This window comes from Dromiciops gliroides, chromosome 1 (genome assembly GCF_019393635.1).
Source record: "Dromiciops gliroides isolate mDroGli1 chromosome 1, mDroGli1.pri, whole genome shotgun sequence".
Classification (NCBI taxonomy): Eukaryota; Metazoa; Chordata; class Mammalia; order Microbiotheria; family Microbiotheriidae; genus Dromiciops; species Dromiciops gliroides.
The window spans coordinates 137,454,113-137,526,201 of record NC_057861.1 but is presented as its reverse complement, the minus strand read 5'-3'; the positions used below and the strand labels follow the sequence as shown (position 1 = coordinate 137,526,201).

The following is a 72,089-nucleotide window of genomic DNA, read 5'->3' as shown; positions in this document are numbered from 1 at the left end:
TGAGAACGAAGAACAATGACAACAAGCTGTGTAATGCAGCCTGTTTGCCCCAGTTTCCTACTTCTCGGGGTTGCTATGAGGATACAATGAGATGATATTTGTAAAATGCTTAGTAATCCATGTAAATGGGTTGCTTCATTTTACAGATATGGAAGCCGATGATGCCCAGAGTTAGAAGGTGATTTGCCTAAGGTCACACAGGTGACCAGTGGCAGCCAAAATTTGAACCCACCTCCTCTGCTTCCAAATCTGGTTATTTCCCCACTTATGACACCATGTTAGATAGTTCAGTTTATAGAGTGCTGGGCCTAGAGCCAAGAAGACTGGTCTTCCTGAGTTCAAATCTGGCCTCAGACCCTTACTAGCTGTATGATCCTGGACAAGTCATTTAACCCTGTTTGTTTCAGTTTCCTCATCTGTCAAATGAGCTGGAGAAGGAAATGGCAAACCACTCCAGGATCTTTGCCAAGAAAACCCCAGATGGGGTCACAGAGAGCCAAACATGACTGAACAACAACACATTTTAATCTGCAATGAGAAAGCCATATGAAAACACCCCCTCAAAACTGGATGCCCACCATCCCGGGCTTCCTTTGGCTCGCCACAACCTCAGAATCTAAGCCCAGGCATCCTCCCATTGAAAAAGAAGGAAGGAAAGTTAAAAAAAAAATTAAAGCCCCGACTCCCCTTCAAAGTCTTAAGATTTCTCCCTTAGACAGCCATGTTGAGAGGACAGGACTGTCTCCACATTCAATGGGAATAAAGAGAAAGGGGAAGGAGATGGAGAAAAAAAAGAAGAGGAGGGAGGAGTGGAGAGGAGGAAGCCGTTTTTGCCTCCTACAATCCAATTAGCCTCGGGTTCCCTGGGAGGTCCCTGCAGAATACCAGGTGTTCCAGTTAGGCGGTACCTCCCCCTTCCTTGGCCCCGGCTCTCTCCGGTGTTTTGAAGCTCCAGTCTCCTTCCCCTCCCCCTAGATTCCTTGCAAACTATGTTTGAAGACTTATTCTCCTCACCCCCGCAGCGCCCTGCTGAGTGGAGGAGTTAAAGCCCTGGGGAAGGGAGAGGAAGGAGACTAGAACAGGTGGGCCCGCGTGCGGGGGTGCAGTGACTGACAGACACACACACACACGCACACATGCACATGTACATGCACGTACACGCACATCCTTCTGCAGGGAGTCCTCTGACTCAGCCCCACCTTCCTCGTCGGGGTTCATAGAAATTGACCACCCAGCACCACCTGCTGGTTAAAACGACTGTAGTTTCTAGGTGCTAACGGAGGCATCAAAGACGACCAGGTAGTTTTTTGTTTGTTTGTTTGTTTTTACAGTAGACAAGATTAGGAAAGGGGTAGTGGGGAGCTGGCCAGCCCTAGTCTCCTTTCGGCTGACATCATCCCCACCTAATCTCCCCTGCAAGCAAAGGCATCTTCTTGGGTTCCCTAGACCCAGCCAGCACAGTCCCTTAGGGAGTGGGAGAGAGCCAGAAGATGCTAGGACGCAGCGAAGAGACTGCAGCGCCTAATCTCCTCCCACCTTCCCTCAAGTAATTTCTCCACCTGGAACCTGGGGGCGGGAGGGAAAGCCCAGAGCCCTTTGGGAAGCAACAAGAAAGTGCCTTCTGAATGGAGGAGCGCTTGTTTGACAGTGTGAGTGGCTGCATGGTTGTTGCTGGGGAGAAAAACTCTGTGCCTTGCCTGAGAGGTTATCACTGCCTCCTTTTGACTGTTTCCGTGAGCTGGGCTCCATCTGCTGGTTTAGGCTCAATTTGCATGCAAAGTGCCCAGTAGCATTTATAAGCGTTTGGAGAGGTTTTTTTTTTTTTACATGCCCTCCGCCTCCGCAATTCTTGGGGGAGATTTGGCTTGAGTAATCCTGACCCTCGATGCATTAGATATTTTTGATTCGATTTAACAAAATGAATTTAAGCACTACTAAAGTGCAAAACACTGTGGAAGGTAAAAAAACAAAACAAAACACTGGGGCTCAAAATTGGAATCTTAGACATCAGAATTTGAATCCTGCCTGATACTTGCCATGTGATTAGGAGCACACACTTTATTAATAATAATAATAATGAATATTTTTTATTTAAAGGTTTGAGTTCCAAATTCTATCCCTCCATGCGTCCCTCAAATCCCTCCTCCCTGAGGCAGTAAGCAATCAGATATAGGTCAGACATGTACAATTATTTAAAACATTACTATATTAGTAATTTTGTATAAGAAAACTCGAATAAAAGAAAAAATAGAAAGAAAGTGAAATATAGCATGCTTCAGTCTGTGTTCAATCAATCATGTTCTTTATTTGGAAGTGGATAGTATTCTTCATCATTAGTCCTTTGGGATTGTCTTGGATAATTATATTGCTGAGAATAGTTGTCATTCACAGTTCATCAAACATCTGTGCACAATGTTCTCCTGGTTCTGTTCACTTTCCTTTTCATCAGTTCATATAAGTGTTTCCGGGTTTTTCTGAAATTATCCTGCTTGTCATTTCTTATAGCACAATAATATTCCATCCCAATCATATACCACAGCTTGTTTAACCATTCCCCAATTGATGAGCATTCCAATTCTTAGCCACTACAAATATGTACAAATATGTCTTTTTCTCCTTTTCGGGAAGGAGCACACTCTTTAAACCTGTTTCCTCATCTCAAATGTGAATAATACTTGTAGTAGTTACTTCACAAAATTGTTGCTAGGATCAAATGAGATATTGTAGCTCTTAAAGTGATATACAAGTTATCCCCAAAGTTGTGCAATTTTAAGCTTTAATAGCTTCAATAGCTTAAAACCACACTAAGACTTTTGGGACACTGTATAAATGTTGGCTACTATCATTACTATTATAATGAAAAATAAAGCAAAAGTACATGAGAGACTTACAGAGTATTGTGAGAGTTTTGGAGAAGGAAAGAATTTCCAATTATGGAAAATCAGGGAATGTTCACAGTAGAGATGGCATTTTAACTCACTATTTTTTTTTTCAACAAACATTTATTTTATTTTCCAGTTACATGTAAGGGTAGTTTTCAACTTTCATTTTCATAAGATTTAGAGTTCCAAATTTTTCTCCCTCCCTCCCTCCCTCCCTTTCCTCCCCCCTCCATAAGATCGCAATCAGGTTATATATGTACAATCCACAAGTGTTCTTTTTATCAGTTCTTTCTATAGGGGTGCATAGTAAGCTTCCTCATTAGTTTCTTGGGATTGTCTTGGATCATTGCACTGCTGAGGGTAGTTAAGTCATTCACAATTGCTCATTGAACAATACTGCTGTCACTATGCACAATGTCCTCCCAGCTCTGCTCACTTCACTATACATTGATGTTCATTAGTCTTTCCAGGTTTTTCAGGGATCATCCTGTTTGTCATTTCCTGTAGTACAAGATTAACTCAGTATTTTTTTTTTGGTTGGTTGTTTTGTTTGTTTGTTTGTTTTGGGGGGTTTTTTTTGGTGAGGCAATTGGGGTTAAGTGACTTGCCCAGGGTCACACAGCTAGTAAGTGTCAAATGTCTGAGGCCAGATTTGAACTCAGGTCCTCCTGAATCCAGGGCTGGTACTTTATCCACTGCACCACCTAGCTGTCCCCAACCCAATATTTTTTTTTAAATATTTTTATTTATTTTGTTAAATATTTCCCAATTATATGTAAAAACTTTTTTGAGTTACAAATTCCCTCCCTCCTGCCCTCCCCCTTCTTGGGAAAGCAAGCAATTTGGTATTGATTATACATGTGAAGTTATGCAAAACATATTTCCATATTAGCCATGTTGCAAGAGAAAACACAGAATAAACAAGAAAAATAAAGAAAGTTTAAAAAGCATGCCTCAGTCTATATTCAGAGTTCATCAGTCCTCTCTCTGGAGGTGGATAGCATTTATTTGAAATGAGGCTTGAAGAATGGATAGGAATCAACAGACAGAAACAGAGTGTAGAGAGATCCCAGGCAGATTGAAAAGGGGTTTGCATTTAAGGTTAAGAATCTTGGACTCCCATTTCAGAATCATTTTTGATTCCTTCCCTTCTTATATCCAGTTGTTGACTTTACTTTCACATCTCTTCCAATTGTCTCTTTCTCTCCATTTACAAAAATCCAGTTCCTCACCACTTATCACCTGAATTGTTGTAATAATATTCCTACCTATTTTCATTGTCTTAAATCTTTCTCCCATCCAAGCCATATTTTACATAGCTGCCAAAATAATTTTCTGTGATTGTGGTGAGGTAAGCAGCCATTCAGCTATTCTATTCACCCCTACCCTCCAGCTGACTCATTGCCTGGATGGATTTCCCAAATAAATATTCTTTTTTCTCTGTGAAATTGTTACAAATGTATCCATAATTCCCTCTCTATCTTTTTTGTCCAGCTCTGAGCCCCAAGACAGAGATAGTACAATGGCAAAATACCCTCTTTAAAAATCTATCTCCCTTCCTCCAGAGTCACTCTCCTGAAGTTCCTCCTCTCATTTGTATTCCCCCAAATACATCCACATCATTCATATTAGCATGCCAGTAGTTAACACCACATATAGAAACTATATGTTGAAAACAAAGGAAAACACATTTTTAAGAAAGAAACTTTCCCTAGGCCTACAGGAAAAGGCTTCAGGTTCCTGTGAGGGAGCCCAAGAGGAAGAAAGAAATAATCACTGCCTTGGGATCAGAATTAGGGAAGGATACAGAAGCAGCAGTTTCAACAATATACTGATGAATCTTGTGCTTGATCAATCAGTAAGTATATGAAGTAGGATATGAACCTACTTCTCCCTGCTTCCAAGTTCAGTGCCATATCCACTATATCATGCTGATTCTCTGACTTATTCCCTACTACTTACATTCTCAGATTTCCCCCTTCATTAACCCTCATGAATCCTTTGTTGTTTAGTCATTTTTCAGTTATGTTCAACTCTTCATGACCCCATTTGGAGTTTTCTTGACAGATATACTGGAGTAGATTTGCCATTTCCTTGTATAGTCATCTTGCAGATGAGAAAACTGAGGCAACCAGAGTTAAGTGACTTACCCAGGGTCATAGAGCTAATAAGTGTCTTGCAGGCAGATTTAAACTCAGGAAGATGACTCTTCCTGACTCCAGGCCTGGCACTCTATCTGCTGCACCATCTAGCTGCCCCTTCATGCATCCTACCATCCCTTCAAATTAACATCCTATATCTCTCATTCCTTTCATAGTCAAACTCTGAAAAAAAGATATCTACATTCATTATCTTCGTTTCCTCTTTAACTTGTTTCTCCATCCTTTGCAATTTATCTTCTAACTTCATTTAACTGAACCTAAATTTTCTAAAGTTATCAATAATCTCTTAACTCCTCACTCTAATGGATTTTTATCAAACATCTTTCAGCTAACTAGCATTTTAAAGTACCTGCCATGTGCCAGACACTGTCATAAACACTAGGGATACAAAAAAAGAAAAAACAGTCCCTGATCTTCAGCAGCTCACACAGTCTAATGGAGAAAACAACATCCAAGCAACAATGTACAAACAAGATACAATAAATTGGGGGTAGTTTTAGAGGGAAAGCAATAAAATTAAGAGGGACTATAACAAGCTTCTGGTGGATGGTACAACTCTAGCTTAGACTTAAAGGAAGTCAGGGAAGCTTGAAGGCAGGGAAAAGGAGGGAGAGCATTCCAGGCATGGAGGACAGTGAAAATGCTGGGAGTCAGAAGATACAGTATTTTGTTCATGGAAAAGCAAGGAGGTCAGCATCATTGAATCAGAGTACATGAATGAAAATGTGTTAGAAACCTGGAAAGGTAGGAAGGAAACAAGATATGAAGAGCTTTGAACACCAGAAGAATTTATACTTGATCGTGGAGGTGATAGGAAGGCTCTGAAGTTTGTTGAATGGGGTGGGGTGGGGTGATATGGTCAGACCTGAGCTTTAGAAAGATCAGTCTGATAGCTGAATGAATGATGGATTGGAATGGGGGAAAGACTTGAGACTGAGACCAACCAGAGGCTATTGCAATAGGCTAGGCATATGAGGTAATGAGTAAGGAACTGCATCAGGATAGTGACAGTGTCAGAGGAGAGAAGGGGGCATATACTAGAGCTGTTATGAAGGTAGATACAACAGGCCCTAGAAGCTGATTGGATATTGAGGGCAAGAGGGTGTGAGGAGTTGAGGGTGACACCTAGGTTGTGGACCCAGTTAACTGGAAGGATAGTGGTACCTTGAATAGTAGGAGGGAAGTTAGGAATAGAGGAGGATTTGAGGGGAGAGTTAATGAGTTCAGTTTGGAATGTATTGAATTTAAGATGTCTACAGGACCTCCACTTGGAGATTTCTAAAAAGCAGTTTGGATATGAGAGACTGGAAGTCAGCAGAGAGGTTGGACTGGATAAGTAGATTTGAGAAACATCAGCATAGAGATGATAATTGAATTGATGGGAGATGATGAAGTCATCAAATGAAATAGTGTAGAGGGAGAAAAGAAGAAAACTCAAGATAGAGTCTTAGGAGACCCACATAAGTTAATGAATATGATTTGGATCAAGATCCAACAAAGGAGACACAGAAGGAACAATCAGACAGGTAGAAGGAAAACCAGGGGATAGCAGGGTCATGGAAAACCTAAAGAGAAGAGAGTATCTGAGAAGAGAGTGATTGACCTTGTCAGAGGCTATAGATAGGTTAAGAAAGATAAGGATTGAGAAAAGGCCATTAGGTTGGGCAATTAAGAGATCTTTAGTAACTTTAGAAAGATATCTTTCTTGACGTGTCTACAGCATTTGACACTGTTAGCCAACATTCCCTCCTGCTTATTCTCTTCTCTGATTTTTTTTTTATGATAACACTGTCTTTTTGGTTTTATCCTACCCACTCCATCTATTATTCAGTCACCCCTGATGAACCATTATTCATATCCTTTGTGCTCACCCTCCCTACCCCACTAATTGTGGGTATGTGCCAAGACTGTCTTGGGCACTCTTTTCTTTTTTTCCTTTTTTCCTCTCTGTCTCTCTCTGTCTCTGTCCCTCTCTATTTATCCCTGTATACCTTTCTCTCCTCTCTCTCTCTCTCTCTCTCTCTCTCTCCCTTTTTTCTCTGCCTCTCTTTTTCTTTCTCTGACTCTGTCTCTGTATTTACTTTTTTTTTTTGACAACTGGTCCTGTCACGTTAAAAAAATTTTCTTATTCAGAATTTTATTTTTCCCAAATTACATATAAAAACAAATTTTAACATCGATTTTTAAAACTTTGTGTTCCAAGTTCTCTTCCTCCCTCCCTCCCCACCCCTTAAGAACTCAAGCAATTCAACATAAGTTATCTGTATTTATTTTTGTTTTGTTTTGTTTTTTAGTGAGGCAATTGGGGTTAAGTGACTTGCCCACGGTCACACAGCTAGTAAGTGTTAAGTGTCTGAGGCCAGATTTGAACTCAGGTACTCCTGACTCCAGGGCCGGTGCTTTATCCACTGCGCCACCTAGCCGCCCCTTGTATTTACTTTTTTAAATATATAGTTAACATCTCTTTGTATATATATACATGTTATCTTCATATAGAATGCTCTCCTTGAGAGCAGGTTCTGTTTCATACTTTCATATCCTTAGCACCAAGAACATGGTCTTAAAGTTGGTCCTTAATAAATGCTTTGTTTAATTGGCTGATACCTCATATTACACTTACCTGTAAGACAGATAAGCATAGAAGATTGAATGCTGGTCTCAGAGCCAGGAAGACCTGAGTCTAAGTCCTGTCTCTGATACATACTGTCTGTGTGTGACTTGGGTAAAAATCACTTTATGTGTCAATGCCCCAAGTGCCTCTCAAGACTATGCTTTGACAAGCAGGTCTGGATTAGTCATCCGGATTAGTAGAGGGAATTTCTTGACTGAGAATTAATTCCCCATACCAGTAAAACAACAAATTTAGTCCCCTGAATATTACGCTTATCTGTAATACACATATATTCCCTCCTACTAGAATATAATCATTACCATGATCAAGACTGTTTTGTTTTTTCATCCCTTGTGCTGGTTAACAATGCCTTCCATAAGCAGGTGTTTATTAAATATTCACTTAATTGAATTTGGTAGGCAATGGGAAGCCATTAAAGCCTTTTGGTAAGTGGTTTATTGAATAATCTCTGAGATAAGTTTAATTGTTCATGATTTAACTCTTTCTTCTGAAAGTTTACTGCATAAAGATGGAGTTGAGGGTTCTAATTAATTGTATTCCAATTAATTGTTTTCTGGTTTGGGTCCCCCCACCCCCACCCCTTGGTATTAAGCTTTTCTGTCTAAGACTTGTAGATATGACTGTTGGATTATCCCAGGAGGCAAATGGACTAGACTGAATATCTAGAAGCTTCTAACTTCAAATCAGCAAATTGGACATAGGATTGCTCAAACACCAAACAGCCCAAGGCTGTTGAAGAATTCTAAAACCACAAAAGGGTCTTTTTCCAATCTTTGTTGGGAGCAAGAGTGAGATCTAAGAAAATAAAGGTCTCTGCTTGAAATGAATGGATTGGTAATAATAACAGAGAGAAGGTGCAATTATATAACTTATCTTGCCGCCTTCTTCTTCTTCTTCTTCTTCTTCTTCTTCTTCTTCTTTTTCCTCTTTTGTGGGGCAATGAGGGTTAAGTGTCTTTCCCAGGGTCACATAGCTAGTAAGTGTCAAGTGTCTAAAGCCGTATTTGAACTCAGGCCCTCCTGAATCCAGGACCAGTGCTTTATCTACTGTGCCACCTAGGTGCCCCAACCTGCTTCCCCTCCCCCCCCCCCATGGGGAAGGATTCCTTTGGCCAGACAGAAAATAGCAAAATAGTTTATTAACACCTTGTTACTTTCAATGAGTTCCAATGACCATGATTGAAAAAGTTAGATTTCATGGTGTTGAGCATACTAGAAAATAACTATCAAGACACTACAGTGTCATTGTGCAGTCAGATCATTGCATTGATCAGAGGTCTTAAGTCTTTTCAAGTTGTTTGTCTTTACAATGTTTTTGTGCCTGTATAAATCATTCCTCTGGTTGCACTCTCTTTACTCTGCTTCAGTTCATACAAATCTTGCAAGAATTCTCTGAAACCACCACTTTCATCATTTTAGCACAAGAGTATTCCTTCATATTTATATACCACAATTTGTTTAGTTGTTTACCAGTTAATAGGCATCCCCTCGCTGGCAAAGATTTCTTTCTTTTTATATTTTATCTTTTTCAGTCAGGAAAAATCTGCCTTCTCATTCTGAAACTACCAACTCCCCCACCCCCCAAATTAAGAACGAAAGAAAAACCCTGTTACAAACATGTACAGTCAAAGTTCTCTAACTCATTAATGGTCCATGTAAGCCTGTTACAAATGTGTATAGTCAATCACAACAAATTTCCACATTGCCCATATTTTTAAAAAGGCTCGTTCTGTACTCTGAGTCTTTCATTTCTCTCTCAAGATGTGAGTAGCTTGCTTGATCATTACTCCTCTGGAATTGTGGTAGGTTATTACACTGATAAGAGTTCCTAATTCTTTCAAAATCATTTCCCTTTATCATATTTTGGTCATTATATAAATTGTTCTCCTGGTTCTATTCACTTCACAAGGCATCAGATCATACAAGTGCTCCCAGGTTTCTCTGAAACCATTCTTTTCATCATGTCTTATAACACAATAGTATTCCATCACATTTATATACTATAATTTGTTCATCCATCTCCCATTTTATGAAGACTCCCTCAAATTCTCATCCTTTATGACCTCAAAAGACCTATAAATATTTTTGTATATCCTGAGGTTTGTTTTGCTTAGGACTCCTTCCCTCTAACCTTCGCTGCTTCTCTCCTTTTCCTCCTATTTCCCTCTAGAATGAAATACATTTCTGTGCCCAGCTACCTGTAAGTATTCTCCCTTCCTTTAGTTCATATGAAAGGGATGTTGAAGTATCAGCTACTTCCCTCATCCCCTTCTCCTTGTTTGTATACATGTCTACTTGTATACCTTAATTATATGAGATAATTTTCACTAATCTTCCTTTCCTTCCCCTTTCCCCCTGCTTGTATATTCCTCTTTTTCTCTTTCTATTCTTTACTTAAGATCATCAAGACCTAATTGAACCACACTTAAGTCTTATCTAATTGGAGTCCTTCTATAACCCCTGATGACGATAGGGCTCAGAGGAGACACCCTATATTAGAATGTAAGTAGTTTATTCTCAGTTAATTATCATTGTTTGTTCATGTTTACCTATTTATGTTTCTCTTAACTCCTGTATTTAAACTTTAAAGTTTCTATGCAGCTGTGGTCTTTTCATCAGGAATGCTTGGAAGTCATCTATTTCTTTAAAAATCTATTTTTCCCCTTGTAGCATTACTAAGTTTTGCTGGGTAAGTTGTCCTTAGCTGTAAACCCTGAGAACTACAAAATTTACTGAGAACTTATTCCCTGCCTAGTCCCCTTTTTCCCAGACAAATGAATTGCCTTGGGCTGACCAGTCTTTGTCATTTCCAGACTCTTGACACTTATGTTTGACTGTTCTTCCATCCTACTTCCTAACTTCAGACTTGAAAGTTAGAGCTGGGCTTAGTAGCACCTGTGGAGAGAATGTCTGGGCTAGTCCTGTTGCTGCCTTTTTGGGGTATTGAGTGTTTATTATTCCAGGGCCTCACAATAAGTTGAGGACATGCAAGCTTTCAGTGTTCCCAAAGTGGTCTGATCTAAGACAAAGTCTGATTGCTGCTTCCCTGGTCTTATCTCTGCAAGTTTCTGACCTGAGTTTTGGTTCTGGGCAACAGTAGATGCTGTTGAACTTAGCTCCTATCAGCCAGCTGGAAGGCTTTGCTGGTTCAGTGACACAACTGTAGGCTCTCCTTTCATCTGGGATGCTTGCCCTGGTTATTCTTCTTCAGGCCTGGCTCAGCACCAGAACTGAGGTCCTGCTCTGCTCCTGATGTCTGAGCCAAAATGTGCTGCTTGTTTCTGAACTTCCTTGCTTGGTACATAGTCCTGGACCTCCCTACTCTGGAAACAAGTCCCACTCCCCCTTTCCCTTTTCAGTCCCCTTTGAATTTGTGACCCAGAACTGGGTAGTGGGTGACAAAGCTGCTAGTTGGCAACTACCCCCATCAAAATGCCCTGGTCTGGGACTGGGGGTGCCCTGGTATATGTATGGAACCTCCTTTTTGCCCTGGTGTACTGACTATCCTTGGGCTTTGGGGGGCAGCATGCTTGCATATTTCTGTCCCAACCCCAATCCCATCTCCAATGTCCCCAGAACTCTCTGTCTCCCTGTGCTGACCTGGGTTAACAAAGGATTCACTGTGACTGTTTTTTTTTCTTCTTCTGGATTTCCCCAGCAGAATTCAGTCTGGTACATTTTATCGGTCTGTTTTGAGGAGTTCTAAAAGAGCTCGGACTACATTGCTTCCTACTACTCCACTATCCTGGCCTTCCTGGCAACACTTTTTGAAAAAAATAATAGATAAAGGGATCAGTGGCTCAGGACCAGAGATGTACAAATGTCCTTACATTCTTTAAAAAAAAAACAAAAACAAAGAGTAATATGGGATAGAGCAGGAAAAGCATTGGCTTTGTAGTGGAACTGGGTTTTAAAAGTCTCCTATAATACTACCCATGTGATACTGGAAAAGTCACATTCTCTCTTGGCTTCAGTTTCTTTATTTGTAAAATATAGGGGATGTGGGGCAGCTAGGTGGCTAAGTGGATAGAGCACCAGCCCTGGATTCAGGAGGACCTAAGTTCAAATCCAGCCTCAGACACTTAAATCTTACTAGCTGTGTGACCCTGGGCAAGTCACTTAACCCCAATTGCCCTGCAATATATATATATGATGAACTAGATGGCGTCTGAAGTCCTTTCAAGCTCTAGATCTATGATTCTGTGATCCTCTGGCAAGATTTTAATTCCTGGCAAAACTCTAGAATGAATGATTGGTTTGAGAAAATTTAAAAAGGGCAATGTCATCTTTAAAATTTTTAGTATGGGCTCATCAAGAGATTTTGTTAAACTAACCTCATTTCCTTTTTTTAAAAACTGGTTGATTAGGAGAATGTTGTAAAAAATAGCTTACCTGGATTTCAGCAAAGGCATGTGGCAAAATTTTTCATACAATTCTCATGAACAAGATGGAGAAGATTGTAGCACATGTCATGTAGGTGGATTTAGAATTGATGTGAAATGTAATAAATATAATGCTGTGAAGCATCAATAATAACATGGAGATGGACTTCTATTGGAAAGTCCCAGGGATCTAGGGCTACTTTTGGGGCTATTCTCCACATTGATGAATAACTTAGATAAAGACTTTAAAAGGATGCCTGTTAAATTTATAGATGATACAAAGTTAGATAATATTTTAGATATAGATGATACAAAGTTAGCTAACAATCTGAAAGATCATGAAAGACAAGAACAATGTAGCACCCGTTTTAAATATTGATCTCACAAGGACTTCATTTATTGTTACTATAGCTTAAAGAGCCATATAGAACCAAAGAGAATGGTAAGAAAAACAGTTCAATGTCTTTCTTTCCACTCTAACTCATGACTTCATACTAGGGAACTTCAATACACATATTTCTATATGTGTGTATGTATGTGTGCGTGCATATGTATATGTATTATATGTGTGTATACACACACATATATGTAGATAGATGATAGATAGATAGATAGATAGATATGATGTGGGAGATGGATTTAATTGATCAGATTGATCATGTGGCATCCCAAAGAATTACAAGACTCAGTGACTCAGTTTCCCAGGTTTTATTAAAACACTGTGAGGTCACAGGGAGACACCAAGGAGATCAGTGTCTCAAATAGGGTGAAGAAAGATGGTTATATTTATAGTGAAAAAGTAGGTTATCTCCTCATTATCTTAATCTCCTCCTAAAGGAGGTACATGGGAGGTCTTATTCTAATTTGGACTTCCTGGGGTCCTAAGATAACCCCCAAGGGGGGTACCTTTTTCCTTGGAGGTGTGTTTTGGGGGTTTTTATGTCATAAGGTGAACCTAAAGACAAATTTGGCCTTCTCTGCACATGTTCCTAAAGACATGCTTAAACTTGTCCGAGCCAGAGGGGCTCTCTGTTTTTGGTATCTCTTTACTTTAGATGTGGTTTCTAGGTGTCCTGTCATCTAGGAATATTAATGGTTATTGGTCCCTAGTTACCTTCCTTAAATTTCTGTTGATAGTATCGGTTGGTAGGGACTGAACCCTCTAGTTACAGTTCTAGTACAGATAAGAACACAAACCTTAGTTTCTCTATTAACCCTTTTAGATACTATTGATAAGAACCCAAGTCTTGGGTAGTCTGTTCCTTTTAGCTATGGTTGATGGATTATCTAGAGCTGGGGTCTTAGTTAGAGCTCAGATATTAGGTTGTCTGTTAACCCTTTTTAGCCTCCTCCATCATGTCTATCCCTTTCCAGCGCTCAGTTTTTCCATGAGATGGGCAGCCAACATCTCCCTCCCTTGAGAAAGCTCAATCTAACATCTGAACCGCATTTAGACCATCAGATTTAATATCGCCTTAGACAGGGCAATATCTGGGTACATTCATGGGGCATGGGGTGAGTGTTCCAAAAGGTTCATCTTTGGGTTGCATCCTAAGAAATTGGACTAAATTAGAATTTACAAATTTTGGGGGAAAATGCATCATCTATTATTGTAACACTGTTTGGCCAAAATATCAGTTGGAATATCAAGAAAAATGGCCTTTACATGGAACTTTTTAACTATAATACCATCTTGCAATTGGACCTGTTTTGCAGGCATGAAGGGAAATGGACAGAAGTCCCATATATATTAGCCTTTATGGCCTTAAGCTGCCTAGCAAAACCAAAAAAGCCTAAGGAGGCTATTGATAACCCTAAGAAGCCTTCTTCACAGGACCTCAATGATTTCTTAAATGACTTCTTCTTGCTGTTAGGAAATCACTACAAGTAATTAGCTAACCTTTCTGACACACCCTCCTCCTCTGGGACCCCATCCCCTCACACTCCTCAGCTTCATTCCCTGCCTGTTCCTCCCTTCACCCCTTCTTCCCCGCCTGCTTCTGTCCCTATAGGTCAACCCCTATCATATCACTCTATGACTGAGACTCCTCTTTACCCACCAGCTGATCTCAGAACCAATCTCTGTGCCCTTCAAAGCTGAGCTCCTGCCATACTTTGAGTGGACTTCAGTACTCTTCTATTTGCCCCACATTGGGCAAATTATGTTATGGGGGAAATTGGTGGGAGGTTTGGGGTAGGAGTTCTTAGGAGTTCCTCTTTAAAGAATTACACCCTCTTGCACACAAATCCAATTAGAATAAAATATTATATTATTTGTGCACTAGAGAAAGGAAACCAGGAGAGAAGTCCTTGGGCTTCTTCTCATGGGGAGAAGGCATGGCACAGAGGCATAGTTCTCTGAGATACCTATCTCCTCGAGCAGGAGACAGGCAAATACTTTTATAGAGGACCAACGGTGGTTTGATGGGGTAATCATCTGACTGTATAAAGTTCCCTTATTGGGGGAAGACCATCCCCCACTGGTGGTGGCTGGGGGAAGTTGGTTGAGAGCAACTCTGATCTCTCAAGCCATCTCCATCCCCCTCATACCACAAAGGCAGCAACCACAACCAATGAGCCTATCTCTATAGGTGTGTCTGTCCTTAGGTTTAGCTTCTCAAGGAGAAGGTTCCTTGATTTCCCCCAGAAAACTTCTGAGGTGCCCCAGGTCCATAACAGACGAATGCTGCATATCTTACTGATATCCCATTATTCCAAAATTCGCTCCCTGTTATTGGTATTTCCCTTCCAGGGCTTTGTAATGCCCTTCTCTCCTCTTTGTTTTGTAAAGATACAAAAGACCAGGTCTTCTCTTACTCTAGTGGGACAATCACCATGGTGATCTGTTCTTGGACATTATTCCTCTCTCCTAATAAATGTCTTTTTATTTTACAAGATTCATGATGAGCTTCCAATTCTTTGGGTGAGCTAGCCCCCCAATACAGGTCATGAGCTCTGCCCCTCCCCCGCAACAACCCCATCTATCTTCTACAAAAAGCTTTGGCCTCCCTTCTGTTCTAGGAGGAGAATGTTTCTAAGTCATCTCCTTTCTTTGAAGCGAAGTCTTGAACTTCCCTCTCAGTTACTTTCTCTAGCACCCAAATAAATGACAATTTTATTCTAATCGGATTGTGTGAGAGAGCTGTAATTCTTACAGAGGAATACCTAAGGACTCCCACCACCTATTTCCCCCATGACATAAAATATCAGCAAAGAGACTACATTGTATTGAAAAGATTATACATTATGAACAGGTTGGAGTTATAGTAGAAATGCAATGTTTATTCAATATAAGAAAAACTATAAACAAAATAAATTATATTAATAACAAATCATTAAAACATGTGATATCAGTAGATGCTAGAAAAGCTTTTTGACAAACTTCAACCCCTGCTTCTGTTAAAAATACTGAAAGCCACAGGAATAAATGGAACTTTCCTTAAGATGGTAAGTAGTATATAACACCAAGAGTCAACATTATGTATAATGGCTATTGTCCCTGCTCAAAGAGAACCAAAATGACATTGCTATTTTGGTGTCAAGGTATAATATGTTCTACCAAAGGCTGGGTACAAATAGTCTATATGAACATTTGGAGTGGAGATGTCTCTAAATTTGTACCTCTTATGTTTTGAACTTCTGCAATTCTGCTTTACTCATAGAGCAAGGCCCCTTCTTTGATGTTGCCATGCCGTGCTGGGCAGCCCTGTGTCAGTATCTCCCATGTCGAAATTAATTGCAAAGCTCTTCAGAGCGACCAAGAAAATGTCCTAGTATCACTTCTCTGGTATCACTATGTGACTGCTTGCCTTTTGTGTGTCTTTTAGGCAACTGTACATGTGATATTCGAACAATATGGCCATCCCATGGGAGTTGTACTCTCTGCAATAGAATTTGAATGCTTGGCAATTCAGCTAAAGAAAGGACCTCAATATGTGCTACCTTATTCTGCCAGGTGATTTTCAGGATCTTCCTAAGACAATTCAAATGGAAGCGATTCAGTGTGTCCTGGCATGGTGCTGGTAGACTGTCCAGGTTTCATGGGTATTCAACAAGGAGGTCAGCACAATGGCTCTGTAGATCTTCAGTTTGGTAGGCAGTCTAATACCTCTTCTTTCCCAAACTTTCTTTTGGAACTTCCCAAACACCGAGTTAGCTCTGGCAGTGCCTGAATCAACTTCATTATCTATGTATACATCCCTGGCAAATATACTGCCAAGGTAAGTGAACTTATTCACAGCATTCAAAATTCCTCCATTTACTGTAACTGATGGTTCCATGTATGCATGGTGCAATGCTAGTTGGTGGAGAACCTCTGTTTTCTTGGTGTTAATTGTCAGGCCAAAATTAGCTCAAGTGGCAGAGGATCAAGCCTCAGAGGCTGCATTGAATGCATAATCATCTGAAAACAAAAAGCTGATTACTAATCCTCCCTCCATTTTAGTCTCGGCTCAGAGCCTTTTCAAGTTAAATACTTTGCTGTGAGTACCATAGCTGATCTCGATGGCATTTTCATCCTCATTGAAAGTATCTGACAACATCACTGAACATGTCACACTAAAAAGTATGGGATCAAGCACACAGTCCTGTTTCACTTCATTGGTGACTGGGAAAGGGCAAGAGCATCACCCATTATCCAGAACCCATGCAAGTGTTCCATAGTGGAATTGACATACAATACTTACGAACTTCTCCAGACAATCAAACTTTGCCAGGATCTTCCACAAGCTCTCTTTACAGCCAGTGTCACACCAATGAATGTTGCATACAAGCCTATGTTCTGCTCCTGGCATTTTTCCTGGAGTTGTCAAGCAACAAACACCATATCATCCATTACTTGGCCCTTTCTGAAGCCAACTAGAGAACGATTGGCTCCAACCTGAGGTAAATGGGCAGTGGCTTCAGCATTGATTGATGATGGTCTGTTGAGAACACTATGGGAGTATTGAGCCCATCTCTCCAGAATCATGTCCTTATCACTAATCAATGTAACTTCATCAACACTGAGGAGCTGAGATACACCATAGGTCTTTGACCCATAAATAGGCTTCAGGGGATCATAAAAGTGCTTTGGATTATTACTATCAGCATAAAATTTAATTTCATCTGCCTTTTTACTGAGCCAAGAATCCTGCATCTCTCTAAGCTTCACTTGTGCTTTACTTTTCTTTTCTTTCTTTTTTTTTTTTTAGTGAAGCAATTGGAGTTAAGTGACTTGCCCAGGGTCACACAGCTAATAAGTGTTAAGTGTCTGAGACTGGATTTGAACCCAGGTCCTCCTGACTCCAGGGCTGGTGCCCTATCCACTGTACCACCTAGCTGCCCGCACTTTACTTTTCAAGGAGTTAAATGCTGCCTTCTTAGAAATGGATGAACTATCTTGCTGGTAAACCCTGTAAAGTTTTCGTTTTTCATTTATTGGCTTTCATTTAGCATTTTTTGTCAGGTGCAATCTTTACTGGAAAGGATGGTCAGGGAAATTGTGTCATCAAGGAGAAACCAGGTTTCCATAAATAGTAGAAAAATGATAGACCTATTTCCAATAAGATCTGGGTAAAGCAAGGTTGTCCAGTATCAACATTATTATTTAATACAGTTCTAGAAATGCTACCTATCACAATAAAACAAGGAAAAGAAGTTGATAAAAGTATAGGTAAAAAGAAAACAATCACTTCCACAGAGTCCTAAATAGAAATAATCCTGAATAGAAACAATAGATTAACAAAAATATTAGAAAAATTAATAAACAATTACTTTAGCAAAGATGCAGAATGTAAAATAAACCTACATGAATCATAAGCATTTCTATTTGTTATAGACAAAACCCAGCAGAAAGAGAAAGAGAAATTCTATACAAGATAAGCACAGAATAAAAAACACATTTGGAAGTCTGCCTATTGAGGCACACACAGGAATTATATAAATACTACTATCAAATACTTACAGAAATACAGACTTAAATAATTACCAAAATATTAATTGCTCATGGGAAGGCTGTGCCAATGTAATACATGTGACAATATTAGCTAAATTAATTTACTTATCAGTACCATACCAATCAAACTATCAAAGGCTACATAATATACAGAACCTCAGTGGGGGGGTGATGCTGAGGAGTTTCTAGCTGAAAGCCAGAGCTGTAGGTGACAATGGGAAATTCACACTGTGGGATTAAGGGGATTCTATTCATTTACTCATTGGCCTTGTTTCCTTTCATTCAATAACTCTTCCCCTCAGATATCTGTGTGCTTGCAAAAAGGGATTCCAGCCTCCTGGAATACGTGGTAGGAAGAATTGCCTAGGTTTTTATGAATACTTAAGAAAAGTACAATTCCCATCCCCTGCCCCATTCCTAAAAATAGTCCAGGGTTTTGTACCATAGACATTTATGACCCAAGGGTTATATATTTTTGTATGTATATATAAGGGCAGCTAGGTGACACAGTGGTCAGGGTGCAAGGCCTGGAGTTAGGAAGACTCATTTCCCTCAGTTCATTTTCCTGACCTCAGATACTTACTAGCTATGTGACCTGGGTAAGTCACTTAACCTTGTTTGCCTCAGTTTCCTCATCTGTAAAATGAGGTGGAACAGGAAATGGCATATCATTCTAGTGTCTTTGAAAAGAAAACCCAAAATGGGTTCACAAAGAGTTGGGCATGATTAAAAATCAACAACAAGAACAACAACCTATACGTGTAATATATAAAAATAATATATAAATATATAATATTTATATGTGTATCATAGGATCTCAGGTCTAGAGCTAGAAAAAAACCCAGAGGCCATCTAGTCCAACTTCCTCTTTTGATAGATGAGGGAACAGGTATAAGGAGGTGTAGTGATTTGCTTTAAGGTCAAACAGGCTGAAAGCACCTCTCCAATTAATCTATAAGCTCCTTAAATACAGAAAATGTCAATTATGATCCTTCAGCTATGGTGCTTCCTTCCTATTATACTTACTGGGTTTATATTAGGCATTTTAGTGCCTAGTGAAATATGCATTTTAAAAAATTAGATAAAAACCTGTCAGGGACAGATAAGGAAGAATCAAGGGGGACTTTCATTTAGCATGAGCTCCATTAAAGAGCAATGAGATATGGGGACAGCTAGGTGGCACAGTGGATAAAGCACTGGCCCTGGATTCAGGAGGACCTGAGTTCAAATCTGGCCTCAGACAATTGAAACTTACTGGCTGTGTCACCCTGGGCAAGTCACTTAACCCTCATTGCCCTGCCCCCCCACCCCCCCCCCCACCAAAAAAAAAGCAATGAGATAAAATACCAAAATTTATGGGATGCAGGGGGCAGCTAGATGGTGCAGTGGATAGAACACTGGCCCTGGAGTCAGTTCAAATCCAGCCTCAGACGATTGACACTTACTAGCTGTGTGACCCTGGGCAAGTCACTTAACCCCAAATGCCTCACCTCCCCCCCCAAAAAAAAAATTTATGGGATGTAGCCAGAACAGTATTTGGGGGAAAATTATATCTCTAAACACTTAAATCAGTAAAATACAGAAAGAGATCAATGAATTAGGCATGTAACAAAAAAAAAATAAATAACCTAAAAAAAGAACAAATTTAAAATACTGAAACACCAAATTGGAAATCCTGAAAATCAAAAGAGAAATTAATAAAATTGAAAGTAAGAAAATTGTCATGAGGATCAAATGAGGTATTTTTAAAGCACTTGACACAGAACCTGGAATATAGTAGGCACTTAAAAAATTCTTGCTTCCTTCCTTTCCCCCAATTATAATAATGGGGAAAAAATGCAATGGAGTAGCAACAGTAAACTGTCATTTTGGAAAGAGGATTACCTTTATTTTTTAGATGGACTATCACTTTCAATTCAATTTAATTAAAAAAGCATTCATTATATATGCATTATGTGCTCACTAGCACTATATGCTTCCTAGGAGAGGCAGCATGGTGTAGTAAAATATCAAACCAGTCTCAGAATCTGAAAGACATGGGATCAAGTCCTATTTCTGACATTGACTGTGTGAAATTGGGCACATCACGTAACCTCTTAGTTTCCATGAGTTGCAGAGGAAGTCACTAATTCTCATCAATGGAACATTTTTCCTTTACTGATGAAATAAGAAGTCTGGACCAAAACCAGTGTGCCTGGTACCGTGTTTGGCAGGAGCTGGGACTGAAACAGCCTGAACTGAGGTAGTCCTGATCCTCAAGGAATTTATATTCTACTGAGTGTATTATAAGAAAATAATGGGCTTTGCCAATGCCCAAAGGCCCCAGCTTGAGGGATTGATTAGATTGACTGAGAATGACTGACTTTCCTGATAAACTCACTTAAAGTTAATTCAATTAAAACCACACCTGCCTGGCCCTCAAGAGGGTATTGTTCTCCGAAGCTGTGGACTCTGAACTCAACACAGGACCACTCTCAAGTCCAGTAAACCAATGGATTTGAATGATTCTAGTGTAACGATTGGATGACACCACCTGCTAGAGACTTACTGTAGCAAAGCTCCGCCATGAGGAGAAGGCCTCTGAGGGCAAGCCATGTGGTCAAGGTCCTTAGCGTCAAGAAATGACATTTGCTTGTGGGTACGGTCTATCAAGGCTACCAGCCAATCAACTTGAGGAGCCTCCCATTTCTGGGAGGAGGACACAAAGTAGGAAGCGGACACTGGCAGAGGGGTCTGTCTCTTTTGGTTCCTGACCTCGCCATGGTGGGTTGGATGATAGGGTCTCTTAGAAATAGTTAGATTTTTACCTTTCTCTCTGATCCTAATGCTCTGTAATAAATACTTAAACACTGAAATACTCTTGCTAAAGCTTATCATTTATTGGCGACCACTCATTAGATTTTAGATAGTATAACTAGAATTTTAGCCCCTTACACTAGCCAATTAGCTTGAAGCAGAGTGGAATGACTGCCTCTCCTTGGGACACAGAGGGAGCTTCCTCTGTCAGTTCATTGCTCAAACAGGCTGGTGGTGGAGGAATTGAGGATACTAGGCTAGATAGGCTTTTTCTTGGCTTTCTGACCCAGGTGTTCTCTTTTTCACCATTAAATGTTTAATGCCCAAAACTGGTGCTAAAGCTTCTAATTTATAAGTAAACCCTAGCTAGTTTTCCCTAAACTTGGGACAGGAATAAGGCGACCACACATTAAATTTTAAGTGTCACAGTATGCACTATGTACATAGATAAGTAATGCAAAATAATTTCAAATAGGTGGAGCACCCACAAGGTGTCTGTTTTAGGGGATTCCATTTTCCTATCTGATCATCCTATACCAATGAGATAATGTGTGCAATGCTTTGCAAGCTTTACACTATATAAATGTAAGGTAACATCTCTTTTGTCATCTAAGATGTTCATTATCTTTAATCTTTGCCTCCTCTTCAGGGTCTTCCTACCATCAGTACCTGGTTATTTTTGGCAATTTTTTAAACCCCAGGTTAGCTTCCTACTACTGCTCAATATTTTACTAGGTTGTTTCTTCCTCTCATAAGTAGTCATGGCTTAGGAGAATGCAAATTACAGTAATTCTAATGGTAAATCTAGTGTAAAATTAGGAAGGCAAATCTAATTGAGAAAATACAATGTTTCAAAGTAAAATTTCAAAGATTTTAAATTGTTATTTTGAATTATATAGAGGCTACCCTCTTAATTGAATTTTTTTGGGGGGGGCCAGGGCAATGAGGGTTAAGTGACTTGCCCAGGGTCACACAGCCAGTATCAAGTGTCTGAGGCCAGATTTGAACTCAGGTCTTCCTGAATCCAGGGCCAGTACTTGATCCACTGTGCCACCTAGCTGCCCCCCTCTTAATCAATTTGTACAATCTTGAATGCCTACATAACCTAAACTTTGTGCTTGTGATATCAAAATTCTGCTTTCTTCATGAACCTGTTTAGAACCCTCCCCTCTAGCACCATGTTCTATACACATGCTATTTATATTTGCTAACTCCCTTAGAGCTGTGTGATTGCTGTGTGATGTTTGGTTTCCTTCTTTCCCAAGATATTGAAACTGCTCTCACTTGTTCCATTTCTTTCAAAAACTTAATCAAGGAACACACAGATTGTAATGGAGAAAGGTGTTATTTAAATCAGAAATTAAAAGGGGAAGAAAAAAAAAAAAGGGAAGGGAGCAGCTAGGTGGTACAGTGGATAGAGCACCGGCCCTGGATTCAGGAGGACCTGAGTTCAAGTCTGGCCTCAGACACTTGACACTTACTGGCTGTGTGACCCTGGGCAAGTCACTTAACCTTCATCGCCTTGCCAAAAAAAAATAATAAAAGAAAAATAAAAAAGAAATTAAAAGGAAAATAATAGAATACCCACTCATGACTTTTTATCATGCACTATGACAGGCTACAAAGTAATACAATCATTTTCTCTGAGAATGTTTAAGAATATTTTATTTGTTTGAAATAAATTGAGTTAAGGGACAGGGAATATTTTTTATTCAGGGGCACAAATTAAAATAATTAAAAATATTTAAATTAAGAACAAGGAATGACAGGCATTAATAAATGCAAAAAGAAAGAATACATTTCAATATAAATACTATTAAAGAAGAGAGACAGAAGCAGGGAAGGAAGAGTAATAGTAAAATCTATATTAATATTTGCCAGGAGGATATAATTGAGGGCACAGATTGCTTAGTCTTTGTCTTTCTTTTCCTAAGTGGACACATCACAGGCTGTAGAATTGAAAATATCTTATTAAGCTTTTAAAGAAAAGTAGCAAACATTGCCCAATTTGTTATGAAGTTTTATTTTCTAAGTATGCTGACATCTACATGCCTGTGTATGTAATATGTGCAATGAATAAAGTGGGTTAGCAATCTTTTTTTTTTCTTTTTTTGTGAGGCAATTGGGGTTAAGTGACTTGCCCAGGGTCACACAGCTAGTAAGTGTCAAGTGTTTAAGACCGGACTTGAATTCAGGTCCTCCTGAATCCAGGGCCGGTGCTCTATCCACTGCACCACCTAGCTGCCCCAAGCTAGTAATTTTAATGCAAGTAATATGACCCCAAAGGAATCCTGAGACATGGTAACACGGAACTTTTTGCTGGAATATGGCAATAATAAAAACTGGCATTTATAGGGCTTTAAAGTTTGCGAAAATATGTTCATAACCTCATGTGAGATATATCTTTTTCAAAAGGAACAAATTAGATAAAAAGGATAATGGAGAGGCAGCATATATGAATAAAGTATAGTCCTATGTGGAAATCCATGAACCTGAGTTAAGATGAATAGCTGAGCATGTGGGTGAGGATATGAAGAAGAGACAAAAAGGAAATTATTCCCCAAGGACTGGGGGAGAGGGTGAGATTATACTATAGACTTCGTAACCAGAAAGAGGACTCGTAGGATAAGTTCTTTATGCAAGTCATGATATTAGCACAAAGATGTAGTTGAAGGGGGGTTTTAACTCCTTGAACAAGTATGGGAGATCTCTCCTGGTGATAGGGAGAGCAACTGAGAAATTCTTGACTTGTCTTCCTGATAATTTTATCCTAAAATATGAAAATTTTCTGTTTCATTTATAATATTTTAGGGAAAGCTCTTTGTAAACTCTAAGGCACTATATAAATGGGTTTGGGAGCATGGAGGTCTCTGATCTCATTTGTGTAGGGAAGAAAACTCTCAGTTAAAAAGAGGCATAGAAGTCTTAGGTTGGGGGGCAGCTAGGTGGTGCAGTGAATAAAGCACTGACCCTGGATTCAGGAAGACCTGAGTTCAAATCAGACCTCAGACACTTGACCCTTACTAGCTGTGTGACCCTGGGCAAATCACTTAACCCCCATTGCCCCGCAGGGGGAAAAAAAGAAATAATAGAAGTCTTAGGCTGAGAATAATATGGCAGCTAGGTGGCACAGTGTAGTAGATAGAGCATGGGACCTGGAGTCAAGAAGACCTGAATTCAAATCTAGAGTCAGACACTTACTAGCTGTGTGACCCTGGGCAAGTCACTTAACACTGCCTCTGTTTCTTCATCTGTAAAATAAGCTGGAGAAGGAAATGGCAAACTACTCCAGTATCTTGCCAAGAAAACCCCAAATGGGGTCATGAAGCATCAGATACCACTGAAACAACTGAATAACAACAATGTGGACCCAAGGCTTTAGGAGGGCAGATTTCAAGGAATTAATGGGTATGATTCTCCATTGTCTTGAACTCTAAAAGGAGTATAAGCTAACAAAGAATGGGAGGCTCTCAAGAATGGGAAGGATTGAACAGAAATGGGGAACAGGGAATTGAACTTCAAAATAGGTTAAAAAATGGTGAGAAAGTAATGTTACCTTGGTGAGAAAGTAATGTTACCTTGATGAACACCTGAAAGTTAATGAATTACATCCCAGCATATATATATATATATATATTTTTAGTGAGGCAGTTGGGGTTAAGTGACTTGTCCAGGGTCACACAGCTAGTAAGTGTTAAGTGTCTGAGGCTGGATTTGAACTCAGGTATTCCTGACTCCAGAGCCGGTGCCCTATCCACTGCACCACCTAGCTGCCCCCCCCCCAGCATATTTTTAAAAAACAAAACAAAACAAACAACTTGTACATTTTAATGCAAATTTGGTCAGTAATTTTTGAGGAACCTTGGAAAGTAGAAGAGATGCTAGAACAAGAGGTAGACAAATGTGACAACTTTCAAAAAGGGCAAGGGGAATTCTTTAATTATAGGCCAGTGAGCTCTTTACCTAGTAAAATTAAAGATGATTAAAGAGGTGGTTTGGGGGCACTTAGAAAGGGAATGGTATCAGCCATTCTATCAGCCAGCATAATTAAGAAGTCATACCAGCAAACAAATTGTGGCACATGAATATAATGGAATATTCCTATTGTAAGAAATATTATTAAGAATTCAGAGAAACATGGAATGATTTATATGAACTGATATAGAAATATACAAAACAAAAAATGCACACTATTAGTATAATGAAAAACCTCAAACTAAATGGTTTATTATTATTAATTATAATAATCAAACTTGGCCCTAGAGAAGAATTGAGAAAATGCACCTTCCCCATTTTTTGCAGAAGTGGGAAGAGTATGAATATAAAATATTGAATATATATCTATATCTATATCTATATCTATATCTATATCTATATCTAGAGAGAGAGAGAGATGATTTGTGTGTTGATTGGATTTGTGAATGCTTTACCTCTCTTTCAAATATCTCTCTTACAAGAGATAGCTCAATGGGTAAGGGAGGGAATGGGACCTATCTGGAAATGTAAATACAAAAATAAAAAATTTGAATAAAAATAAAACCACAAATAATAAGTCATGCCAGACCGACCATATCCTTTGACAGTGGCATCATTAGTGGATAAGGCTTTCCATTGACATACTTGCATGCTATTCTTGGATGGAAAAATTTGGAATGGATGAAAGTAGGTAAATAGAGAATGGATCGAATAACCAAATGAGAATGATAATTTAATGGCTCCATGTCAACTTGGAGGGAGATTAGTGGAAAGTGACAGGATTCTTGTCCTCTGACCTGATAATTTCAATGAAAGCATATTCTTTCACATTGCCAGATAAAAACCTGGTTATACAGTAGTTCCAAGAAAACTTTCAAACCAGGTATAATGGATTAAATCTAATATGATGAAGTTTAACATAGGCAGTGTGGCATAGCAGATAAACAGCTGGGGACAGAGTCAGAAAGATCTAAGTTCAAGTTCTGCCTGTGACATGTTAACATTATGGTACTTCTCAGTGCCTCAAACAAGTTTCTAAGACAGTAAATTATGAAGCCAGTGCTAGTCTATGTCAGAAGAGAGACACTCTTGAAATCATAGGTCTGACAAAAAAAGTGAGCATAATGAGATCTTTGTAGTACCTATATTTCAGTTTTATGATGGCAAAGATGATCTACTATGAAATGTTACTTGCAAAAGTTTTGGTTTTTCCTTCTAATAACTTCATCAAGAATACTCCATGTATGGAGAATATTCACATAAAAATTTGAAGTAAATGGGAAAGTAGAAATAAAGGTTGATGGTTATTGCTGCCTTTGCCTTTTCTTGTTGGTGATAAGAAACAAGTTTGCTATCTTCCCCTCCTTCAGATATATACCTTGAGACTCAATCCCTCAATGCCTTCATAACTGTATTGTCTTCAGCATAGACTTCCTCTGTGTATACTTTGTTTTTCATCTGCTTTTCCCCATTTTTTTCCATCCTATTTTCACTTCCTTAAGAACCATATCCAGGACTGTGAGGTTAATCCAAATGTGGCAGTTCTACTATCCTTCATGATGAAAAGTTTGCTGTAATTTTTTTTAAGAGATTTTTTCCATCTTTCCTATTTGTTGTTTTCCTTCCAGCTTTTCTTGGGTATAAAACCAGATTTTATTTAATAAAGCAAAATGCTGCTTTAAAGGTTCTTTTATGAGATGCTTTGCATACATATATTAAAATTATTATGATTGTTTGAAATATACAAAACACATCTTATTTGATTATTCTAATTTTTAATATTTAAGGGATTGTGTGTGTGTGTGTGTACATGTATATATGCATGGATGGATGTATCTTGGACAGGTACTACATACTGGACAATGAGCTGGACCTAATATCCAACAAGAAAAAAAGTGGGCTGACTTACTTTTGGGAAAATTACAAAGTTCTTTTATTGACTCCAACCTTCTCTTTGCCATCACCTCTGGCTAAACTCTCAACTTCCCAAACTAGATCCTTGATAAACAATTACCACGTCTTCTATTCTTGAACCCTTGCTTGCTTATTTGTCCTATCATTGCTCACTCCTTTCCAAACACCAACCCAGCATAATTCCTGTCAAGTGCCTCCTTTTCTCCTACAGAGGTAGAAGTCACAAACCATACTGATTATATACACTATAAGTTTATATCATCTAATCTTACCTCATTGAAACAAAGCAATTCTACTCACTAATCAATTTTCTATCCCACTCACCACAGGGGCTGTTTCAACTTCTCTCTCAAGCTCCCACAGTACCCCAAGCCCCAACCAAAACTCTCAGTTGAAAACAACTCATACTTTGAGGTCTCAATTTCCACTTCCTCTGGAAGTACATTCAGGACTGTGAAATTATGTATTATAAAAAATGTTTACAGATATTTTTCATCTTTTCAGTCACTGTGAAGAGGTGGCCCTTCTTGCCAAGGTTATCCCTTGTCTTATCCCCTCCCATCTTGAACAGATTCCTCATAATCATATCCTCTTCTCTCTAGTCTTCAAATTCCATCTCTCTCTACAGGTTCCTTCCCTGCTGCCTATAAATATGCCTAAGACTAACCACCTCCATTCTGAAAACACCTTCACTAGATCCTAACATCCCCACTAGTTCTTTCCCCCTTTTCAGCTAAACTGGAAAATATCTACATTCAATGCCTCTCCTTTCTCTTTTCTTCTAAATCCTTTCCAGTATGACTTCCGGTGATCTTAGTTGACAAATCCAATAGCATTTTCTTAGTACCCATCCTTCATGACCTACCAAATTCAAAACTATTAACCACCTTCTTTTCCTAGATACTTTCTTATGACTCTTTTTGGAATAATCGTGTCAGTTCTGAGCATTTAATCGATACTCTTTTTTTCAACGAGTTTTCCCGACATTACTCTCCTCATGGATCTTCTACTTAGGTGCCCACTTTAAAAAATTTTTTCTATCTATTTTAAAAATACATTTTAGTTTATGGAATAAAACAAGCATTTCCTTTACATAGTATAGTAAAGATGACTGCACATGATACTGCAAATCTATTACATACAACTTGCTATCCCTTTTAAATATATAATAAAGTTATATAAATTTTACTTCTTCTCTTCCCCTGCCCTAGAGATGGCTACCATTAGGTACCCACTCCTCAAAATCTGGATCCAGTCAGTGCTGGATCTTCAGATAACTAGTCAGTCAGTAAACATGTATTAATCACCTACTATATGCCACCCATCTTTCAAACTTATAGTTGTGGGCATGATCATCCTCAGGCACTGAGGTTTAAAATCTGTGTTAGCAACTTCTTTCATTCCTACTCCGCCCCCCCCCCCCCGCAATTTCTCAGATCCATCCTCTTTTCTCTCCATCCTAATTCAGGCTATAACCTCCTTTCTGATCTTCACCTTTCTCTCCATACCAATCTCTCTTCCATAGAGCAGACAAAATGATTTTCCTAAAGTACATGTTGGACCATGTGACCCTTGAACTCCATAAACTTCAGTGGCTATTACCTCTAGGATCAAATATAAACTGATAAGCTTTTTATTTGAAGCTCTTCATAACCTGGTCCCTTTCTAGCTTTTCAGTATCCTTACATAATTTCCTTCCATGTATTCTACAGTCCAGACAAAATGATCCGCTTTGCATGGACTGCCTCTTTGGAACGTTCTTCCTTAGAAACTCTGGCTTACTTCAATACTTTGCTCAAAAGGCCATCTTCTGCAGATCATCTTCCCCAGGTTCCTCAAGTTGCTAGTGCTTTGCCCTCTAAAGTTACCTTGCATTTTGTATATATCTTGTGTATGTCTATGGACATGTTGTCATAGCATTAAAATGCATGCTCCTTGAGAGTAGAGACTTTTCACTTTTTCTTTGAAATGTTAGGACTGCGCCTATCACATAAATGCTTACTTGAATTCTGAATTATGCAAAAAATGAAAGCTGAGGATCACTCAAAGGGCAATAGAGAGGTACATGGAAGATCCATATCATTGAAAAATATGGTCTGGTCCCATAACAAGAGGGACAATAAACAGCCCACATGCTCCATCAGTACCCTGCTTTAAGTATAGATTGGGTAGTGTGGCTAAGGCAATAGTTCGTATTAAAAAAAATTACTTGGGGACTGCAAAATAAATTATGTCAAGTGTACGATGTATTAAGAGAAAATAAGGTCTAGAATAAAGTTAATTCCTAGTCAGAAATAACATCGACAAGCTGAAACCTAAGTAATTAGAATTCTGTGCAAGAAATGTGTGTTGTAATGGAGCTGAGAGAACTGAGGGCATCAGTATGTATATAGCACTGCACTAAGCCGCAAGTAAGAAATCAAATGTTAAGAACCTTCCTATGTGGAAGGGACTATGGTAAGTTCTTTACAAGTATCTCATTTGATCCTTATAACAACCCTGGAAGGTAGGTGCTATTAGCATTATCATTTCATAGTTGAGGAAACTGAGGTTATATGACTTACCCAGAGTCATACATCTTTAAGTGTTTAAAGTTGTTTTTAAACTCAAGTGGCCAGTTGTTTTTCCATAAATAACTTGGAGCAGAACTGAGTCTGGTGAAATGTGATTCCCCCACATGGGGGGAAAGATGAGACAACTCTAAGGTCTGGGAAAACCACCATCAAGAAGGAGCTAGTGAGTGAAAGGGGAAAAGGACTGAAATTACCAAAGATCTTAAAAAGAAGAAAATCCAATTAAAGACCTTGAGCATAGTCAAATAAAACCAACAAGATAATAACAGAAGGGGATATGGCCTTCAGATAAGTTCAATGAATACAAAGATCAATGAGTAAATATTGCAAAATGAATCAGCACCTGAAGGACCCCCTTTGCATTCTCAAGGGAGCATGGAAACACAGTAGGATATTCCTGACAAGTCTGAAGAGAAGCAAAAAGCAATAGTTACAAGAAACTATCTCTATACAAGCAAAATATATTGATCTCAAAGAAAAACTAAGCTCTCACAACAAACCATAACAAATTCCAAATGGCTAGGTGATCTAGATTATGAAAGACTGGTCACATAAATTAGAGAAGTAAGATATCATTCCAAACCTTTGTATAGAGGAAGAGTTTATGACCAACAAGGGATAGAGGGGAGCACAGGTTTTATATATATATATATAAAAGAATTCTAATTACATGAAATTGTAAGGGGGAAAAAAACCTCTGCAAAATTCTCTAAGCCAATCCAGATTTTTAAGAACCACCACTCAATTGCTAAGTCATCATGGGCTAGGAATGAGTAGTTCTCAAAGGAAACTAATCAGGCTATCAACTATATGAAAAAAATGCTCTAAATCACTGATATGCAAACTAAAGCAACTTTGAGGTTCCATTTTGTATCCATGAGATGGGTAAAGATGACAAGAGAAAAATGGTAAATGTTAGGACAGCAAAGAGGCATACTAATGCACCATTGGTGGAGTTAGGAATTTGTCTAGCCATTTTGAAAATAAAAAATTTACTAAACTGTGTATACCATTTGACCCAGGCTTTATCACTACTACCCCTAGACCTCAAAGATATTAAGAGGAAAAGGACTCACGTGTGTATATATAAAAGCTCTTTTCAGGTAGCAAACTGGAAACTATAGTGGTATCCATCAAGTGGAGAATGGCTAAACCAATTTGTCGTGTTATTGTGCCATATAAAAGATAAAAGGTTTCAAAGAAATTGGAAAAAACGTGTATGAACTGTGAAGTGAGCAGAACCAAAACAGTATATACAACAGACAGCTTTGAAAGATCCAATATAATCATCAACTATGAATCAAGAGGACTAATTAAGATCTATGCCATCAAAATGCAAAATAACACATTTTTGGACATGAACATGGGAGTTTATTTTGCTTGGTTATGTATGCAAATTACATTGTTTTAAATTCCTTTGAGAGGGGTAAGGGAGAAAAAAGTTTAAAACAAAACAAAATTGCAGTGCTCTTTCCACCACACATTGAATTTCCCAGTCACGAGGATCAACCAATTAAAATGAAACAGCATAAGGGACATTTAGCTTACAGAAGACTCAGGTGAAACATCAATAGCATTCAAATATTTTAAAGTTCCTCATGGAAGAATGAATTACTTTCACATTGAATACAACACTATAGCCAAATAAATGAAAACTGCAGAGGCAGATTTCAGCTTAATATACAGGAAAAAGATTCTAAAAACATTGGTGTTTTTAGTGGAATGGGCTGCCTCAAAAGATGGGTTCCTCACCACTGGGGGTTATTTAAATGCCTTGTCATGGATATTATTGTAGAGGATTCTTAATGCTTCAGGTAAAAATTTAGACTAAACTATCTGAGGAAACCTCTCTTCCATATCTCGGGAGTATAGATTGAATATTTTTTTTCTTCAGTCAGAAAAAAATCTTTTCTTACATTCTGGAAAATGCCTTCTTTGGCATCAATATTCTAAAAGGCCATTAAGACTAATTTAAAAGGGATACTGCATTTTCACATAGCTCTTTTTTGATAGGTTTTTTATGAAATTTGTTAGGTGGCTCACTCCTTATTTTAGGTGACTACTTGTTTTTTTTCCTAAGCTAACTCAAAAATGTCTTTTGCAAACTCATAGCTTTAGGATTCTGAAAGCTAGAGCTAAAAGGGATGCCTTATACCACAAATAAGGAAACCAAGGCCCACATAAATGACGGCCATGGTCACAGAGAAAGATCAGTATTCAAACTCTACTCCTATGACAACTTCAAATTCGGCGAATTTTTTATTGCACCAATGAATGCTCATTGTTCAACTTTTTCCCCCAGTAAAAAAATCACTTTCCCCTAAATTCTCATTCGTTCCATTGCCTTCAACCTAGGAGAAGAGTAAATTGCCTCCCCCCAAAGTAGATCTCCAGCTTGAGTTGCTTGGAGTACTAAGTTGCCCTTGGTTACCAGTTGGCATGGATCATAAACCTAGATCTAGCCACTATGGCAGACAACCTCCCCTTTAATCTCTTCATAGCAAATTCTAAAATTCTAACCTTTTCACATCTCTCCCTTCCAAACCCAAAAGGTTTCAGGCTTGAGATTAAATAGTAAGTAGTCAAGCAGGGCTTAAAATATGACTTCTTACACCATGATGCCAATTGCTGTAAAATGCAACCAAAGGGTGCATCCTTTTTTCAAACCACTTAGAAACTCTGCTGAGCTTTTCCTATATACTTGTTAAAAAAAAAAAGACCCCAAACTCACAGCAAAGTCTTTAAAAATCTGTGATGGGGCAACTAGGTGGTGCAGTGGATAGAGCAGACCCTGGAGTCAGGAGGACCTGAGTTCAAATCTTACCTCAGACACTTGACACTAGCTATGTGACCCTGGGCAAGTCACTTAACCCCAACTGCCTCACCAAAAAAAAAAAAAAAAAAATCTGTGATGAGTGCTTTCTGTGTCCAGTCAATTATAGAAATTTATTCTTGGACATTTTATACTGTAGAACTAGCAATCGACTATCACTAATATTCATAGTATCCCTAAATAAAAGCTTGCATAGGTATTTATCATGACTCCACACCCCCTCAAGTTAACTAAGACTTCTCCCAAAACATTTGCCAGAAAGACAAGAGATCCATTTTTCTTGATTTCAAGGAAGATACTAAATTGGGATGGGGAAATGAGATACACAGATAAAAGGAGCAACAGGACAAATGAAAAAAATCTAAGAGCCCAAGGAGTATATGAAGAATTAAAAGTGGGCAGCTAGGTGGTATGGTGGATAAAGCACCGGCCCTGGATTCAGGAGGACCCGAGTTCAAATTTGGCCTCAAACACCTGGCACTTACTAGTTGTGTGACCCTGGACACTTAACCCTCATTGCCCTACCAAAAACAAAAAAATTAAAAGTGGGAATGAAAAGCATCTGAAAGGAAGATAGTAATTCTGAAAGGCTGAGATAAAGAAGGCACACTTCAGGGATGTGAGAAATTTCCCTTAAGTAATATTCATTGAGTAAGGTTGGAGCCATATTGGGGTAACCCTTAAATGACAGGATAGGCAGTTTATATTTTACCCTAGAAGCAGTGGAACTTGAGTAAGGGTTTGCCATGGAGTTTAAAAAAAAAAAGTCACTTTAAAGATGTGGTACCATAAAACAAAATGGTTTTGGGAGCCAGATGAGAAAATAATTTTGGATACATCATTTGAGGTACTAGAAGTACATTCCAAGAGGAAATGGTCAGGAGGTAGTTGGAAAATTGGGCCCAAAAAATGCAAATTTGGAACAAGTGATAGTTGAATTCATGAGTGGAAAAGAATGAGAAGAGGATTTAGGGATAGAACCTTGAAAAACATGCCATGTTTAGGTAGCAAAGGAGAATGTGTAGTCAGAAGATAGTGAAGGAAGAAACACTGCTACAAGAGTCAAGAAAAGAACGGCAAAACTATTAAGTGGTATTAAAAGGTCAGAAGCTGGGCAACTCCATTGTAGATTAGATTCTTGGGTTGGACTAGAAAGGACCTACAAGATTCTTTGCAGTGTCCTTACTGACCAAACTATTAAGCAAGCTTTAAATAAATTTCTTCACATGAGCATTTGGAATACTCAATGGGGATTAACTTGAAGGTACAGGAAAAAAAATTACCCAAATAATGGAAACTAAACTTTTCTAATCAATTTGTAGCAACAATTAAAAAAAAAAAAGGCATACTATCGGGGCAGCTAGGTGGCACAGTGGATAGACTACCACCCCTGGAGTCAGGAGGACCTGAGTTCAAATTACACTTACTAGCTGTGTGACCCTGGGCAAGTCACTTAATCCCAATTGCCTCACCCCCCCCCCAAAAGAAAAAAAAGGTATACTACGATTCACTTCTGAAGTGTTAATACTGTTTTGCCTACAGACTTCTAATATTATGGGAAAAATAATAAATTTTACCAAAGAGGAATATGATTTAATGCTTTTAACACAAGTTGAACACTACTTAAGTGTCAGTTTTTACTCAGATTTTCAGTTTTGTAGGTATTAAAACGATATATAAATCTACTATTAATCCCATATTGCAACACCAGCATATAGCAAGTGTTAAGAATCAATAAAATGCTAAGATTTCTTTCTTAATTTGCTTGTGGTGACAATTTATGTGGCCCTAGGAAATTTTTACATTATTGCACGCAGGATTTTATTTGTTATTTTCAAAACATTCATTTTTTAATCTTAAGTATGCTGTTAGTTTAAACTTGTCATAGTTCACAATCTAATGCAAATGTTAATTGTACCATAAGAAAACATTCTGGAAGAATGCTTAGAAGTTAACATACCAAGACTGATATTCAAAACTTCAACTTCACATTAAAAGCCATTAAGGATTAAAAGGTGATGAAAAAAACTTTAGAGTGTGTATTTAGAATCACACACAGGTTACCTTTACAGTTCAATTTACTATTATAGAAATCATGTTTTTATATTCAGTTAAATTCTGGATTGAGATTACAATATTGTAAACAGAAAGGATAGTAACATTAATTCAGTACTTTTTAGCATATCAAATTGAAATACATAGGTTCAAAACTTCAATTTTTATGGCAAAACAGTCTTCAAATACAATACAGACATGTCCTGAAAGTTACTACCATATCATTTACAAAGGTGATACTTAACAGCTGAGCTGTTTTCATATTCACATAAAACAAATCTTCTACAGACCACAGCAAAATTGATATGCTGTGAAACTTAGAAGCTATCATAAGTGATCAAGAAGCTCAAAGCTGCAAAAGTTTGGCATTCCTGGGCCACAAATAAGCATGACATGAAAAGGAGGTAGGGAAGCAATTCCTCCATCTTTCTGAGTTCCAAGGATATTGCATGGTAAGTTTAGAATTTTGAATTTTGCATAAAACCCTACGTTTTAAGCCTTGGCCACCCACACAAATACAATTAAGATGACACACCAGCATGCTAGGATCCTAAATTTTAGTAGCCCCAATATTAAGTTTAAATAGGCATTCATTAAAATCACAAAGTATCAAGCAATGAGTGCACCCTATTGGTTTCAAAGGTTGAAATTCTGAGAATCATGATCAATTTCTTTCTGCTTTGAAGCACATGTGTAAAACCCAGCTTTGTATTATATTCCTAACTATTAAGTACAGGTTAGGATTTTCTGTCAATTGGCACCAATGTGAAGTTTTATTTCCACTTGGGAGGCAGAAATTCCACACCTGAGCAAAAGCTAAGTTAGGAACGATGATCCTTATTTCATTACTAGTTCAATTCTGAAAGCTAAAATTATTAATAACGTTAGCAGTGAACATTGCAAATCCTGACTAAACACTGTCAGGCTTAGGATGAACAAACAAAAACCCCAACCAAATTAGTACAAGAATTAAAAGAATAATGCTAACAGAACTCAAAGTAACAAAGAATTAAGGGAACAGATTAAATTTTTTTACTAATTATTACTGCAGTTGAAAAACTTAATAATGTGCTTTCCTGCAATTAAAAAATTTAAATATCCAGTGCAAAAGAGCATCAAGGTTTTTGAAGATGGATATAGCCCTTCTTTTTACTGATATGCATAACTATTTGCAATTTATTCCCCCTACCTACTGTTATTTAGCATAAATTACCATTTCAGCCAATAAACTTGTAATTGTATGTCTAAGGTACTACATGCATTGTATCTATATACAGATGTCTTATTTATTACTGTTGGGCTTGCAGGTTCAACATTTTTGGTGTTAGAATTGTTAAAGAAACATACTATGTTTAATAAACATTGCAAACTACATGTCAACTTTCCAGTAAAGAATCTGAAATTCACAATGATTTATCAAACTTATTTTACTTAAATTATTGAAAACTTAAATAATTGAAAAAAATTAAAGTACTGCCAAACTAAACTTGAAATAATGGGCTAAAGAAAAATAACTTTCAAACAGTCATATACACATCTATTTCAAAACTACCTTTGCTAACTAGCCCCTTTCCCCAAGTTTTAGCCTGAAAAAACAGTAAAATCTACACAAAATTTTATTGCAATCATACAAGGGTTACGTCAGGTCAAATACAACAAATACTATGATGCAATTTTACATTTATTAAACTACAGTTCAAAGCACAAATTTACACATTCTAAATACACTAAACATATCTAAATGAAGTCACACTGGTCTTCCACTGACATTTGATATATCTGGGCGAAAGACAATAACTTTACAAGACTTTCTAACAGGAATCCTTAGTATAAAAACTGTGTACTTGTATGTAAACGGTTTATAATGGGGAACCCAAGTGATGGGCTTCCATCTCCACTAAGTCATCCATTTTGTTGCATATTTTATTTTAAACGCTTAGGGGTTGGACAACTGGTAAGTTTAAATCTGGACACATTATCTAATTCCCACCTCACCCCAAAGAATTGTAGTTGTAAGCTGGTTTTGCCTGGTCCCAATTAGCTATTATTACTAATTTCTTTCAAGTTTTGGAGAGTGAATAGTTAAGATTGTTCAATTTTTCTTCCACACTGGAATGTTGACCAGACAAGCTTAACTTGCAACTTCAGGTCTAAAAGGAAGCGTTAATGCCTGTTTTAAGCTTCAGTGGAAAAGCTGCTGTCGTCTTGGCTCAGCTGAATGCAAGAAGGCACAAAGAAGAAGTTCTTCATCATTGTGTCTGAAGTAATTCCAGCATCTTGCATCTCATACCTATAGCATTGAAAGGAAAACATCTGAAATTAATCACTTGACACAAATTATTCAAAGGCATATGGCAGCTGTGTATATCAGTGTTTAATAAAGGTTTAACTGAAAAACAAAACAAAAAAAACCACCCAACGCTCCTCAAGGGCTCATTTGCCTAGCAGGTAACTTGAACTCAGAGGCATTCCTGACTCTACCTCTTACACCATTTAACCTCAGGGTGGTGTAAAGAAAACACTATTATTACTCTGAATCCACATAAAAACATTCATTCTTCATGTTATAAGTAACCAGCCAGTCAAAAATATCTATGAAGTACCATGCACACTAAGCACCAAGGAAAGATAAAGGCAAAAAGTAGTATCTGCCCCCAGGAAAGTCACACTCTAATGGGGGAGACAACAAGGAAACAACTATATACGAATAAACTATTTACAAGATAAATACAAAACAACATAGGAAAGGCACTAGAATTAAGAATGATTGGGAAAAACTTTGTAGGAGGTGGGATTTTAGCTAGAATTTGAAAGAAGCCAGAAGAGAGAGAGCATTCCAGGCATGGTGGACAGCCAAGTGAAAAGGCCCAAAGCTGAGAGAGAAGTGCTTGTTTGAGGAAGAGAAAAGAGGCCTATGTCACTGGACTGAAGAATATGTGGAAAAGAAAGGAAGATAGCATAAGACTGAAAAGGGGAAGGAAGGAGTGGTTATTTAGGGCTTTAAAAACTGAACAGGGGGCAGCTAGGTGGCACAGTGGATAGAGCACTGGCCCTGGATTCAGGAGTACCTGAGTTCAAATCTGGCCTCAGACACTTAACACTTACTAGCTGTGTGACCCTAGGCAAGTCACTTAACCCCCACTGCCTGCAAAAACAACAACAACAAAAATGAAAACTGAACAGAACATTTTATATTTGATCCTGGGCAGCAAGTGCTAAGGAGCCACTGGAGGGGGTGAAGGGTGATGTGAGGGTAGGGGGTAGGGAAGGGTGAAAGAGAGGGATGGGGGACACGGCAAGCAGACCAACCAGCAGGCCAGTCCAGGCATGAGGTGATGAGGGGCCTCAGGTAGTGTTAGAGGAGACAAAGGAGTACGCACAAGAGATGTTGCAAAGCCTGGGACAATGGTGGTACTCAACAACAATAGTGAGGTTTGAAAGGATAGAGATCTTGGGGAAAAGACAGAGTTAAGTTTTAGACATGCTAAATTTAAGCTATATATTGGACATCTAGTTCAAAATGTCTGAAAGGCAGTTGGAGATGTGTGACTGAAGGTCAGCAAAGTGTCTGGAGCTGGTCTGGTGAGAATTATCAGCATAAAGATAATTAAACCCATGGGAGCTGATAAGATCATCAAGTGAAAAAATACAAAAAGGGACCCAGGACAGAAACCTTTGGGACACTCCTGGCTAATGGAAGTGATCTGGATCCAACCAGCAAGACCAAGTGAGGAGGAGACACATAAGAGATACAGGAGAAGAGTGTCTTGAAAATCTAGAGAGATAAGAGTATCAAGGAAAAGAGGGTAAATGACCTTGGAGATGGCAGTTTTGGTTGGACGCCGAAATTGGAAGTCAGACTGTAAATAATGACGGAAGGAAAATGAGGCATTATAGACGGCCTTCTTAAAGAATTTAGCCACAAAAAGCAGAAGAGATAGGGACAAATAAACACATTGTCACCAAATGAAACTCCAAATCTCCTACCCAGGTTAAAAAAAAAACAATAATCACATCTTACCAATCACTGAATGACATCATGTAATAAATAGTTGGCCTCTGAAAATCATTAAAAGCAGATGGCTCATGGAGAGTGTCTGCTCCCATATTATCAAAGATCAGCCAATCTCCCACATTCAGCTCAGGAAGAAGACAGTTTTCCACAATTTGATCAAGCTCATCACAGGATGGACCCCAAAGGCTGCTTGTAAACAGAGGCGCATCTTTCTTGTATTTCTACAAAAAAAAAAAAAAAGTTTCATGTTTTAAGTACCTCATCAGAAAATTCTAAAATTTCTGCTCATCCTCCACTATCCTTCCCTCCCTCCAATTCCCAAGACATAACTGGACAAAATCTTCTAAGGGCAATAGACATCTCTTCTTTGTATCCTCCCCCATGCTTTACCCTCCGGTGTAAAAACACTACCCAATTCTGTGTGTGTGCGTGTGTTTATCTAATAGGTTATTTGTTAAACGACTGAATGCTCTTACCTTGTGAACCTCTGGGATGGTATTCAAGTTCTCAGACAATTTACTTGCAAAAGAACCATAGACACCATCATTTATGTAATACATAAAGGCTGGTTCATTACTCCCGGTTTTTCCTACTGAAAGAAAAGGTTAAGATAATTTGAATTTTAGTTACAATGACTAAAAATCTAAGTCATACTTAAATATAGAGAACACGATTAGAGGAACCACGAAGTTTTATCTCATTTTATTAAGATGGGTTCAAAGAAAAAAAGCTAACAACTCATAATAACATCTATCAAGATTGCTGATAGCATCTAACTGATCAGAAACTGCTAAAAATAGTCTTTGGGTCCTCGCAATCATGCAATGCAACTAAAAAAAAATAATATAAACATTGAGACTAGCAGTAGAACATGCTCCCTCTTTCAAGTGGCTCCCTCTGGACTGAAATTAGAAGCAAAGACAAAGAACCTTATCTATGGAACACACGTATTTCATGGTAAGGAAATAAAGAATTTATGACTAATTTTTTGTTTTTAAATATGTAAAAGTGACAAATATTCTCAACACATCAGACAACCTACTAAGTGCTTTTTGGTGTTCTGAATGGTGTAATATTAGGAGAATAAGGTACTATTATTTTAGACACATAAACCTCAAGAGACTAACAACTGTCTCCTAACACCAAAGGTAAAAATACAGGTGGCAGGCAGACTCTTCTAGCATTTGTTGATTCTCTTTAATATAATATTGACTCAATGTGTACGGGGGAAGTTAACCCCAGGCAATGAAATGGAATTATTTCCCCTAAAGAAATTAAAGTTTATATTGTACACTTCAAAATTTTTGAAATTAATTACCTCCAGAGGAAACATCATTTTCAACAGCTTTCTTTGCAATGATATTAACTGCTAAAGTGAATGCAGAAGACACATAGTAGCTTCCAGGTTCTGAAATGACTGTAATGCCAGATCCTTCAGGAAAGTAGACATCCAACAATGGGCTGATGACATGATTAACCTATGAAGCAAGGGTGAAAAGAGAATGCATTCTAAGTACAGAGAACATTCAGTACCAAAGGCATAGGAAAGAGGAGGTTTTGCATCTAAGGACCAGAAAGAAGGCCAGTCTATCCGGACTGCAGAGTGCGGTGGGAATGGATGCCCCTAAAAAGGGGCAGTTAGGTGGTGGCACAATGGATAGTGGCAGGCCCCCTTAAGTCAAGAAGACTCATCTCCTAAGTTCAAATCTAGCTGCTGTGTAAGCCTGAACACTTAATTCACTTAAACCCTGTCTGTCTCAGTTCCTAACCTGTAAATGACAAGAAGGAAATGGCAAACCATTCGTTTTTTTTGCTAAGGAAACCCCAAATGGGGTCACAAAAGTCCAACCTGAGTGAAATGACTAAACAAGAGCTAAAAAGAATGGGGATAGGCTATAAATGGAATCACTTTCACAACTATATAAAGGATGGACTGCAGAGATTTAAAGCAGGGAAACAAATCAAAAGAGTATTGCAACAGTCACGAGAGAGAGGCAACAAGGGCCCCAAAGGGGGTCACTGCTTTGTGAAAAGAGGGAAAGGATAAACAGAAGATGATGTGGATGTAGACAAGATCAGACAACTGACTGGATATGTGGATTAAGGGAGAACAAGGAATTGAGAATGACTGGCTGGGGCAGCTAGGTGGCGCAGTGGATAGAGCACTGGCCCTGGAATCAGAAGTACCTGAGTACCTGAGTTCAAATCCGGCCTCAGACACTTAACACTTACTAGCTGTGTGACCCTGGGCAAATCGTTTAACCCCAATTGCCTCACTAAAAAAAAAAAAAAAAAAAAAAGAGAGAGAATGACTGGGAATGTGGCTAAACTGTATACAATATGAAGTCTAACCATTTAATATAAGAACAAGAAATTGTCAAGAAGTTCAAGTGCCATTAAATCTTCTATAAAGTGGTCAATTGCTAAAATAATTTACAGTGGCATATGTGGTCATTCATGTGACAGATTTATTTAATGTGAATAAAAAGGCAGCACTTTTCCATTTTTCCCTCTGTTGTTAAATTTCACAAGAATTGCTATCCATTTTGGAAACAGTAACTAGTTCAAGACAAGGTGAATTATAGAATAGAAAAAGACAAGAAAGATATAAGATAATAGGTTCTTTTGAACTTTCTTCCTCTGTTTTGAATATAAAAGACTAATTTAATAAGCCTAAACTGGTTAACTAGACATGATTCTTGTGAATTGCTCAATTCTTAGAATTCCTTGTTCCACCTGAACTATAACCACTGATACCCTACATGAAACTCCACTGTTAATGTTTTTCTTAAAATCTTTGATAGGGGAAGTGATTGCTATGCCCATTAATGAGCATCATGAAACAATAACTTTACCATTATGAATCAATATAACTTTACCTCTTGCAACTGAAATTCACTACCCGTGAAGCCTCCGCCAATGTCCAATATGGTCATCTTAAAGCCAAATTCTCCCTAAATGACAAGGAATACATTTACAAAGCTTTATAAAATGCAGACAAATCCATCTTAGAAAAAAATCCAATTTGGAATTCAGCCTAAATAGAACAAGACAAGCCATAGTACCGTAGAAAGGACACCATATTTAAAATCAAAGGACATGGTTCATACCCTATCTGCCACTTACCTATAACTTCTAAATTCTCTAGGGTTCAGTTCCTTCATCTGCAAGATGAAACTAGAGACCCCTAAGATCCCATATTTGGCTCTAAACCCTATGAACGATAATCTCTAATAATAGTTATTTATCCTTTTACTTATAGAATACCAACAGTTCCTTAATTATTTCCACTAATGGAGAAAGCTAAAACAACAAAAAGTTTCATATCCTAATTCTTCTTAGTTGTTATATTTATCTTATGGAAAATTTAAAGTCTCTTGTCATTTTAGGAGCTAGATACTACTTTTAATAAAGCTACAAGTAGAGTAAAATGGTAAGAACTTACAGCCATGTCAAAGACACATCGAGCATCAGATAAAGCATGAATATACACTTGAGGTTCTTTGCAAGAGCTTGAAACATGAAACCTGAAAGATTAAAAACAGGGTAAATGACTTTGTTGGGTTTTTTTAGGCAAATGGCATTAAAAGGTTTCTTATAAAAAATTTACTTCACTATTCAACCATACAATTAATTCTCCTTAATACATGAGTCTATCCATGACAACATACTTTAAAATTTGACACAAGCAATATATTGCAATCAAAGGTATTGAAACCAACTTGATTTTTTAAGCAATAGTGAAGTGTTAACAATGTTATGAATCAACGACCCCACAACTCTATTACAAACAAAATTTAACAGCAGCGGGCAGCTAGGTGATGCAGTGGATAAAGCACTGCCCCTGGATTCAAGAAGACCTGAGTTCAAATCTGGCCCCAGATACTTGACACTAGCTGTGTGACCCTAGGCAAGTCACTTAACCCTCATTGCCCCGCAAAATAAATAAATAAATAAATGAATGAATAAATAAATAAATAATAAAAAATTTAACAGCAGCAGACACACAACTGTTCCTTTTATAGGCTATTAACCCAGACAGGATATACTTCTGAGCATGCAATCACATATTCAGCAAAACATAAGTAATTCAACAAAGAACATCAGGCAAAACAAAGTTTTATGGTAGTTAATTCCATAAGAGAAAAAAATTCACGTCCATCAAATACAGAAACTCAGAAAAATGGGTATGTGTAAACTCTCAAAGAGACAGATTCTAAAGTTATATTTTATACTGATTAAAATTTGGGAACTCCTGAGAATTAGCAAAGTTATACTGATAGTAAGTAATAGCATAATTTTTACAACTTACTTAACACCAACTATTTGGACGTCAAGTTCCTTAGCACATTCCAAGAGGTGCCTACAATTCTTCAGTGTGGTGCCAAACTTCATGTTACTCTCTTCATCTCCACTAATATCTTCTGTTGCGATGTGTAGTAAGAGCCTAAGAGAAGGGGAAGATGATTGGGGCACAGTTGGTTTACATCATCATCAGCACATGTGAAGCCTGAAGATTGTCAGAAGTGTGTTGATTATGTTTCCAGTGCTCTCTCAATTCATCGTCGGTGAGTCAAGTGAACCTAATGAAAAACAATCCTGTATAGAGAAAAAACTAGCAATTAGGGCCTAAAACATGGAGCTAACAAGGATGGGAATATGGAAATTCAGCAAGTTTAAGACTCTGTTGTAGCACCAAGAGTCAGGTGGGTTCTGTAATAAAAGACGACGTTACTTTCAAATGAAGTGCGTCAGTCCATAAATTCACCTGGCTAATTTGTAAAGACTGAATAATGAAGAGAAATAGCATTGTTCAAAAAAAAAAAAAAATTAGCAAGCCTTCAAAAAGCCGCCCTTAAAGCAGGAAAAAGTAATACTAAGATAGTCGGGGACCTTTTATCTTAGTATTTTGGCCTATGTAGGCCTAACCTTTAAATTATTACATTAAAAAATTGTAAATATCAACCTAATTGCAACCAAAACAAAAGTTAATAAGAATTTCAAAATTATTTTTACACGGAATTTTCTAAATAAAAAAATGACTAAAGCCAGGGGGTGGCTGGAAGCTTTCTTTGATGAGAAATTCCAGAAAGATTAATACTACTGAGTTCAAATCCAACCTCAGACACTTTACACTAGCTGTGTGACCCTGAGCAAGTCACTTAACCCCAACTGCCTCAGGGGAGGAAAAAAAAGGTAATACTAGGTGCCCAGAAAACAAGAAGGATAGGTCAATCATTCCAATTGTATTAAAAGAAAACAAACCACCCCAACTATCTTAAATGCACCATTTAGTTTGGGCCTGAGAATATAAGGAGATATAAATAACAGAGTCAAAGTAAACACAGTTAGGGAAAATGTGAAAAAAACAGCTCTACTATAATTTGCCAACAAGCAGAAGCAACTTACCTATATTCCATCAGGCTTAGCACCTGAGAGAAGACAGGCAATAGTTTCTTACTCTGTGCTCAACTCAGTAGATATGGAATTCAACACCATTATACTACTGTGAACTATAAATAATTTGCACTGACTCATTAAACTTGCTTTAATTGGTCTGACAATTATCTTAAATAAAAAATAGCTCTTCACTAAGTGCCCTAAAAAAATCCACTTACCTTCTCCCCCCCTCCCCCAGCAGTCATACAATTTTTCTGCCAAATGCTATCATGTAAAATAAAGTACATGTTGACTGTATTTTTAAAAATTAAGCTAAAACCAAGACTGTTCAACAATCTTAAATGAAATCTTTAGCTAGCCTTTTATAAATTTTTCTTTCAGTGTGAAATACCAAAGAGAGTTTTTATTCCAGCAATATTTATTTTGAACCATGTACACTTCTCTACACCCTACCATGTCCCTAAAAACCACCCACCCAATCTTCAGACAAAATAAATTGTTTCAGGGCAGCTAGGTGGCGCAGTGGATAAAGCACCAGCCCTGGATTCAGGAGGACCTGAGTTCAAATGCAGCCTCACACTGTGTGACCCTGGGCAAGTCTTAACCCTCACTGCCCCCCCCCCAAGTAAATTGCTTCAAAAGGACTTTTGTTACCAGTTTACCTTGCTATTTCATTCTGGTAGCACACACCTATCTCATTTATTAAAAAGCTTGAGAGATTAAAAAAAAAAAGCAAACAAAACACTACTACTACCATCCAAGCTAGTTGGAGAGGCTAAAATTCCTTTCTTTAGGCTGGTAAGGGTGCTGGTAAGATCAGTTACTCATTTTTATCTAAAAATTTCACATATCTAGTCTGAAACAGGGAAATTCAAACAATTCAATCTTTTGAACTCCCAAACCAGCAAATAACTGGTTCTATAATTTATAAGCATAAATGGGTCTGCTAATCTTGTTTTTTGGGGGGGAGGGAGGAGAGACACAAGGTTTGTTTTTTAAAGGTCATTTTACAAAATTTACTTGAAATGAACCAATTCTTCCTAGAATGAAAAACACAGTATTATCCCAGAAACTGCAAATGAATCTAATGTGAGAAAATATGAAAACGCTGATTAGCACTGTCCATTACTGGAATTTCAAATGAAATTTAATACAGGCTGGGTGTCCTATTTTATCTTCCTTTTGCCAATCTAGTAGGCTACTCGCAGCTAAAAATAAAGAACCCTACAGTAATTAGAAAAATCCAAGAATGTATAATTTTGCACTTACTTAGCATTTGGATGATTACGTGCAATTTTCTTCAATTCAATTTCATTGTCACATGACATGATGTTAACACCAGTTTTCGCTGCATACTTTATCTGAGAAGACTGCTTACATGGACTTATATCAATGATGTTTTCAGGAGAAACACCCAACTCTTGCACCAATGCCATTTCATGCTGAGAAAACAAAAAACCAATGCAAAACACATGAAAATAATTTTGACCGTGAACTTCCCTCCTTGGCTTTATTTTACACAGCACACCTCTAAGTGTGTGTATATATGTGTGTGTATACACAAACGTCCACAGTCCCCAACACTCTCCTAGAATAAAGCACAAAATTGCTTTGGTCTAATGAAAAGGAAAAAAAAAACATTAAAAACCCACTTACTTTGCTGGAACATGCAAATCCAGTTCCAAGTGCTGCTAAAATCTCTAAAACAGCTGGAGCTGAATTGCATTTTACTGTGTAGAATGGCTTTATTTGAGCCACAACATTCTGCCACTGACTGTGTTTCTTCACGATTTTCCCAAGATCTCCAACAAAAAATGCATTTTTTCCTGTCTATGAAAGAATTAAAAAGATAGAGAAATAGGAAGTTATTCACTTTCACTACCAAAAAATTGTGTTCAAACTCCTCAACTCCTTTATTTCTAGATTAAATGTCACTTTAAACTCTTGTCATTTATCTCGGCATGTTCCAAGAAATTCCAAAATAAAGATGTTTCAATGACCTAAAGGTTGTAGAAGGAAACAGACAACTCCAGACCTTTGTATGACCCATATTTACACAAGTCTTTGGAACAGCTCCTCTTAGAAGAACCTCTAGCAATAAAGTCAAGAATCTGAATGTATTTTAGACTTTGGGGGAAGAAATATCAGAATTCAGAAAAGGCACAGATATGATTTACCCATGGTCTAAGAGTCTACAGATGAAACTGAAGAAAAAAGATGATCTGATCAAATTCCAATGCCAAACAAAAACTGATTTACAACAAAGAAATGAGAAAGCAGTTCAAAAACAAAGTGCAAAGTAAACCAACTAACTTGGACTAAAAAAAAAAAAAAGACAGGAAACAAGAGATAGAAGCTTGAAAGGGCAGGAAATTAAAGATGAACACAAAATAGTATGAATGATTTGAAGCTTAGGATGAACTGCAGTTTGTCCCTAGTATTTGTAACAAGAAATAGTAGGATATATGTGTAGAGACAATGATAATAATAAAAATTCATAGTTAGAGGATCAACAGGTTGGGTGGGATAGAAGAAATATTGACAGACTACTAAAAAGGCAGAACTAAAATGTCTCATTTATATTGTTTCCTAACAAGTAGAAATAATCCTCAGAACAAAAGCATTTAATAGGCAAAATGCTCCCAAACTGCCTATAGTGTCTTCAAATTCAACCAAGGTGGTCAAACTCTCAGGACACTGAAGCAATTTGTAGATTTCTGAGTCCCTATCTATAATCTCTGAAAAACTGCTGAAAACAGAATCAGTACTGTCCAGAGACAGAGAAGCCAACAAATCTGAATAAAATTTCTGGAAATGTTTTCTATAGCCTATCATTAAAAGGGTAGTTTTGTGAGAAAATGGTAATCATGCAAAGCCATCATGGGCTTTGTAACACATCACAAAAAGTCACTATAATTTTTATTGCAGCACTTTCTGGCATAGCAAAGATCTAGAAATAAAGTAGACACCTATCGATTGGGCAAATACTATATAGGATATGGTACATAAAAGCAGTGTGGTTAAATGAATACAGAGGCACTGGAAGACACATGAACTGATGGAAAGTGACATAAGCAGAATCATAAAAATATAGAGTCCTAAGTAAATGAACGAATAATTAAAAAAAAAAAAGGAAATCTCCCTCTTTGGAGGGGTAGGGAAGCGGAGACTGATTAGGCGAACACTACAGATAATAGGAAATGACACAGGGAAGGGTTATAATGGTGACCACCCTGAATCCCATCAGGACAAGACAGACTCAACATGCAGGTCATTTAACCCTAAATAACATGTTAGCAGACCCTAAAATTTTTACTTACTAGGGTATGTTCATAGACATAGTTATCAATAACATTTCCAAGATGTGTTCCTTCATCCAACAAGCCAACAGAGTAGTTTGCATCTTCAATAAATCCTTTCATCTCAGCCGTATTCCACAAAGCCGAAAGTCATAAACCAGGAAAAACAAGATGGGCCACCAATCCTTACGTTTGGGTCCTTAGAATATGCAACAAACTGCCAAAATAAAAATCACATGCATTTTGTTAACAAGTCATTTTTCAAAGATTACATTAATTCCGTTACATTATATATGTTAAAAAAAATTTGACAACGTTCTATGTAGAGACTGCTAATTGCTTCATTTGGCAGGGTCCACTATGATTTTATATATACTACACGTTGGCATTTGCAACCACAAATCCAGTTCAAAGGAAAACAAACCTGAATTAAATTGCTTACAAAGTTTAAAATATATGCCTGGTCATTTCTTTAAATACAGCCTCACCAATATTAAGGTATAAGATTATGAAGAACTACCACTTATTTATGACTCCTTTTACCACTTCAGTTACTTTTAGTCAATCTAAGACTATTCAAGAGCACTTACCCAGTCTGAATTATCCATACTCCTCCCCCATTCCCTCCACTAGATAAACACATTTTAGTAATTGCAAAGATATCATTTGAGACAAATTCAGATCAAATCAATCTCTTCAAAGGGGTTTAAAGATATAGAAGAATAAAACTTAGCTTAAAATTTTTAGCAGTCCACTTCACTTACATCTCAACTATCTAATCCCTGGTTAGCAGACTTATCTGACCACTATTCTGTACAATCCATTACAAAGGCTTTTTTGGTACCAAGGTTGTGTGAGGTAGGGATGAACGTACAAACCATGGTGGCAGTACCATTCAACCTATAGATTTGGTACTATTTAAAATCTTTACTTTTTCTAGGCAGAGAGAATGTATCCCCAATTAAAAAAAAAAAAAAGAGGCTCAATCCCCTTAAATGAGCCTGGCAACCTAGTACTGGTTACAACACTGATCCCTTCAAGACCTTTGGTACAACCTTGCTGAGCAGAATGGGTGAGGCAGGGGAGCACAAAAGTCAGAAAAATAAAGTTAAAGTCAGAACTAAGGAAAAGTTCAAGACAAAGGCATAAGGACAATGTCCCAAGAGGCAGAACCACAACAGTTCATCATGCCTGGGCTATCAGGCAGCTTGTGTTTACCACCTAGGTAGGTGCCAATTTAAGTTCGCTTTTGGCTACCTTGATGATTCCTATTCCTGAGAAGATTCCATTCTTCCTTAAAGCATAACAGTTCTTTCCTCTTTATTAAAAATTAACAGTTAGGGCTATGACAACTGACAAATATTAATTAATATTGTAATACAGAACAAAGTGATATAGTACTTTAGTAGCTTGCCTTTAAAGTCACAAAAGACTATATAGTTTTACACAGAAAGGGTTACAAAGCATTTATATTGGAAAGGATCATAGAAATTATATCAAAATACCTCATTTTATATATGAGGAAACTGAGGTGAAGCATTATACATTATTGCTGAGCAGGGCATTAGTGCTCAAATCATTGTTAATAATACTTATTATAGACCATATGCTTTTTCATTAGAATGGATATATAGACACAGGATGAGAAATGATCTTTGTACACACTGCCCAGAAATAACTAACATATTAAGAACATCAACAAAAATTCTAGAAACACTCTAGAGTTAGTGAACTTTACCAGTACAAAGACTAGGATTGCAGTTGCTCTATCATACAGTTCTCACCTTTGCTTTTCTAATACCAATTTGCCTGGGAGGGGAAGGGGTAAACTAATTCTCTTGTTTACATTAAGTCAATGAGCTTTTGCTGAATTAGATTTTTTTTTAAATTATTTCAACTTTGCCTGGGACACAAGATTGAGAGCTGAAAGGGACCAGACAACTTAACTTATTTGCCTTTGGTAATTAAGGAGCAGACAGATTGACTAAACCCAGTGCTCTAATATGTCATGCTGCCTAACCCCATACTCTTTCAACCCTACCCTCGAGGTTCTGTCCCTGAAATTCCTCTTACCCTACATGACGGAGTTTAGTAAGGTTAGCATTAGATAATAGCTTTCAAGAAAAGAAGTTTATATTATACACAACACCTCCTACATCTCACTCAGAATTAAATTGTAAAACCTTAAATTTCCACAAAATTCAAGTCATCAGTAACCTAAAATTCTTTAAAAGCTTGTAAGTTTCATGGAATATAGAAATAATATTTCCAGTCTGTAAAGATAAGAATGCTATGACATCAACAACACAAAGGTGCTTAAAATTCAAAATTACCCTTTCCTATGAGCAGAGCTTATAAACTATGCATTTTATAAGTGCCTACAGTTATATTCTTACTTTAGATAATGATCTTAGTCAAGAGGCTGATCTACAATTTTGAAATAATCCCTCAGGCTGGTAAAAATGCCATTAACAAACAAGATCTCCAATTATAATCAAACCAAAATAACACAAATCTCTGAAGCTTGGACACTTACGTGGGAAACTCAAGTCTCATTCAATTAATAGCGATTAGGATGAAAATCATTTAAATTCTTCACTGTAACGTTCAGTTAATATTATGGAATACTGGAAGCAAAACTATCATGCTTTATTTTTCTAGTGAATATACAAGTAAACACTATGTAGTATTTACTTGGAGACCAAAGTGCATATAAGCCTTATTTTCATTTTAATTAAGATAGTCTATTTGGACCACTACTGGTAACTTTTCTGTAAGAGAGTAGATTTGGCTTTCTAAAAGCAAAAAATATATAGAAAATAATCCATGTTGCAAGAGAAGTTTTTCCCTCTAATATGGTACTTGGAGCAAAAACTACCAAGACCATTCAATAGACAGCCTTCAATCCATGAAATTCCTGTATTCTTCAGAAAACATTTTTCAGGGTAAATAAACTTATAATGAATAGGAATGAAACTGTTTAATTCTAAAACTTTATTTAGTGTGCTTACATTCACTTATACCACACCACCCCAAACAACACTGTTAACCCAATTATTTACTGTTTTAAATTAACTCTGAGACATCACAGGTACCATAGGAAATTATTTTAAAGTGGCCTTTTAAACTATAGATAAATACAAGTATACCTATATAAGGAAGCTCCAATTGACAAAAGAAATGACTTCCATAACTGCTATCAATTAAAAAAGAAAGGCACAATAGGCTTAAATTAAAATCCTACAAAAGGATTTTTCACCTGAGCTGACATGTGTTCTATAAATTCAGATGTCCTTGAATGGCCATATGCTTATGTATACTAGTTTGGTTCACAGTTCCTCCAGAACTGTGAAAAACAAGCAAGTATCTTCTCAGGGTCAGTTTCTTGATTTTACTATTTTCCAATTTTAAAAGTATATGAAAAGGGACAGCTAGGTGGCACAGTAGATAGAGCACTGGCCTTGGATTCAGGAGGACCTGAATTCAAATCCGACCTCAGACACTTAACACTAGCTGTGTGACCCTGGGCAAGTCACTTAACCCCAATTGCCTTCCCCCCCCACCCCCCCAAAAAGAAGAAAGTCTGTTATTGTACTGCTAGCTACCAGGCAAAGCCAGTTAACTCAAAGTTTGCCAACCTCTAGATTCTTTATTAGGGAAAGTGGCCTTGTTAGGCTTATTTGCAATATATAAATCTGTTACCTGTCACAGTAAAAAAAAAAAATTTAAATCCTTCCCAACTCTTCCTAAACCTACTCCTGGAAAAATTATACTTTCCATGTTGGCATCACAAATGTTGTACATTTAACAAGTCTTTGTTCAAACTAAATTTTATCATCATATTTTAAAGTAATTCATAAAGAAAGGCTAAAGAAACGAAGCCAATCTTAGTAGATTTGTAGGATGTTCCAGAGACCCAGCCACACTGGCTGGGTAAGGATCTGTCTTACTGCAGTTCAAAACTTTAAGAGACCCTTAAGGAATTAGTTCCAGACCATTTTCTTTTCCTTTATTTCTATCCAGAGCTCTATAAATCACCCACAAGAAGCATCAAGGAACAGTTTCAGAATGGAGGAGGCCAGGAGCACCTCTCCATGGACACCATAATAGTTTTTATGCATACTATGACTAAGATGCACCAATAATGTTCCAAAGGCTTTCCAGCATACACAATTAGCTGTATACTGGTACATTCTGGCACTAGCTGACATCAGAATGTAACAAGAGTGGCAGCAGAAGTTTAAAGCAACTGTGCCTCATTGAAAAGTTCATTTAGGTTCCCTTTACTAAAACACTTTAGAACATGACAAGTTAATTTTGAACAAAGACCTGATAAGATGATAAATGATAAAATGTCACTCTAGGATTCAAAATTTACGCAAACAAATAAATGTAGAGGGAAACGTTTGCTTAGCAATATGAACACTCAGCTTGCTTGTACCAGTCATGCGCAGTAGTAACAGCTGTAATATTTAAAGAAAACAATAACTTCCATTTGGGCTTCACAGCTGTGAGGAACAGTTTATAACCCTCCTTTCTCAGTACTTCCTGGTGCCTTCATATTGATGATTGTGGATATCAGGTTTTACTGAGTAGGATTTCCATCAGTAGCTGCCGAAGAAACATAAGGCTCCAAAGAACCAAGCACTGCTCCGTGGAACCATTCATGAGGCTGAATCCTCATGTAATCAAGAAGGCAGCTCCAAGAGTAGTGACTGCAGCAGCTGAGCACTTGCCTTGTTACACACCTGCTACAAAGGCTTCTACAGTTGATTGTACTTCAGAAGAAACTGATACATCTCTCAAATAATCACAAGATAATTCTGGCAGCAACAGCCCACTTGACACCAAGCTGGATGAATATGGGTCTTGGATTTCTGAAGTGGAGACCTCCCTGGAAGTAGAACAGGGAGAGCTGAAAGGTTGGGAGTACTGTTCCAGAGATACCTAAGCAGGAAACCGAACCTTAACATGATCAACCACAGTGTTATTTTGTTACTTGCCTAAGGGCAAGTCTACCCTTGACAGGTTTGATTTCTTTTAATATGCATTTTAGAACTTACCACTCTATCCAGAGCTTACTACATTTGAATCAGAAACATTTCCTCCATGACATCATCCTGTGAATGTCACGCCTCTATTTTAACTTCCTTACTTATAAAATGGAGAACATTACTTACCATTCAGGTTACCTTAATAACCGAAAAAAACTACTGCACAGTTCCATATAACTGGTGTGGGGAAAGTTAAATCCCTATATAAAATTGCACCAATATAAATGGTGAATACAAGTGATCTTTGTATAGGATGATAGCAGAAAACTGAATCCCCACTATCCCTATACCATATAAGGCTTGTCTATTTGATATCAAGGAAAATCTTTTTACTAATCTTAAAGCATTTTTAGCACTGGGGGAGGTAGGGAAAAGGAAGAGTTCATGATGAGGACAGACAGAAAGCAAAAGTTGTGACAGCAAGCAGACTGTTCCCTAATCAGGGAGGAGAGGTAGAGTTAATGCTAAAATAAGTGGTATTTCCTGATTTATGGAATTCTGGAAGAGGGACCATAATAAATTGGACCCGCTATCTCTCTAGGAAGCTGAAGGAAGTCCACTAGCATAGCGTAAATATAGGTCAAGGAAAATGTAAAAAGGAAAAATAGATGAAACTGGAGAAGTTGGTGTAGGTACAATAAATAAGAGGAGGTAAGTCAGGTCTTCACTGGCAAATGTGTCTAGTTAAATCTGATACCTACTTAACAAGTAGAACAAAGAAATTCAAGGCCTTGAAGTTAATTGATAAAGTTATTTATGCATTGATGCTGAAAGATAATTAGTAATTATCCTTCCACTCTACATCTAAGTCTTTAAGCAAATAAATATACACTCAAGTTTAATAATCTATAGCCGAGTCCTCCCAATTGGTACAAATAAAAATTGCCTGAAGTGGTCACATGCATTTAGATTTGTACTGCTTGAAGTTTAAAATGTGGTGAACATTTTAAACTATGTTTTAATAATAATAAAGACTACAATGGAGAAATACTATGCAAATTTAAAGTAAAGGCCAAACCTTTGCTAGTCCTTTAAGATAGGTATATGAAACTATACTTTACTCAGTCTCTCTCCCCTCCCACCCCCTCCACCAACCCATAATGATTAGGGTAGTTCTCTTTTAATTAGAAAAATAGCTAATTCTTTTCTTTAAATATTTAGTCTTGAAGAAGTTTGAGTACCATAAACTCAAAAAAAATGTTTTTGACACTGGGTCTATTACATGTTATGTATACCAAGAAGAAAGCAAGTTCTGATGTGTATTAGTATTTCTCCTGATCATTTGGTATCGTGGGATTTTTCAAGTTAAAGCTGAATAACTTTTGAGATTGATGAAAGCTATGGTTCATAATAAAAATTCTTCAGCTAACTCATTTCTTAAATACATTTTTTTTTTAAAGTGGAGCATCTGAACTTATGGGGAAAAGAAATGGTGATAATTAGGCAAAAACAAAATCTTGGATAGTCTCAGACTATCTTTTTTACACAAGCAAGGTTGATTGCACTATTCTTAAATTCAAATCTTGACCACACATGTGAAGTACTGGAATTCATAATTACAAGATGGAATAGACTAAACAAGAAATTCCAATACAAAATATGGAAACGATTACTTCTTTGCACACACCCCATTCCCAAGAAAGGGAACCATCTCACACATAAATATCTGGTTTTTTAATACATATTTGTCAATTCCTTTTTCTAACTGTTGGGGTGGTTGTAGGGATGACTGAAAAGAGTGAACGTAGCAGCAAATTTAAGACACTGAAAAAAGTATTACAGAAGTTCAAAAGGGTAGATAGATATTATGATATATTAACGTGATAATGATATATTAATTACTTTGCTTAAAGTACAAAGGGTAAATATAGTATTTTTGCATGTTATTACACCCAGAGGATTCAATCTGTGCAGGAAAGAACAAAAGGAGGCAACTAAAAGGTAAAAATTCCAGGAGTCATAGGGTTAAAAGCACTAATTCACAAGACCTTATGGATTTTTAAACAGTTTGTGCATATTCTTATATTCTCCCAAGGAATGTGAGTTGCATGCACAGGGTCGATTTCATTTTTGTCTTTGCATCTTCAGCACCCAGAAGAGTACCCTGCACTATGTTTGTTGATTGATTTCAGAAACCTGCATTTTCAAGTACAATCCTTCTCCTTTGTATATGGGAATGAATGCCCATTTTTCATTTGGTGTTAAAAACTGATTTCATTATACCATATTGTCAGTTTCATTAAGTATTGAAACACTAGTTTGCATTCTCTGGGCATACACACAGGAACAGTATTGGAAGGCATCCCCAAGGATAAGCTGTATGAAGGGAAGAAGCCAGATTGAGATTTAAGATTTATCAACATAGACAATATATAATAAATAAATGATTTCATTGCTATAAAGAACTCATATAGGATAAGAAATTTAAAACTTGAAGAGACTTTAACCGTAATCTTGGGTCTATTGTCCCCTTCCCCATAATCTTGGTGAAGATGCTGAGGCCCAGAGGATTAAGTGATTTGCCAAAAGGTCATACAGGTAATTAGATATCAGAATTGACACATGAACTCATGTCTTCTGGCTTCAGTCAAGCATTTCTTCCCTGTAACAATGCTTCATATCCCCCCAACAAGAAGAGAAGAAACTACTCCCCCTCTACCATTGCAGAATAGCAACTATTATGCCAGACAATTTCCGGAGGTACTAAAAAGTTAACCTGACTAGGGCTATCACACAGCTACTATGTATCAGATATGGGACTTGAACTTCAGTTTTCCTAACTCCAAGGCAGGTCCTTCTACACAATGCTGCCTGTACTGAAATAACTACTTGAAATTCAATTCAGTTTCTGTGATTCTATTAGGGTAGGTATTTATATTCCCAGATGTGTGACAATGCAACTCGTTTTCATGAAAAGGAATAATTCATGGAATGGTCTCAAAGAATTTTGGATTTGGAACAACTAGCCCAATTCTTCCTCCACACCCCATTTCACAGAGGAGGAAACTGAATTCTTGAAGTTAAATAAACTTGCCCAAACTCACAAGCTAATTATTCATATGGCATAAATGCAAATCAAATAATCAAAGCCTTATGTCTTGATAGAATAGGTGGTGGCTAAGATAACAGATAAAAGAAAAAGGATAGTAAAAAAAGAAAATGGAGAGTCAGACAAGAAACAAGAATAGACAAACTTCGGCTCTCCTTGATTTTATAAATAGTTTGTGACAACTGGCCTCTCCGGATGGATTTGATGCCTCAAGGTTAGAACTGATTGACAAGAGTGTCTGGGACCCTTAAGAATCATTTTGTGGGATGGTGGTGGATATGGAAGGAAAAGGTATCACTACTGGAAAGTGCTTTCTCAGAGTGGCCTGCTTGGATTAGATCAAAGGGTGACTCTTTTTAGGTCCGAAACAGTAGTCCCCTAATAATTTGGAAGCCAGGGAAAAGACACTACTTTTAAAAGTGTTGTTACGGAAGAAAGGGAAGGAGTGCTAACAAGTGCTATTTAAGCTAGCTTAGGGCATTTGCACTTCCAACTATTCCAAGTATTTAGTGTTACAAAAAAGCTCTATAAAGCAGATTTCATTTTTTCAAGCATTTGATAATCTTAAGGCCCAGAGAGATAAAGCAACTTTCTCAAGTAAGCGAACCAAGAGGAAGCCATGATTCCCAATCTATGCCCAAAGACATTTCCACTGCCTCAAATTATCAAAAAGTGAAATCATCTTGATTCAAGGCAATGTAACGTTGCACCATTTCTATTCCTACAAAGGCCTTGAGAACTACAGACTAAGAAATCTGAAACCATGAGAGGTTGTTAGGTTTTGGGGGTATGATGGAAAGAGTTCTAGATTTGGGAATCAGGATGAACTGGTGACAAATTACACCTTAGACCAATTACTTGCTATGTGACCCTGTCACTTAACCTCCCTAGGTTCAAATTTTCTCCTGTTCGTTTCAGCTCTAAATCTATGATCCTAGGGAACACAGCTGGAAATAAAGACAAACCCAAATTGGCAGCTCCACCATTATTCCTTAAATAGCTCACACTGCCTTTAAAAAGCAAGAGGATTGTTTGCACACTGGAAATGTGCAACCTTCTATCCTCTTAGAATAAGTATATTCTCTTATTTTAGTTTTCCCTACCCAAGACAATTTCCCCACTACTTTCCTCTATTCCAAAACTAATTTATTCCATATAAAAAACCGGTAATTTAATCAGGCAAATTAGCACACTTAACAGTGTACATTTTAAATGGTCCTCTGCTTTTTAAGGATACTCAGCAACACTAATAATTTGTATGTGCTGACAATTAAAATATTTTTACCTAAACAAAAAAACAATGAAAGGTTGGGAAAATCATGCACAGGCCATCAGAACTGTTTAACTTTTCCAGTGAGAACAACCATTTGTTAATTTAAGAACTTGAAGCCTCCATTATTGACATTATAGGAAATACCATCTCAGTTTGCTAAGGATGTATAAAACGAAAATATTAGTATCTTAAATTCACATCTTTATTGAAGGCACTAAAAAGGGCAATTACACAAACACTAATGTAGAGCTTAAATTGAATTTATTTTGTCATTAACCTAAGATTAGGTCCTAAGTGTATATTATCATTGAACACTATATACAAATAGGTCAGCTATTTGTCTTAGCATCTCTCAAAAAGATGAAAGTTAAAAAAAAAATGATAAAATATCTTAAAAGGTGCCTACTTCAGCCCTTCTTTTTATAGATGAGACTGATAAAAGTTATATGATTTATTCAAAGTTAAATATGGAGTGGGACAAATGTAGAATTTGAATCCAGATTCTCTGACTCCAAAGTCAGTGATCTTTCCACTACAACACAATGCTACATATAAGGCCCAATAACTGTGATTTAAATGTTACATACCATTATAAAATGTTACATGCCATTTATTACACCTTTGTAATTGAAGACAGATGTTTTATGCTAATCAAGTCCAGAGTCAAAGTCTTTCTATTCCCAGTATTCCCAATGGTAATCACAAAATTATTTTCAGGATTATAATATTCCAACAAACTACCTCATCAAAACTATGCAGTGATAACATATTTCTGTAATCTGTACTGCCATTTAGTTTGGTAGCTTACAAAAACCAATGAATAACACCATTCAAGTTTCTCAGTTTGCTGTTACCAAGCCCACTTCTCACAGCTATCTAGAAAAAGAGCAATGAAGCTTAATTTAATGTGTTGTTTCACATTATACCTATGCATGATACAGAAGAAAATGACCCACACTGGTCAACAAATTTAGGATTGTTGGGATTTATTCCTCAGTTATTTTATTCAAAAAAATATACACTGGTTTGGGAACATTCTTCTCTTAAAAGTAACTGACTTAAAATTTGTTTTGTTTAAACTCTGATATACTGTTGGAAAGTAACTAATAGCACTCACCATCATCCAATATGAAGAAGGCAAGTCTTTTAAGAGTGTCTTTATAGAGGATTGCAAAGTAAATGAAAACAAAAGAAAACAAGAAAACCAAGATTTGAAACAGATACTCCCTGGAACATAAGACATGCTTTCTTATCTCCTACCTGAAGTCACTGTAAATTCACTTGCTTGTTACATAAACAAAAATCGTAATAGAAAAATTTTAGAGGGGAAAGAATACCCTTAGAAATTTAGTCCAACTCATTTTTAGAGAGTTGCTCAGTAAATGGCAAAACTGGCCATGAATTTCCAAGTCCAAGAGCTACCCACTAGGAGACCTTTTCTATTATGCTAACATCATATTTTAATATTAACAGTCTTTTAACAATGGGATTTCAAAAAAGCCAAAATGTTCAGGGGAAAAAAAAATCTATTTGAAGGAGATAAAAAAAAAAAAGACTGGAGCAAAATGCCTACATTTCACACTGTATTTAAGATTTGTAAACATAGGAGAAAGAATCTAGTACAAGCCATTTACTTTATATACTTTATACTTTAAGTTAAATTGTTTAAGTTCACACAGCTACCCTGACATTCTTTTTGTTAAATCATGGTACAAAGGAAAACTGATAGTCAATTATTTCTAAATCACAACACAACTTTTCAATACCACTTTTTTCCTATTGATCTTTTTTTTTTTTGGTGGGGCAAATGAGGGTTAAGTGACTTGCCCAGGGTCACAGCTAGTAAGTGTCAAGTGTCCAAGGCCAGATTTGAACTAAGGTCCTCCTGAATCAAGGCCGGTGTTTTATCCACTGTACCACCTAGCTGCCCCCTCTTCCTATTACTGATCTTAAGAAAGTTAAAACTCCTTTTAGGGGTAACATCAAAATCAAGCTAATTAAATGCTCACATTTGTAATCCAAAAAGACTTAGGACAACATAGTAAATTAAACAGATCCTATCAAATATAGACAAAACCAGAATGTCTGAGAACCCCATTGCCAACACAAGAGACACAGTGGTACCATCCAATTTTCTGTTAAAATCTTTCATGTAATGACTAACACTCCCTCCAGAGTCCATTTTAAAATAATTCAAAACAGGTTACCTAAGCCCATCCCTCCACACCCCCATCAAATTCTTAAAAAGAAATAAACTCATTGTTTTGGGGGGGTTTTTTGGTGGGGCAATGAGGGTAAAGTGACTTGCCGAGGGTCAGAGGCCACATTTGAACTCAGGTCCTTCTGAATCTAAGGCTGGTGCTCTATCCACTGTACTACCTAACTGCCCTTCATTGTTTCTTAAAATATAGGTGGCTTTAAAGTCAAAATGCCACAGCAATTTGAAAAACCCAAGCTAAATCTTTTTAAATTCATGGATACAAAAGGATCAACTCTTCCTGCCCAAATTACAATATTTAAAGCTAGAATATGAAGTAATTTCTCATATGTACATACATGTTATATATAAACTCTTACACCTCAAAACTAACACATACTGAGCTACAGTAACATATCTTTCAGATGTGGATCTTATGAAGACAAACTTCTAAACCTTTCCAAATAATCTGTTTGAAAACAGAATATAACTTTAGTTCCATGATGTACTTAAGATTTTACATGGACTATGGAAAGGAGCTAGTAACCATCAAATAATGGATACAGTTAAACCAACAGACTTTAAAAAAAAAAGAGCAATGTGCCTAAGACATTTACAGTAACAGTATTATAACAAGAGAACATTAACCTACAGACTACCCATTTAAATACTAATATTAATTTTACCTTAATATTTTTATATTTAGAACATCATGAGTAGAACTTCTAAAGTTTAGCTCTTTAATCAAACCAAGTTAACTTTCTTAGCCACATGGCAATTCTACCCATAAAAAAATAACAACAAAAAAACAACTTTAGGACAACGAGCTTCCCAGTGAGACTTAGGAACACTTACATGGACAAGTTAGGAGATGGAACCCTCCTATCATCAGCTAGGTTCCCAAGGTGGCTCAGCGTTGAAGTCGAACTGCTCTCTATAAAGCACTTCTCCTAGGCCCTCTGGATAGTTGTATACCTGGTCAGAAAGTTCGCCCTAAGAAGGAAAATAAAAGCATTTGCAAATGACCCATCCATAAGAATTAGAAGTCACTCTGAAACAAAAAATTTTAACTATATACATTAAGAAATGAAGTCTAAAAGAGTACACGATTCTGTTAGTGGTATTGCAAATGATTTCCATAAATCATATAACAGAATTCAGAGCTGAAAGGGACTTAAGGTGATCAAGTAGTTAAAAAAGAAAAACCCAATGTTTATATTTATATATCCAGGAAAACTTCAATATTTTTATCACTGTAAAATGAATTACACATTTAGTGTCGCAACTTCCCTTGTACCATATTTTCCCTTTTCAAATAGAAAGATACCTACTTGCAAAAAAGCCAATTTGTCCCCAACTGGTAATACAATCCTTTTCCTTGATACTCTTTTAGGTTTCAGGACACCATTCTGACCTTGTTCTCCTCCTACCTTCTGACCACTCCTTCACTAGATCATCCTAGAGCTCCTCTGGGCTCTGGCTCTTCTTTTCCCTCTAAGCTATTTTACTTGGTGATCTCATCAGCTCCCAAGGATTCAATTATCTCTATGCTGATGATTTTCAAATCTACTTATTTAGCTGTAACGTCTCTGGGGATCTCCACTGTACTGCTACTGCATATCTCAATCTGAAGTCCTGTAGACATCTTAAACTCAGCATATCCTAAACTAAACTCATTATCTCCAGGTGACATCTGACTCTGAATCCTTACTCCCCCATCCCCCATATCTATTATGTTTCAAAGGCCTGATAATTTTACCTTTATAACACCTCACATGTGGCCTTTTCTCTCCTCTTGACACTGCCACCACCCACATGCAGGCTCTCATCACTTTACACCTGGATTATGTAATAGACTGCTAGTTGGTCTACATGCCCTATGTCTCTCCACTACAGTCTACCCTCCACTCACATGTCAAAGTAATTTTTCTTACAGCACAGGTCTGATAACAAATCATCATCCTACTCCAACTCTTAGCAGTTCCCCAACAGCTCCAGTATAAAATAAATCCTGTTTTGCCTTCAAGGACCGTCACAACTTCACCCCACCTCCCACCTTTTCAGTCTTGTCACACCTTACTTGAAACTCCCTCCCCCCATATACTCTTCTGGTCTCCTTGCTGTTCCTGGAACAAGACATACCATCTCTCAGCTATAGGTATTTTCACTAGGTTTCCCTTATGCCTATAATTATCTCTCTTCTCATCTCAGACTCCCTGAGATCCTTTAAGTCCCAGTTAAAACCCCACCTTCTGTAAGGAACTTTTCCTACCTGCCCCCCTTAATTCTATATAACTTGTTTATATTATATGATGTTTTCATCACTGTGAGCTCCCTGAGAACAGAACTATTTATCTATTGACTTTCTCTGCCATCTCCAGTACTTAGCCTAGTGCCTGGCACATAGCAGGCACTCAATGTTTACTGACTTACTAAAATAGTTCCCACCTCATAGAATTTAACTTCTATTAAAGCAACCTCCTTGAGTACAAGGAAAGCCCTGTAGGGCCTAGTACACTTAGGTCCCTATATTTTTACATTATATTCACATCCATTTAAAATCTTTCATTTGATCTTCACAACAATCCTGTTATTTTTATTGTTCAATCATTTTCCAGTCATCTGACTCATGATCTGTTTAGGGTTTTCTTGGCAAAGATACTAGCTTGACGTTTTCTTTCTCAGCTCATTTTACAGATGAGGAAACAGAGGCAAACAGGGTTAAGTGACTTGCTCAGAGTCACAGAACTAGTCTGAGGCCAGGTTTGAACTCATGAAGAGGAAGGAATCTTGCAGATTCCAAGCCACTGCAGTGCTCTATCCACTTTCACCACCTAAATTGCTGAACCCTGTGATAAAAGCTCAATAATAAAGGAAGGACTTGTCCCATGTAATGCAGGAAGTCTGTCATAATTTGTAATGTAATGTAATATAAAGAGGTCGGCACAAGTTCCTATTTTTAAAATAAAGAAACTGAAACGCCCATGGTTACACAGCTTAGATAAAAGTCTCTTTATTGTTGAAGGTTCTAAGCAATTACTGATATAAATTAGTAGTTATTACTGTACCTGATCAAAGTGCATCTCTGTTAAAAAAGTCTGATGGTAAATTATAATAGTGAAAAGGTACGCCATATTTTATGACTGACAGTTTCATCCAGTTATAAAAGAACCCTTATAACTGATGGGAAACTTTCAGGAATGTTGCATAAATAACCACTACTCCAAAATAGTTTAAATTTACTAGAACAGCTTTAAACCCTCTGAATATCCTAGAGGTCAGTAACTCCAATTTAGTTTCAAAAGATAAGAATGACAACCTCCCATTTACCTACAATAATAACCCCAGGCTTAACTAGGACTTCTAAGTGTATGAGGGAACTGGGAGTAAAGGTATGAATGACAAAAGAACCATTGTTCTTTGTTGTTCATAAATCAAATTCATGACAATCAAAAAGCATAAATTACCACCTGCAATGCAACCCAGAAGTCACAAACCGAATTAGCAGTCCTCAGTAAACTGGGCTCTGGCTCAAATACATTTCTGAGTAGCCTAAACCAGATTAAAATGTAATTGGAGGGGGCAGCTGGATGGCACAGTGAATAGAGCACCTGCCTGGGAGTCAGGAGGACCTGAGTTCAAATCTGGCCTCAGACACTTGACACTTACTAGCTGTGTGACCCTGGGCAAGTCACTTAACCCCCATTGCCTGCAAAAAAAAAAAAAAAGTAATTGGAAAGGGCAACTAGGTGGCGCCCTGGACCAGGAGAACCTAAATTCAAATCCAGCCTCAGACACTAAGCTGTAAGACCCTGGGGGCAAGTCATTTAATAAGGACTGTATAGTTTGATGAGCACTGTTCTAAGATATCCTAAGAGGGAAAAGAAAAAGTAAAGAATTATCAGCACCATTCCAATTTATACTTATTACAGATCTCTCCATGTCATATCTACCTATTAAGTACTGTCCAAGATCAAGGAATACCCCAAAGGGCAGGCAAGAAAATGGAAAAGGACCTAGAGGGGTTTTCCCAGAATGGGATCATAAAGAGGAGGCATTATTGATCTAATGATTAGGAGACCTGGGTTCTCCAGCCACTGAAACCTTGGGCAAAAATCACAACCACTCTGTGCTTTAGTATTCTAGTTATTTTACAATTAGAGTAGCATGCCAAGAAAGACAAGAATGGGATGTGGAAATGTGGCAACAAATGACACTCCACCTAACTGGGATACATTAAAGGGGGATTTAAAAAGGTTCGTTTCTTCATTTCCTCAAAGTATTGTTCACACTTGGAATCGGTTTTTTTTATTTGTTTGTTTTTTTTTGTGGTGGCACAAAGCACCTCACAAATCCTTTCAGACCATATCCCATGCTATTTCTTAACTAACAGTAACAATATTAAGCAACCACACCATAGACTAAAAGGATTTTTGGAAATCACTGACTTGCTTATTTAGCTGTTGTAAAGTATTCTCTTTAACCTATCTTTATAATATAGTTTTTGAGAATAACTTACAGCATTGAGAGGGCACTGCTTAATTTTATCCCAATTCCTTACAATATTCCTTTCCTATTGGATTTCTTCTTGAGAAGACCTAACATCTATTAAAAACAAAACAAAAACTCCTCAGAAATCACTACACACAGGTTGCTAGAAGAGAGTATAGTATAGTATACAGTAGCATCCCTTTACAAAATAAGTAGCCTTCCATTTGTTTACTTCAGAATCTCTTTACACAACAAAGTGCTCGGGATACCTAGTTAAGTTGCCTTGACAATTTAAGAAATGAAATATATTTTGAATGATCAAAACGGAAAATATTCTATTCAGAATGGCACTGGTCAGCTACACAACTATAAACTCTTAAAATTCCATTTGAAGTATTGTTTCTGCCTGCTTCCATTTTTAATCCTTTGAGAAACTCATAGGGAACATTTTAAAGCAGCATGCAAAAAAATACAAATATCCAAATCAATAATTAAATATTTGCAACTTACATGTTCTGGTAGGCACCAGAACAGGGTTAGTGTAAGGAACACTTTGTTAACTATATCTTTTAAGTTTTACTGACTTTTTTTGGTTTAAATTAAGATGCCAAAAACTTCAAAAGCACTATTTCAGCAGGAGCAATTTCCAAACCCACACATGACTTAAATTACCCAAATCCCTATTTATCCAATAGCTGAGGAAAAAAACTAACTGCATAAGGCTAATTCGTTTTACTACATTTGAATAAAAACAAACCAATCAATTATCACATGTTAAGCCTAGCAGAGAATCTGAGGTGCTTTCATCTTTAACAAATTAACTTCATCAGTATGAAAATCCCAAGTCACTACTACTCCTTTACTTTGTGTAATCATCTGCCTCATTTCCACCTCCAGCATATTTGCTCTGTCAGCATCACTAAATACAAAGCTTTTGCTACATAAGCAGCCAGGTTTTACTACCTCTGAGAAAAGGGCCGCATAATATATGCAAGCAGTATTCTCCACACTAGCCACAAGGCTGTTGTCAACATCTTGAGCTTTGCTTGCTTCCCATAAATCTGCAGTTATTTGCTCCTCATCGCCTAAAAAAGGGTTTTCCAAAGACCTAGGCTTTTCATACTAAGCTTTTTCAGGAAGAGTGACTATTTTTCTTTAGTGAAAAATGTTATAGGCAATATTTACGAGCGTTTTAATTTCCTTTAAATAAGACAAAATCAGCTACATGCTTGGTCTCCCCTTGCTTATGCCTATTTAGGCGAAAAGTTCAGGGAAATTGACTCGGGATCCTCGAGGTTAGATGCCATTTATATTTCGAAGGGATAGTGCAGAGGCCACCACAAAACAGGCAGCACTAAGCACTCCAAGACAGAAGCATTGTTCACATAGTGACAGGAAGAAGAGAACTAGATTGGAGCGGTCCAGACCGGAACAAACCCCTCCCCCCCCCATTACCACCCACAGTCGATTCAAACAACAACAAAAAAAACCCGCTAAAATGCTGCAGCAATGCTGTAGAGAGAGGAAATTCCTCTCGGGTTCTTTCCCAAAGGTTGGGTGTAAAACTGGAACAACAAATTTTGGACATTTTTTTTCCTGGTTGGGAAGAGATAAGTGGAGCAAGCTGTTTAAACGTAAGCCTTTAAACAGAAAGTGGGCCCATAATTTTAACTGTTGCACATAAACACAAGACATACACGGGAACAGTGTGTGCAGTTGTTGAAAGCATATTGTGTCTCTCAAATAAGCACAAGGTCCCAGCAGGAATACTCGTTCCCGGGCAACTTGCTTGAGGGTGAGTTGGGTATCAATCAGCTGGTGCCCAGGGCAGTTGTAAACGGTTATCTAAGCAGAACACCACCAAACTTGGTGTTCACTGTCACTATCTCCCCCACCCTTCCTTAAAGTTTTCAATTTTCCCATCTAACTCGAAGAGCTCACTAGTGGGAATTCTGATTTACCTTTAATTGTCCACCTGCAGCAGATTCAGTTGAATCCAACTGTCACTGGGTCATGACCAGTGTGCAACGGTCATAGCCAGCTTCCCTGACCAACAAGCTTTATATCTGCTCAAGCGTTTTTGAAGCAAAAGAAAAAAATTTATTTGCACAAAGAATACATGCTAGTTTCAAGTTGGAAAGGTTTATTTAACCCAAATCTACACTCTTCTTTCCGTTGTCCTCCACCAAAAAAAAGAGCTGGGTAGCGAAGTGACTAATCCTTACTTTCCAAGAGGTGACTCGGTGAGTGACGGCACCTCCGCCCAATCTTAAGCGCCGCAGGAGGCGGGGCGGTAGCCTCCGAGTCTTCCAGAAAGGGCTACCTGATACTGGGGCTTCCCTCGGGCCGGGACCCACGGTTGGCCCAAATTCGGTCAACCTTCTCCTAACTAAAGGACACATCTACTCCGCAACTGGGATCCACCCCGGGAACTCTGGGAAGCTGTCACCAGAGGCCTGGCGTGAGGACCCGCCCCCGCTCCATTCATAACCGAAACCCCCGGCGGAGGCAGCCACGCCAACCGACGCTGAGGCCGGCTCCGAAGGCCAACCTACTCCCAGATGTCTGACCCAGCGGGGCAATCCACCTTTCTGCTCTCCCCCACTTCTGTCCTTCCTCCCCGGTATGAGGGCTGCCTCCCTCGTCGCCCAGCGCCCGGGAGATGAGCCCAGACCCCCTTCGGCTATAGCAACCAGAAGGCCCCCCTCCCCGGAAATAGCAATGCACCACGGGAGAGGGACGGGAGGGGGGGGCGGCGGAGGGAGGGAAGAGACGACGACCCCCGGTGGCGAGACACCCCCCCGCCCCCACCAGCGGCTGCTGGGGCAGAGCCGGGCCCAGTGCGGTGGGGGAAGGGGTGGAGAGAGGGCGCCGCGCCGGTTCCAGAAGGAGGTCCGAGGCAGAAACTCGAGCTCCGGCCTCGCTCGCGTCCCCTCTACACCGGCCACTGCCAGCGCGGGGCTGCCGGGTGGCCCAGACACCCGCCACCACGCACCCGCGGCCGCCATGTTAGAGGCGACGAGCCCGGCGGGGTGCTTCGGGGACAGCGAGGCAGGCCGCCGGGAGTAAGGAAAGCGCGGTCCCCCCGCCACCCCCAAAGCACCCGGGGCAAAGCCGCCCGCCACTGGCCTCCCGTTCCCCCCGCCCTCAACTCTCCTCCGGCACCGCCCGCCGCCCCCGCCAGCCACCTCGCGCCGCCCCGCATGCCGCGCTGCGCCGCCGCCACGCGCCCCCTCAGGGGTCGGTACTCACGTGAGATAACGGCCCAAAGAGTCGGGTAAAGCGTCTTCTCTTTTTAGGCGGAATTTTTAAAGAGGGATGTGGTTACCTAAAGCAGAAATACCCGAGGCGGCCTGGGCCATAGGCTGCGGGGAGGACGTGGGGGGGAAAAGCGCGGCACCGACACCAGCTATGCAGCAGTGGCGACGGCGGCCGAGGAGAAAAAAATAAATAAACGCTAATTTAAAAAACTCCCAGAACGAGGTGGAGGCGGGTGGGGACTTAGGATGATAGGCAGGATCCTTAAAGAGAAGAGCAACAGAGCGAGAAAGGGAGAGACTAAGGGAAGGAAGAAGAAAAAGGCGACGACGCAAAAAGATGGGGGAACCTAACTGGGACGAAGAGCAAGCGAGTGTGGGAAGGCAGCGCCCGAAGCGCCCGTATTTATATGGGGGGGCGGGAGGAGGCGGGGCTTATCGACGTCACAGCCGGCCGGGCCACTGTTCGAGTGGGGCGGGGAAGAAGCCACTGGGGAAAGGAAAGGGGAGGGGTACCGGAGTAGGAGCAAGGGGAGAAGGCGTAGGGTGAGGGAAAGGGCTGGGAAAGGGGAGGGGGGCGACGTGACCAGGCGGTGCAGGTGTCTATGGTCTCGCAGCCTCGGGCGGGCTAGCCGCCTGCCAGCCTCCCTCCCCCTCCCCACCACCAGGAAGCCAGGGATCAGCTCCCCTGCTGGCGAAGGGACTGCAGTGAGGACATGGGAGGGAGGGAGGCAGGCGGTGGTGGAGGAAGAAAGAGGGGAGGGGGCCGAGGAGGAGGAACAGATAGAAAGGGCCGGCTCTACGCGCGCAAGCGCCCGTTGGAGGGGCCGCGGCCGCATTGTGAGATGGGCGCCTGGGTCTCCCGGCGGGCGACGTAGCGTTTGTGAGGTCTCCCTCTAATTTTTCCTGGACCTAGCCGGGGGGCGGGAACCCCGGCGCTCTGACGTGTACGTCGTGTAGAGGAAGCCTTGTAAAATAAGGACCGTCGCAAATAGCTTGTGCAGTGCAACACTGTTTCTTTTGTGCGGAAGCTACTAGGCTACGCCTAAACTTGATTGAATCGCTCCTCTTTCTCACCACTCCTAAACTAATACGGATCTTCTATTGGCTAAGGTATCCTCGCCACAGAGTTCTGCTTCTTACAATAAAGCTTTATTACTGGATGTAAAGGCTACGTGGGTTTGCCGGGTGATTCAATGTGAATTAAAACATCAGGTGTTTTTTTTTAATAATAACTAACATTTATATATTCAAACCTTCCTCATTTGAATAGTTTTGCCATTCATTGTACCGACTAGCTATGTTCCCTCCCCCCCCCCCAAAAAAGAGTAGGCTAAGGTCCCTGACCTCAAGAAACTTAAAATGTTAGGGACGGTAGGACGTCTACACAAATGAGTATTATACATAATATAATGCAGTAATGGTTAAAGCATTCAGAGGAGAAATTACTTTTAGCTTGGTGGGGGGAGAGTGATGGTGGGGAGTTTGATCATAAAGAATGTTCATCGGAGCTGGGCTTTGAGAGATGGAAAAGATGTCAAAAGTAAGAAGGAGGATAGAATTAGAGATGGAAGGGCCCTTAGAGGTTAACTAGTATACCTCCATGTTACAGATGAAACTGAAAGCTAAACAGGTTATGACTGTCTCACTCTGATAGTAAATCGACAATTGAAATCCCCAGTCCTATGGTTCCAAATTCAAATAATCTCTACTGTATCATGATGGGGGAAGAAATGATGGGAGTAAAATGGCAAAATTGGGTGGGGGCAATATCAGAAAAGGGTGGGCTTGAAATCAGAAGATTTTTGTCCTGCTGTGTAACTAGCACTGATTAGTCACTTCCTTTTTCTTGGTCCCAGTTTGAATGAATGAATGAAAAAAAATTATTAAGGCTTTACCATGTGCCATGGTGCTAATATGAGCAAGTACAAACAATTCCTACTCTTGCAGAGCTTACATTCTAATAGGAGACCACACTTAAAGGATAGCTAAAAGAGGGGAAGGGTAAGAACTCAGATGTATGGTTGGGAAATAGCTGGCAAATGTCTTGAAGGCCTGGTTCTGAGCAAGACAAAGTAAAAGTTAATCCTCTGTAAAATGAAGATATTGGAAAAATCCCCAAGGTCACTTCCAGCTCAAACAATGTGTAGTTTAGTGGCTGGTGGATGTACTCCAGTCTGGTTAGGGCATAAGGTACAAGATGGGGAAATAGTAAACAATAAAGCTGGAAAGGTAATTTAGCACCTATACTTTGAAGGAAATTGAATGGCAGGAGAGAGATTATGACCTATTCAAAAAGTGCTGGGGAACCACTGACTGTTGTGAAGAAAGAACATAAATATGTTTGGAGATAAACATTATTTTTGTCTGGACCTGTGATTTCATTGCTGATGGGAGTTCCCTACTGAGGCAACTTCCTCTACCAATACTGATCATCAGTACTTCTGCAGAGTACTGAGAGGTTAAAGTGATTTGTCCAGGAGCAGTCACTATATATCAGAGGTAACACTCGAATCCATTTCATCTTTCTCCAGGCTGGCTCTCTATCCATTTGCACCATGCTGTGCATTAGATTAATTTGGCAGCAATATGTAGAGGGATAGTTTGCAGGGATTCAGGGAGATTAGTCAAGAAATTATGGCAATAGGAATAAAATTTGGTTTAAATTAATAACGAGATAAAAAGGAAGAGAATTCAAAACAGGTTTCTGAGGTAGAACCAGGGGTGAAAACCAATTGTTAAAATTTCAATGTAAACATTTACACACAAATAAACAAATGTTGCAAATCTTTATATGTTTTATTGATTGTATAAACTTAAGGAAATGATGGAGAACATGTTAATAATGCAGATTAAATTTAAAAATGTGTTCTAAGGGCAACTAGGTGGCGGCCCTGGATTCAGGAGGACCTGAGTTCAAGTCTGGCCTCAGACACTTGACACTAGCTGTGTGACCCTGGGCAAGTCATTTAACTGTCATTGGCTTCCCCCCCCCAAAAAAAAAAAAGTGTTGTGTATACGTTTTTCTACAGAGCCTATTGTAAAACATTTACTAGGATACCACTGGGTAGATCCATTAGAACTTGTTTATCATATGGGCAGGAAGATTGTGAATTAAAACATCAGGTTTTTTTTTTAATAATAACTAACATTTATATATTCAAACCTTCCTCATTTGAATAGTTTTGCCATTCATTGTACTGACTAGCTATGCCCCCCCCCCCAAAAAAAAGAGTAGGCTAAGGTCCCTGACCTCAAGAAACTTAAAATGTTAGGGACGGTAGGACGTCTACACAAATGAGTATTATACATAATATAATGCAGTAATTCACAGCAGAAAGATCAAGGATGATTCTTGTGATGTTTAAAATCTAAATTGTGTGGTCACCTTAAATTAGAAGCTTTATCACCAGTCTTTGGGCATTAAGCATTTATTAAAGCATACCAGGTATTCACGTGGGGTTCAGAAAGTTAAGAAAAGGCCTATCTAGCCAAGAGTTCCAGCTTGGTCTGGTTCTTCCTCAAGTCCTCTACCTTGCTTCAATCACGAATTCTCTCAAACTGAGTGTAGAAGCTTTTTTTATAGGTCTGGAGCAGAGGCGGTCCTTCCACACTGCTTCAAGTTGATTGGTTAGCATCATCCAAACCCATTGGTTCACTGGACTTGAAGGTGGTCTCCAGTTGAGTTCAAAGTCCTTAGCTTCTGAGAACAATACCTTCTTAAGGGCTAGCCAGGTGTGATTACAATCTAGTTAACTTGAAGTAGGCTAATCAGCAGTCAATCACTCTCACTTAATTCAGTCAGTTTAGATTAATCTCCAGGTGGGCCTTTGAATATCTGCTAAATCCCATTATTTTATCACATTCTGAATCCTTAACTTCTGTAAGAGAATTGTGATGCTTTTATTTATCTATTTTTTTTTGGCAGGGCAATGAGGGTTAAGTGACTTGCCCAGGGTCACACAGCTAGTAAGTGTCAAGTGTCTGAGGCCAGATTTATCTATTTATTTTTAACTTTGAATAGTATTTTATTTTTCCCAATTACATATAAAGACAATTTTTAACATTCATTTTTAAAAAATGTTGACTTCCAGATTTTCCCTCCCTGAAACCTTAAGCAATTTGATAGGTTATATATGTGTAATCATGTAAAATATATTTCAATATGTCATGCTGTGAAAGAAGAAACAGACCAAAAGTAAAAAAAAAAAAAACCTGGAAAAAAATAAAGTGAAAATAGTATTCTTTAATCGGCATGAAGTTCTTTCTTTGGATGTGGATAGCATTTTCCATCAGGAGTCTTTTAGGATTGTCCTAGATCATTGTATTGTTGAGAAGAGTTAAGTCAATCATAGTTGATTATCATACAATGTTGCTGTTACTGTGTACAATATTCCCCTGGTTCTTCTTGCTTCATTTTGTATCAGTTCATGTTAGGTCTTTCCAGGTTTTTCTGAAATCCATGTGCTCATCATTTCTTATAGAACAATTTTATTCCATTCCATTCATTCACAAAACTTGTTCAGCCATTCCTCAATTGATGGGCATCCCCTCAATTTCCAATTTTTGGCCACCACAGAAAGAGCTGCTATAAATATGTTTTTATAAATAGGTTCTTTTCCTTTTTTTTTTTTAGTAATTTATTTGTGATATAGACCTAGTAGTGGTTTTGCTGGATCAAAGCAGTTTGATTGCCCTTTGGGCATAGTTTTAATTGGTCTCCAGAATGGTTAGATCAGTTCATAACTCCACCAACAATGCATCCCTATTTCAATTTTCCCACATCTTCTCCAAAATTTATTTTCCTTTTCTGTCATATTGGCCAATTTGCTAGGTGTGAGGTCTCAGAATTATTTTAATTTGCATTTCTCTAATCAATAGTGATATAGAACTTTTTAAAATATGACTACAGATAGCTTTTATTTATTCATCTGAAAATTGCCTGTTCATATCCTTTGGCCATTTATCAATCAGGGAATGACTTGTATTCTTATAAATTTGACGCAGTTCTCTATATATTTGAGAAATGGGGCCTTTATTAGAGACACTTGCTGTAAAGATTGTTTCCCAGTTTTCTGATTTCCTTCTAATCTTGGTTTGCATTGGTTTTATTTGTGTAAAACCTTTTTAATTTAATATAATCAGTCATCCATTTTATATCTCATAATGCTCATAATCTCTCTCTGTCTCTGTCTCTCCCTCTCCTTCTCCCCCCCCCCTCTCTCCCTCCCCCCCCCCCTCTCTCTCTCTCTCGTTTGGTCAAAAATCCTTCCCTTTTCCATAGATCCGACAAATAAACTATTCCTGGCTCTCCTAATTTGCTTATACTATCATCCTTTATGTCTAAATCATATAACCACTTTGACCTTATCTTGGTGTACAGTGTAAGAAGTTGGTCTATACCTAGTTTCTGCTATCCTGTTTTTCAGTTTTCCCAGCAATTTTTGGCAGATAACGAGTTCTTATCCCAGAAGCTGGAGTCTTTGAGTTTATCAAACACTAGATTACTATGGTCTTACAGTATCTTGTGTACCTAATCTATTTCACTGATCCACCACTCTATTTCTTAGCCAGTACCAGACAGTTTTTGTGATCACCTCTTTATAATATAGTTTGAGATCTGGTTCAGCTAGGCCAATGGTGATGCTTTTAGCAGAAATAGAGAAATCATGAGAAAGAAAACATTTTAGGAGAAGGAATAGTTAAATTCTGAATGCGTAAGTTTGAAATACTAAATGGACATCTAGATATAGATTATTTTAACCATTAGGTGGCATTGATAGCCCCTTACCCGTCCAATCAAAGAATCTGGGTCCTAATAAGTATCAACTTCACTTACCCTAGTGGTTTATACTGACCCCTCAGGGTAAATGACCTTTTATCCTTCACGTGGCCTCTCTCCATAGGGCAACACTA

At 38.2% G+C, this 72,089-nt stretch overlaps 1 protein-coding gene across 3 annotated transcripts; it reads right to left on the bottom strand.

The window, feature by feature from the left end:
• Positions 1 to 35,740: 35,740 nt before the first annotated feature.
• Positions 35,741 to 66,557, bottom strand: AZIN1 (antizyme inhibitor 1). 3 transcript variants are annotated; one of them, XM_043981878.1, is made up of 13 exons: positions 66,169 to 66,557; positions 59,281 to 59,418; positions 51,601 to 51,746; positions 46,874 to 47,069; positions 45,210 to 45,383; positions 44,823 to 44,995; positions 42,466 to 42,600; positions 41,599 to 41,680; positions 41,033 to 41,107; positions 39,472 to 39,631; positions 38,630 to 38,745; positions 38,160 to 38,374; positions 35,741 to 36,428 (listed from the first exon to the last, which is right to left on the bottom strand). In XM_043981878.1, the coding sequence occupies exons 4-13, from the start codon at positions 46,973 to 46,975 to the stop codon at positions 36,314 to 36,316; spliced, it is 1,347 nt and encodes a 448-aa protein (XP_043837813.1). In that variant the 5' UTR covers positions 46,976 to 47,069; positions 51,601 to 51,746; positions 59,281 to 59,418; positions 66,169 to 66,557; the 3' UTR covers positions 35,741 to 36,313. The 3 variants fall into 3 exon arrangements, with proteins under 3 accessions (XP_043837813.1, XP_043837802.1, XP_043837821.1); XM_043981867.1 differs by lacking the exon at positions 51,601 to 51,746; XM_043981886.1 differs by lacking the exon at positions 51,601 to 51,746 and having other exon boundaries at positions 38,630 to 38,742.
• Positions 66,558 to 72,089: the final 5,532 nt, after the last annotated feature.

Excerpts from the sequence above, each read along its gene's own strand:
- AZIN1 (XM_043981878.1), bottom strand. The coding sequence starts at position 46,975 with ATGAAAGGATTTATTGAAGATGCAAACTACTCTGTTGGCTTGTTGGAT. Across the intron at positions 42,601-44,822 it reads CGTAATCATCCAAATGCTAA|GCTCTTACTACACATCGCAA; the intron begins GTAAGTGCAAAA and ends CCCTTCTCTTAG. Across the intron at positions 41,681-42,465 it reads GTCCAAATAGTTGGTGTTAA|GTTTCATGTTTCAAGCTCTT; the intron begins GTAAGTTGTAAA and ends TTAATCTTTCAG.